Here is a 72,089-nt window from a genome sequence, read left to right on the forward strand (position 1 = left end):
AACCCAAAGATTCTATGATTCTATGATTCATACCCTCAGGAATTTGCTCACAAGTTCCATAGTGAAGGTCTCAAATTTCTGAGGGAAAACAGCAAGTTTCTCTCTGATCATAAAAGTCATCAAAACCCACAAGTTTTGTAAGACTATCTTTTCATGAAGGATATTTTAAAGTAAATTACTACCCTATTTTGGGTCAAGCAGCTAGATGTGGGAGATCACTAAAGTTTAGTTAGGGTAATTAAACATTAGTAAATAATTTCTTGATGTACCTGGAGAGATCATTTTGCACCAGCATGCGGAACAATGTTGGAGCACCAACCAGCGTGTCAATGGGGAATCTGCAGAGAGTCTAGTAAGTTAAACAACAAGATGGACGTATGAAGCTCAGACAAAAAACTGCCTTGTGGATGTACAGTAAACAGGCGATACAGGGGGCAAAAGCAGCTCTTCTCCTAATGTAAAAACACCAGATCCTCTCTGTTGGGTAAGAAACCCTCCTACAGTTGGTGTAATATGCAGAGAATCACAGTATATTTGAACAGACAAAATCCCATGCTAACATGGCTAGATGACACCCAGACCACACAGCTTGGAGCATGGGCAGAATAAGCCCATCTCTGTATTATAGGGAAGTTTTCTCTTTCATCTTGGCCAGTGTGGGCAGAAAAACATTTCAGTTTCAGTCTGCATTCACTGGAATAAAAGGCAAGCAATTAATGCTGCTTTTGGGTGATTTTCATTCACATGCTCAGCTATGAGCAAAATGAACCACAGGATTGGCCCTTCATGTGTATGTTAAAAATGCAAATAGAGGCTTTTACACAACGGATACAGCATCTCAAACACAACTATAGACACAATCCTCATGAAATCTAGGGATGGTGTTAAGAATTTTTTTTTGCACCCTTTCTGCAGATTAACACATCTCTATTAATTTTTCCTTACATTTAGGATGGTTGCTGATTCAATTTGTGGGAGCTTATGTATAAAGACGCATGATCCAAAAACCCAGGGATCAAAAACAGATGCCAGCGAAGTTAGTATCCACCCTGTGTCTGCTGTGCTCCATATCATGTCCGAGGCAGTCAAATCCAACCAGTACCTGATAGAGCAGAAAAAAATGAAAAAATAATGAAAAATTTTTGCTTAAAAAAGCCAGCCCAAGCCACAAACAAAGAAAATTAAAAACCCCAACAAGCCCAAGACTTCTAACAAGATACATAGGCACTAGGCACTCTGAATAAGCTTATTTGATGAGCTAGCTCTAGGATAAAAGAGCATCTAACTATATGCTTGCATACTTTTATATATATATATACACACACATATGTGTATCATACACATATGATGTCAGTCATAACATAGGACAGAGTAAGCAAAAGAGAGGAGTCCAAATTTCACTAGGGAGGAAGATAGGCCTGGAACAGCAGCATTCATGGATGCTGTGTTAGACACCAGGTATTTCAGTTCTATGGCTGCTGAGAGACCAGGATGCAATGAACATAAACTCTGCCTCTGCTCAACTATACATCCCACAAAGCTTTCTGCAGCCCAGACAGCCTGGTATCTCTTGGTTCTGTGCACTAAAGTATTCCCAGCTGACAGCTGTCCTTTGAACCACTATAAAGAAAGGGTAAGAGATATTCACTGAAAAATGGAAACACTGGGCATGATCCTACTTCCCTAGAAATCTGCTGGAGTTTCTAGTCTGATTTCAGAGGGAGGACTGGGGCCATACACTCTTATTCAGTAATTTTTCGTCAGTTCTACTATGCAGCTTCAATTATCCCATGTTCAACCAGGCTCAAACCTTTCATACCTTTCACTTAAAAGGGGTCTGAAACCAAGACTACCCTGGGAATGTTCAGTCATCTTTGGAGAACCTGTGGTTCCACTGGTAAAGAAGATAGACACTGAGTCTTGAAGCTTTGTTTTGACGCAGGAATGGTCAGTAGGTTGGTTTCTTTAAAACAGAGAATGCGATCGTGACTTCAATGGTTACTTTACACAGGCTTTGGAATGTAATGAAGTATTACCCTGCTAACCCAAATAAATTTCACAGAAGCTTTTCACCAAATTAGACTAAAATAATGTGGAGTTACACTCTCCTCAAAGACAGACTTCCCCTTAAGAACAGGACAGAAACTTCCCAGAACAGGGCCACTGTCAGTAACCAAGCAGTCATGATTAACATCTTAACGATCATATTTGATGAGTATTTGTAGTTGATGACTACTTCTAAGTGAACGCTTGTGGAGAACAGATCTGCTTTCTGCATCGTGACTACAGTGTCAGTAACTCATACTCACTTGTACAGGTCAGTGAAGTTCAGCCATCCCTCCCTAGCGCCTTTGGACACGATTAGCTTGGTTTTCAGAAACTGACACTCAGACGCTACTGAATCCACGGCAGGAGCCAGTTTGTCATCAGTAATGACACACATGGCCTTTGAAGCCTGGAGTCGATATAATATGTCTTTGGCTGATAATTGGGATATTCCTGGAATTAAGACAATTCCTGGAAAAGCAATAAAGTTAGTTTGGGATGGCATCATTTACATCTGATTCTTTTCTAAGAACCTAAACTATTAACCACTCCCAAACTGACCTCTCAGATGAATTTGCATTCCCAAGCCAAACAGTTACAGTACAGTAATGCAGCTGCTTGTGCTCTCCTGTAAGGAATGAAATGCGGACCCATCTGATGTCTTCCGTGGCTCTTCCCTGCCTTCTGTCATCTCCACACCTGCTGCACAGGCCACCTGTCCTATGGCACCTAGTGCAAATCCTTCAGGACTGCCTGAGTAGTTGGTAGCTAGGTCACTCACTAGATTATTACATTACTTTTTCTTTATAAACAATATAAATTACTGATCCTCTCAACTGATTTGCATTAACCAGTCTCAGATATGCTCACTGACCTGCACGCATGCAAGCCACATGCACCAGCCACCATTCTGGGACTCGCGGAAGGATCACAAAAATTCGGTCGCCCTTTTGCAGTCCACATACTTTAGTCAGCACATTGGCCACTTTCCGAGACAGGAACCCCAACTCCTCAAAGCTCCACTTCACTTCTTCTCCTTTTCCGTTTATCCACCAAAGGGCAGGGTTTGATGGTCTCTTTCCAGCCTACAAAACATAGGGATTCAAAACAAAAAAATTTGCTTCTGAAAGACAATGAAATTACAATGCACAAATATCTGCAAATATGGAAGATCTGAGTATTTCACAACTTGCATACAAGCTATTATTTGTCCCTTGTCCTTAATGAATCAAGATTTGCTATGGATCAAACTCAGGTATTCCCAATAAATTCCCCTTTTCTGAACATGAAATGTTTACCAGCTCAGTTGCCTCCAGACTCAAATCCTATTTCAGTTTAAGCCTTAGGCTGAGCATTAATGTTCCCACAAAATGGCAGATAACATGAAATACTCCACATAATACTCCTGATATTCTGGATGGAGTTTTGGAATACTATTAAACAGAAGCAGCATGAGCAGAGAACAAAATAAAACAGGACAACACAGTATTCCAGGACTCTTTCTAGTCTGGTTGCTCAGGAAGAGGGGAGTTAAGTGGTATCTCAAGACAGGGCATCTGGACAAATGCAGAATCCACTTTAGAGCAAGGCAATTAAACATTTGTGGGATCATCCCTAGCATGCAATGTTATTGTTATGTTACCTGAATTTTTATTATGTGAATATCTAATATTATAGTATGCAGAAGGAATAAGCACAGCCATTCCATGGTTAAATCAAAGTCAAAAAGGGACCTACCATTGATTTTTCTACCTACATAGAGAGCACCAAGACACTTAAAATAAAGCAAGAATGAGATTTTGTATCATTTCTTAATGAAAATTGGTTTCGGCAACTGATTTTTTTGATGAAGAAACCAACTACCTCATTTCAAAAGAACTAAAAGTATCTCATCTGCACAACAAAAGATCAGCTACCTTTTCAATCTCAGACCATTTGTCCAGTACGTCACTTGCAAAGTTAAAGTACTTTGGTATTTCCTGTTCACCTCGCCTGACAGACTCGTACTGTGAATATACATCAGAGGCAAGCAGCCTGGCATGTCCATGGAAAGTCCTATTAGGAGGCTTCAGAGTCCACAAGAATTTTAGAGTCCGTAATTTAAACAACAGCTTCATGGCAGAAGATGATGTATGTAGACACTGTAGATTACAAAAGAAAAATTAACAGAATCGTTGCTATGAATCCTGCAACAACAAAACCAAAATGACCTTGAGAGTATCCAAAGGCAACTCAGTTATGAATTGATGAATTGTTAATTGAAGTCAATTAGGCTAGTCACAGACAAACTGATGTTTTTAACAGTTCAATTAAATGTGAAGTTCCTCCTCCTGCTTTCTTATATTTTTTACCACCAGCTTTTTAAGGACTTAATGTACTGTACTGCTCTGGCATCTTGTCTGTAGCTCAGCTGATCCTTATAAATTCTTGACATGTTCTTTGGGGCTGCTAATTGCCCACAACAATCCTTAGTCAAACACAACATCAGATGTTATTGTTTGCATTATAAGAAGGTTACTGGTGTCTACACCGAAGCATTCAGTAGCTGACTCTCTACTCCTTTTCCTTCACGTGGAGCTGGAGGATGTTTCCAGACTACTTCCATCAAGATTCTCATTGCTTTAGCTTGAACAATTGCTGACTGATCTATACATTCACCACACATATCCCAAGAACCTCCACTTCTGTAATCCCTTATGTAGGTCCCCAAATTTGATTTAGACACTTTAGATTTGTTCACGCCCTTCCATCAGTACTTACCATAATGATCCTAAAAAACTTTCTTCCTTTCCATTGCTACTTTTTTTTTTCTTTCTCTCTTTTTATATTTTTTTTTCCCCAGCAGTCTAGAAGATTGCTTCAGAACTGTGCTCAACTCTAAAAATTTTAATGTTATTTAGAAGCTTCTCGTAAGTGCACATTAAGATTATAAAACATGGGATAAAACCTGACTCATGTCTGCAAGAGCCTGCAGTCAGAGCAGGAGCCACTGGAGTCCTGGAGGCCTATGATGATTCTAAAAGCTGGGTCCATCTATTGATCTTCCTTTTTCAAGCACTAAATACAAGCTACTAAACTAAATACAAGGTTAGGTGAGTGACTACTGAAACACAGATACTTTTCTGTTCTTACAAAGGACGAAGCTATCCACAGATTTACAGGAACAAAATTATAGGTAAACTCTTGATTAAATTATTTTCCATGTGGAATTTCTGTGGCCTGAGCGAAGCTCCGAAGTTTTGCCCTTTGCCCCAGGTTTTAAAGTTTGTTTTTTATTCATTTACTTCTTGTTCTGTGTCTTCAACCGTAACAATTTATCCTTACATCTCTGATGCATGGATCTCAGTTTTGGCCAAATTTTATTCCCCAAGAAAAAAGTAACTTACTTAACAGTGGAATTATTTCCTTAGTCCTTAGCAGGAGCTGTTACAATAATATTTAATCTGCCTATCAGGAGAACGAACTCAAGTACCTAGAATTTGCACAACTTAATCTTTTCAGTGATATCTGACAGCATGAAAAAGTCTGGATGCAGATTTTCCCCCTACAGCAGATACTTTGTCAAAATCAACAGTAATTCACAGTGTTCTCCATGCTACATGGAGATTATGGTAGAGAAATACTGACCAGCTGTAAATAATGCTATAGGATATCATTTGCTCATGAGAAAGAATCATAGGACATGGATATAAAATTAAGTGTTATTATGTTCTTAAGTACCATCCACTTCAGATTAGGATTATAGAGCAGAATCTTATTTAGATGGTACTTACATTTTAAATCAAAACTCAATTAACAGGACCTGGTGGAAAAAATTAATCTAAATATTCCCTAAATATGTCCATAGAAAATGGATATTAATTAAGGGGGTTTATGTTCTGGGATATACATTCATTTCATATTTTCTTCTTACTTAAGGAAACAACTGTAAGTAAAAATATCAAGTTTTTCATTAAACGTAACCTTTCTTTGAGGTTGTGACCTCCACCGTTAACATTAAAAGAACAATGGCTCCACTTTCATTCCTTTAGCAGAAAAGCCTAATCATTTTGATTATTCTTTTTAATAACATAGGAAGAATTTTCTCATTTCTTAGTCTGCTCTATGATTTAGCTATCTACATATTTCAGAGCATTGCAATGACAAAATCTACACAATAGCCTCTAAAGAAAAGAGGAGAGAAAGAACATTCAGCAACAGTATTCGAGACTGCAAATGGCATTCAAGACTGGCGAGATGAAAAACATTCTAAATCCAGGATTCCCTAATGGTCTACAAAAATGTCTGCAAAATTTTGCTGTGAGAGCCTTTGACAGTTTTTTAGCACCTTTTCTACCTGAAAACTTAGAGGTGAAAATGAAGTAAGAAAATTGAGGAAAAGACCCAATAATGGCAAAGTCCTCTGAACTGCTGCAAGAATCAGAAATTATTTTTCCTAATTTAGTACCATCTGTTGCTTCTCAATGATCAACAACACTAGGAATTCAAACAACATTTTCCTGACCTGTTTGTTGTGGACAGTATATATTGAGAGCTGGCTGGGGTAGATCCTCTTCATTCGGTTCATTCAGCTTTCAGGACATGTTTTCCAAATGAGAACTGTAAAGATTAGCCTTTATCTGGAGACGTGAAACCTGAACGTTCTGTCAAAAAGGATTTGGTGTGAAATCCTTTCTACTTTATCATTTGCTTCTTTTCAAGTAATGAGAACAGAACATTGCACAAACAGACCAGGCAGCACAATTCTTTCTGTGGAATAACCTTTTCCTTGTAATCATTTACACCACTGTTAATTGTGCATAATTTGCACTTTAACCTAAAGCACTTTGTATCTTCTCTTTTCATCCACTTTAACCATTTAAGTAGATCACAAATTTATCCAGATGAAGAGAATTAAATAATATGTCTTTCTCCTTCCACTCAGAAAGAATTTGGGAATGTTACAGTGATAGTTTTTGAAGAAAGAGTATCAGTTTTTGAAGAAAGAATATCACTTCACTGCTGATACCCACTAAAGGATAAAGATTATTTTTATTAATTTCTCATTTATTTGTAATTACCAAAGTGTTGTAGTTACACTTTTTTTTTCCCCAGGAAGCTGTTTACACTAGTTCCCATAAAAAAATTAAACCTTGTAAGCTCCCAGATCTCTCCCTTCTCTCTCCCATTCCACATACTTGCACCTTCTCCCTTCTGAAAACTTGTAGGTCTATGGCAAAAGTGGTTCTAACACTACACATCCTCAAGATATATGAGTGCTGTCTCCTTTTTTTTTTCCCACTGCTTGTTTTTCCATATGCTCTGCTAGTGCTCTGGGTCATGACCACATCCCAAGTGTGATATGCTATGGCTGGTATGGATGATGGGAATTTTCTCTCAGTTTCCTGATCATGTTATTCCCCACTCTTTGTTCCTTAGAACCTTTCTCTGGATTTCCCAGTAACTGTCTTTGGCAGATCCTGAACAAACTCCACTTGAAAGGCAAAAATGCTCACTTTTAGCCAAATACATTATGATTAATCTCCTAGGTGCAAGGAAAGCTACACTTTTATTGCTGGCTTAAAAAATGGGAAGCTGCACAGCTTAGGGCTGGGACGGTGAAATTCCTTACCACACACCTTAAAACCGACTTGCAGGGACAAGTACCACAATCCTGAAGAGATGAGTGCTTCCACTGTCAAGACAGGGAGGAACTGGTGTCTTTCCAGGTTGTAAGGGATGGATTCCAATCCCTCTGAGGCCAGCATGAATTTCTCCTTTGCTTTGGCTGAGAGTCTGAACAGAGCTCAAGTGAAGAATTGATAAAAGCTGAGCACTTTGTCCATTTGAGTCACTGTGAAAACCATAGCATTTCATGAAAGAAAGACTGGACCCTGATAAAGGTAAGTTACATTACCATTTCCCCCCTTTGGGTGCTTTCTAGCACATCCAGTGAACCCAAGGCTACAGCTGCAACAGACCCTGTAATTTAGTCTTATTTTAGTTAACTATGGTCAGAGTGGTTGTCAGAATGCAGTTGAAAAAAAGCTGAAGCAGGACAAAAACTGTTTAATTTTTGATACAATTAGAAGAACTGTCTTTTTGTGGTGTACTTACCTTCCTCGGATGCTTGTAAGGTGCGGTCACCCTCTTTACATGTTGCTGAATTGTGTGATACAAAAGCAGGAACTAAAACAATGAAGGTTTTGACCACCTGTGCCACAAAAGTTAAGGGACTCCATTAACTTCCCAGACATGGGAATAAAGGGATACATTTTGTTGCCAAAACTCAGTATCAAAATTCAGAAATGCAAAAATTTGATATTTTTCATTTCCGTTTTCATTGGCTGTTTATTACAGAATGCAATGTTATGAAGCACATATTCTGCAGCATAGGATTTTTTGCCATTTTTCCACTTTCTTTCCTTCTTAACTTTATACACTACTAAACTTTCAAAAAGTAGTAGCACAGAAAAAAAAAGACAGCTGCAAATCTCATACCAAGGCTCAAAGAAATGTGGCGAAGTTGAAAAATATAAAAAGAAAAATTAAACACTGTGGATATCATTGCCACCACATGCTTACTGACAAAAAGAGAAATAATCCAAATTCCATTTCTTAGACAGAAAGATGCCACAATAAATCTGAAAAGCCAAACTTTTTTCCCACATCAAACCCTGCAAACAGGGAAATAATTCTGAGATTCCAAGGTCAAGGTAAGTGTTTAAAATTTTTTCAACCCATTTTAATTTTAAAAATCTGCAATATATTTAATTCCAGGGAAGCCTAGTACATATAAGGAACTTGATGCTTAGAATAAAGTGCATTTTTTTTTTCTATATTTTTCCTTTCTTTCTTTTTACTTGCCCTCACACTGGATCAGGACTGCTGACAACAGCTGATTCTGAGACTGCAGGGTGTTGTATTAATGCACTTTGGACTTCAAATGTGCCAATACAATACCTAGGAGAAAATGCAGATATGACAGCCGTAGCAAGCTAGCCATTCAATTGGTCTTTCCAGATTGAATTTTGTGATAAAGCAGAGCATCATTAACAGGTAACTGAGCAAATCTAAAAGCAACTGACTTACCCAGAAGAATCAATTATATCATCAGCTCTTCCAACAAACCAGTCATATCCTTCTTCATCCATAAACCCTCTGTTCCCAGTGACAAAGATTTCCACACACAGAGGCAGCCGTTTTCTCTGGTTTATCATGACAAAAATCAAACATTTCAAAATATTTATCCAATTGTTAGTGAAATGTAGTAATGCATTTACCTTGCAGTGGTGCTAATAATGATCAAGACAATTTTTAAGTTGTTCTCAAAATGAGTATGTTCAATACTCTTTTATGTCTTCAATTAAAAAAAAAAAAACAGAGCCACATTAATTAGCAGTTTTGCGGCGGAAATATGTGAGAGGGGGAAAAGAGCATTTGTGTACATATGGATTCATGCTCTAGGGGAAAAAGAGTGTGCTCTATCAAAATGCCCATCCATTCAGCAAATTGCTAAAATGTAGAACCCACTCTCTTTAGAGAAATTACCTATCATTGTAGGGGGTTACCACAATAACCTCCTGTCAACGGAAACTTTTCCCCTAACTTTCAAGACCAAAACCCAACTGGGGTGAACTACAGGAAAAACTTCATTATCTACATTGATCTATCAGGTCTAGATTATACAGGAAAAAACCTTGACAACAGAAGACATGATGAAAAATTGAATAGTACTGAACCAAAAGAAGTTTTTTATCACAGAATCAGCAATCATTTTGTGCAAGTTGTTGTTTGAGGATGCTAAAATATCCAAAGATTATGGTGGTTCAGAAGGGGATTGAACACATAGATAGGTTCCCTAAAGCTTATTCAACATGATAGTTCAAATGCAATGGAGAATATCTTTTTATTTTCCTGATTCTAGTGTTTTCTTAAGTATGTGCTACAACTCGACACCACAACAGACTGATTACTAGCTTAGATGGACCTTTGACCTGAACCAAAATGGCCATTCTTCTGACATGTTTTTTTAAGCCAGTTCTGCTTTCAGTGGGTAGAGCATTCCCATTCAAATCGTAACGTTAGATTAGCGTTGCCACTTCCACAAAGCCATATGATCATCTATACTTGAGGGTGCTGAGCTCAGATGAGACATATCAACATACCTGTACATCACATGGGGGAAAGCTTTTCCCGGAAGAGCCAGGTTTAATTTCCATTCTTTGCATATTAGCACATATTGTCACCCGCATAATAGATTTTTTTTTTTATTTGCGCAACATCTTGTATACTTAATCATTGTTTGCATTAGGCACGACACCTCTTCATAACTTTGTCGTGACAAGGGCTGAATCAGGACTAAAGCACTGTGGTTCTCCAGCACATCAGAGAGGTGCTGAGAGGCATTTCAGGTCAGACAAGTGGAATGAGGTTTCTTGTGCTCAGTCTGAGCCAGTGGGTTCTTCTGCACACACTTGAATTTGCAAGACAGCAGATGTGAAATTACAGATCTTATTTCAGTAACAGGACAATTAATTTGGGACCTATCAAGTGTAAGAGGAGAGAATGCCTGAAATCTGACTCTTAATAGCTTCGTTAACGTTCACTTAGAGAGGAGTCTGGGATGTGAACGGATTTAATATTTTTCATTAAAACCTTGGACAGTCCAAATTGATACCCAGAACAAATTATAGTTTTAGTTTTGCCTTTTAAGTAAAGATGATGAAGGGATCTACTACAAGTTATTTGATCCGAGCTAATCTCTGGCATAGTTTTTGCAGGGAGCTGAACTCTGTAGTCATAGTATTTCCTATAAACTTTAAAATATGCAGCTAGTTGATCTTGGAACTATATAATCATAATTATACATAGCCTCTTTTTAAAAAGTTCATTTAAATGATTCTCACCTTTTCCATTGATTTATCAAGCACATTGTGCCTCTGGTATTGTTACCTTTGAAAGGATACACTGCAAGAATAAATGCAAACATACTGTTTCAGTCTGGCCGTAACATTCATAGATATCCAACCCTGTTTGGATTTTCCACTTCGCCATCACTTCAGGATTGAGTGGTTCCCCTACAGATACACAGTGTTTCAAACTTGTGAACTTGTAGCTTGAGATGAATAGCAAATGAAATAATTTTCTTAACTTCTGAAAAGAGCAGTGAATGGTCTTAACTGAGCAGCCTCCCTCAACTTTCAAAGTAAGTATGGCTAAAACTTCATAAGCTACTTTGGAAATTACAATATAATCATCCTGTTAAACAGTCCTGGATTGGACTCCTAGCTTGCTTGGGTTACCACTGAGGATAATGTCGTTTATCTCTGTGTCACTGGAAGTAGTTTTTTTTGCTGGAAGAAGAGTGAGCAAAGGCATTTTCTTGGAAGAGATGACAAAAAAGGAGAAATCTGAACAAGCACATCAGATGTTCATGGAAAGCTCAGTTATGTGCCCACATCCAAGCTCAAATAAGACACTGAGAATTTTCTAGAGCAAACGGAAAGCTAAATAGGAGCACAGAACCTGAACTCTCTGATAAACCAGGGTTGGCTTTCATCAGGATGAAAGACCTGATAGGCATTCTGGCAACTCATTGAAAACTCAGGGTAACAGGGCCCTGATTAAGGTCCATGCCACACTCTGATTACTGGCCCATGCTCACCCTGAGCCCAAAGTAGCTGGAAATCCATACCTGAAGTGAACTTTAAGCTAAGTATGGGTCAAGACAGCAGTGATCCTGAGTTCTTTTTACCCTGCATCTTTCACCACATCTTCTCTACACTGTAGCCATGTCATATGGCCTAACCAGGAAGGAAAACCTTTGCTTCTTTAGCTTAACTGGGCATCAAAGGAAGGGATGACTGCTTGAGATGTAGGAAGTATTATCCCTGCTGCTACAGAGCAGTGGATACCTATGCACTGGAGCCCAGCTTGTTTGCTTCATTTATGCAAAAGGGAAATAAAACTCACAGTATAAAATGTTACGCTTACCTCTGCAATAACAGCTGGTTTAAACTGTGGCATGTTGTGCACAAAGACACATGATCCACAGATCCATGGTGCAAAAACACTGCTCCAAGCTGACTTTACCCAGCTAGTATCAGAGCTATTCCACATTATATCTGAAGAAGTCAAGTTCCTCTAATACCTGATGATAAAAGAGAGATGAAAAAAAAAAAATGCTTCATATAGTATGAGAGACTCGGGCACAAGCCATAGCATAATTAAAGGAAAGGGGAGGAGGCTTCCATTAGAAGATGTGGTGCCAGCAAGTAGGGCTCTTTAGAAAGTCTGTAAGAGTTGAAGAGAGTCTTAAACATTCTCTTATTTCCCTTCATTCCCTCCTGTTTAACATCTCCAGCGTTTGCTTTTCTGAATAGTGCAAAACATCTTTGGTTTGAGTTGCAGAATCTGGATCTAGATCAAAAAAACAGATCATTTCAAGTAGGCTTTCCCCACCTTGTGGATTAGAGACATCAGCTAAATCACAGCTTATTTCTCTACTTCTACAGACTCTGTACCATCAGGTTCCAACTCAGAATGCCTTGGGAAATGTATTCTTTGATTTTCATTCAAATTTCTCACTCCTTGGGAAACATAAATAAAAGAAAGGTGTTAAATGAAAGTAAATCAGTGCCAAGCCACAGATTCAAACTGTGCTGTAGCTTCTAAGGTATAATGCTATGGTCCAAGGTTGCTTTGGTTCTCAAGGAAGGTTTACATAATAAAGCACTTTACTTTTCTGGTTTTGCTATAAGCACGCTATTCTTACTGCTACTCCGCAGTCAGCCCTCTGAGCAACAGGACACTGTGCTTGATGATCTCAACTGGGTCTCCAAGAAGCTTTTAATGAGGGTTTCACCATGAAACTGGAAAGGTGAGGAAGCAGCAAGATCCTACACTCATGAAATGCCTACATTTACTGGAGTTTTCATGCTCATATTTTCAATTTAATTGTGACCATGTCACTTAATTGAGACACTAGAAGAAACTGCAAGGTATACATACCACTGGTTGCAAATCTGATGCCATAACTGCGGTGAGGACTGTGCCACCATTTTTGGAGAGCCTGTACTTCCCCTGGTAAAATAGATCATCATTGGGTCTTGACTCCTTGTCTTGACACATTTATGGTCGTCAGATGTCACCCTTCAGAAGAAATAGTACATACGACAGCTACTACACGTAGTTTTTCACAAAGGAAGCAGTACTTTTTTAAGGTTTATGAGACAAACAGGAAAATGGCCCAAAACTATGTGATCTCACTAAATAAACCTTGCATTACATACCACACAAGAGTTATCAAGCACATTTTGCTCACAAGTGCACTCTGTATGCCATAACTTTCAAGATGTGAGCAACTACAGCATATTCCAGTGACTTTGCCTACAACTATTTTGCAAGGGCACTCAAGGTGCTTGTTATGGAACAGCAGGTAGATGCAAAAGCAACTTCTGCCTCAACACATACTGTCTCCCAGTCTGAAGCCAGTGGGGGACATATTCAGCCTATTATGCCAGGTAAGGCAGTCTTAGACATGTATTATACCATTTATGTTCCAGAGACTGATGAACAATTCAGACTGCCTGGGCTACCAAGATAGTCAAGGGAAGAAATAACTGATGTCATGTTAGCTGAGCACCGAGAGCTGGCAATGGGTATCTTCTCATTGAATTCAAGAGGCATTAGGCTGGGCTTTAGAAGAAAAGCACAAAACAACTGCAGGATTAGTACTGGGTGTGCTTGTCTTGTGATAACAGTAGAATCAGAAAGCTTTTAAAAGCTGGCAGGCTGCTGAGTAAGGAGAAGCTGAAAAACCCGAATACAGCTCCCAAAAATTGTGTTGGCAGCATTTGTACTTAGTGCAGCGATTACAGTGAGTTGGCAGACGGATGCGAAAATCTAACTCCTTTGTATTTTAGAAATTAATCCCCAAACTCAGCAAAGTCACCTGACTGATACAGCTTCCTTCACCTCACAGGGATGATGGTAAAACAGCTGGATACTCACACAACAAGTTCTTTGAGGTTCAGCCACTCATCTCTGCTCCCTTTGGCTACTATCAGTTTGCTTTTCAGAAACTAGTGGTCAGGCATGATTCCACTGCGGGTGCCAGTGTATCATTGGTAACGATGCATTTGGCCTTCGAAGCCTGAAGTCTGTATAAGATGTCTTTGGCAGTTAATTGGGATGTTCCTGGAATAAAGACAATTCCTGGAAAATGGCAATAAGCAATTCAGAAAATTGACCATTTCTCTTTATTATGTTCACAGGACATGACCCCAGCCATAGAAAAGCTACTTGCCAAAAACTTATTCTCTGAGAAACTGGAGTCAAGTATAACTCATGTTTGAAGGCTGAGTTTGGGTGAATTTGTGGCCTAGGAAAGACCAGCGACCATTTGCCGTCGAAAGACTTCCAAATCCTGCAACATTGATGTTGAGTTTTGTGTCATCCATATTAAAGGTATCTAGATCATGAGTAAGATCTAGATTTAGAGTGTTTTTGAGCACTTCCTTCATGATTTGTAACTCAGGAAGGAAGTGTTGAGATTATCATCCCCTTAATTAAATATATTTTAAGGCCAGCATTTGGATTACATTTACATCTGGAATAATGCCATTATTCATTTCAATAGGGAATTAATACCTCTGATATGGGATAAATAGACTGGGGTCAGGCAGTTTATATACATTGCTCAGTCAACGTATCCTTCAAGCTTGGATTCATTTTGTAATGTGAAGAAACGTAACTTTGGATACTGAGTACAATGTGACTGAAATCACATTTTCAGGAGGCAGGGGGTGAGGGAGAGAATCAATTTAGTGCAGTTCTATACCTCCTTCTCCAATGATTTCAATATACTTGAGTTACAGACTGATTTCAGTCTTCTTGCACCTTCAGAGGTGTCTACCAAATTTTACAGTTGGGAAACTGAGGCAGTGAGATACTGAATGATATTTCCACATCATAGTCCAGAAAATCCTGGGTACAATACAATTGGATTCCCTAGAGACTTAGCCCCATTTACAAACTGCAAGAATCACAGAGCTTAAAAGTGGCACAAAAGTACTTGATCACATCCCTGTTGATGCTGAATTGTTCCATCAAGGATGTTTAGCTGCCTAAAAATGCAATGCATCAAATTCCTCCTAAGAGTTTGCAAAACTGTAAGAGCAGAGCAAAAAAAAAAATTATACTGAATTACTAACCAGTCTAGTCATATAACTTGCTGCATTAAAACTGTCCACACTGACAATGCATCTGGTCAAATCTGGCCTTAGATTGTAACCATTCAATCCTCACTAGCGTCAACTGAGGATGCTGTTTAACTAGACTATGTCTGTTTAGGACCTAGTACAATGTCACTTTGGTTCCTGCCAATTCTCCTTCTATGCAAAAGCTGAATTGTACAGGGGACAGCAGCATACTCCTGCTTACATTTTTTTCAAATTAATTTAGCATATTTTTTTATATCCTCTATTTATTTTCTTTCCACATCCAAGAGATCAGAAAGTTTACTCACCTATTCACATACAGGCTACATTCAATAGCCTTCATTCAGGAACATGAGGCAGAACTGCTACAACTATCTCCTCTTGCAAACCACATGCCTCAGGAAAGTATATTAGCTGCTTTCTTAGACAGAAATCGCGACTCTTCAAAGCTCCACTTCACCTCCTCTCCCTCATCATTTACCCACCAAAAAGCTGGATTTACTGGTTGTCTTTCATCCTAAAAGGCAAACAGAAGATATTAAAAATCAGATGACAAACCTTAAAAGGTTTCATTTTAATCCAAAATAACTCCAGACCAAGCAAATATAATCCCTGGCAACTAGAAAATAAAATAGTGCATTCCACACTGCAGTTAATATTACCCAGTATCCATCAGGAAAATTGATTTGTATCATCTCAGAGTTGTTCCAATGCCTATGAAGTAAAAGAAAAATACTACCTTTTCCAGTTGTGACCACTCATTTAAGACATCACTTGCAAAGTTGAAATATTCTGGCAGTTCCTTTTTGCACTGGTTTTAAGAGTCATAATATGAAATAATCTCAGATGTAAGAAACCTGTTGCATCCACAGAATAATCTGCAAGGTGACCTGAGAATCTGCAAACACCGAAGACTCCATGATTTAATAAATGTTCTCATGATAAATGATCTTTTATCAGGCAGTGGGGAAAAAAATCAGATGCACACCTACAGGAATCAGTCATCTAAAGTGAAAGAAAACACCTTTAAAAACAGACAGGTATTGGACACTCTCTGTGATGTCGGATAAAGGAATGCAAAGCAGCTTCAATAAATAGGTTGTTTGCATGTCCTCGTTTTTCCCCATTATTTTATGTGATTCTTAAAATAAGTGTTCCTTCTTTTCTGGCAAAGAGATTGTGCACTGTCTTTTCATTATAATCTTTGTCCTCTACTTTGTCAGCTGATGAATGAATGTCATCTCTCACTTCTAAACTTTTACTTGCCAGTCCTTTTCTAAATATCTATCTCTTGATACCTGTAAATTTTATATTTTACTTTGCATGCTTACATAAATAAAACGCCACTACTTAGAAGGTGTTTTGAGAACACTTTATCACCTTGATTTAAAAAGGTCCCTGCATTATGCTATGTCTTAAATACACACTAGATGGCGATTCACACTGAACTTAGGCACCAATAAAACTGATCAATCTCTGATTTATTTCCTTGTGAGTTCTATTTTCATTAGGGGCACGGAATACACACAAAATAAACACTAGGCAAGCAAAGGTGAAACACCAAAGACTTCCGTTTGCTTTGCAGTTCAGCTGAAGCACAGACCTTTGAAAAAGATATGCATAAAACAAACTTGCAAAGAAAATTCCAGGACTTCTAGTCTTTCCTACACAACATATAGGTAGATGTGGAAGAGACAGAATGGATGATACTGCAGTTATTTAAAGCCCAGCCTTGGAAGTCAAGAAAACCAGATCTTTACTCATAGATGCAGAATCTTCTGATAAACTCGTTCTGAGTGTAATCAAGTCCTTAAGAATCTACCCACCACATTAAATCTAAGGGAATCTTCCCTCAATTCAAGGGAGCCAAGCTTTGCCTTTAAATCTTTCTGTGTCACAACCTTCTCCTTATTTAATAGCCAACAGTACATACTTATCTCACAGGGATGCTATGCAGTTATTTATACCTTTGCATTATGTATTGCAAGTGTAGATGCAGTGACAGCTTAAAGTGTTCAATGCCAATAAGTAACAGTAACTGACATCACTCTAAAATCACTATATTTGTGAGGTAAAACGGAGAAATACAAACAGAAGGTGCTCACATGTGAGGCAGGTGTCAATGGTTCTTGACCACACAACAATTTCCAGGGTGAGTCATAACAAAGCAAAAGGCCCAAGAATTGTACTTATCCCACATCCAACATTCCCTGCTGACTGGCCTGTGACTTCTGCAGAAGGCAGGTTTTCCATAGCTCTCAAACTGTAAAGCACAAAATGAAAGAGCCAGAACTAGTTAGCACCGATAAAGAAATGGGCAGAAATGTGATCTAATCTGCGGTATGCCTAGGAGAAAACACTGTACTCCAGCTTCAATTTTCTTTCAGTTCTGCTAAATCCCATTCCTTTCCTCACTGCAAATCTGTCCTGGCAGGACTGACTGCTGTATGATCCTCCTCTTACTCCAGTTTCCTTCCAGGACATAGAGGTTAGAAGCCCATTTCAAAATGGTGCCTATTCCCTGGTAGGAGGTTTCCAGGAGGAATTGACTCCAGCAGGAGTTGACTGCTATTTGTTTCAGTGGCAGACAGGGGAAAACCAGCTCTCTAAGCAAATGGTTTTGTCATCCTACCTGTGCTCTGGAAGCCTTAGGCCCTGTTCTGAGCTTACAACACAGACTGCTCAGATCAAACAGGCCTTGTTAGAGTTTCTGTTCTTCTGAAAGATGCTTTTTACTCTCCCAAGATGTTACTTGAAAGACAGCTTTGGAAAAGAACCTGTTATGAAGAGAAAAAGACCACAAAGTCAAACAGGAGACTCTTATCTTTCTGTTTTTTTCTTTTTTTCATTAGTACCCGATTGCTGCATCTGTATTCACGTGTGATCTTATCTTGCAAGCAGCCTAAATACACAGCTCCCTCTGATTTCATTAGGCACCCTGTACGAGTGCTAACAGGACACAACTCAAGGTGCATTACAACACAAAGCCTTTGAGAAAGATAGGAAAGAGTTCACTTGAGACCCAGCCCCACTCACACCAGGCATGAAAACAACCTACATTGAAGTAATTTGCCACCCAAGATCCTTCACCTCCAAGAAAATGGAGGCTACCACTTCAACCACCATTACAAACACTGCTTTCTTTTAGCAGTACCCTCCTAATACCAGATTTTTCATCCTTTAGTGTAAGGGCATGACAGATCGAAGCAGCACTTACTGCTCCTTAAAAGGAAGAGTCATTATTGGAGGCAATTTCTTTAACTGTCAGTTTGGCTCAACTAATTCGGACCCACCTGTCCTCAAGTCAGCTCTGTCCTTGCCTGTGCCAATGAAACAACCATCAAAAGACCTGATCACCTCTAGACCGACTACGGCTTTGGGTGTGCAGTTCACAGATTTCAGCACAGTTTAAGGGTCAAAGATGTTTCTGCTACAATTACAGACTGGCAGATATTTACAGAAAGAAAACCCCATATCTTAGTAAATGGCACCTTCTTAATATTTTTGTATGATATATCTTAACATGTTCTGAAAAGACTAGCTAGGGATGCCTCATAGGATAGCTATCACCTGTGTCTGTGAACTAAGGATGAAATAGTGCATTTAGTACCTTCAGTTTACTATACAGCTATTAGCTACATGAAATTGTGCTACCACTGAAAACCAGTGGCAAAATCTTCTGGTTTAACCCACAAAGTAGTATCTTTCTTAAGCTACAACTTGGTTCTTAAGCAGAGATGGGAGCCTCACAGGCAAGGCACTGAAGAAACACAGACATTAAAATTACATATGCAAGGCAATGTTTTTCCCTGACTTCAGCATACTCTGAATCAGATCCATAATAAGTATGTCTGTAAGTGCTACAGACAACCAAAAATTAAGCAGAGGAGCAGGCCTCAAATACTTTCCCAGGTACCTCTCTTACTGTTTGTCTGCAGCTCTGCACTGGGTAAGGGTGACAAGAGCAGGCTGTCTAGAGACGTGCACTATGAATCGACTGGTGTTTCTGTGGGCAAGTGTTTCCTTCTGTGCTCTCTCACCCTCTCCCCAAGGTTCAGTGTTATTTACAGAAACAGTAAACCCACCTTCCCCACAAATACCTTTTTCCCAAACACTGCTAAAGATGGGGAAGGAATCAACTACATTAATCTTCCCATGGAAAGGTGCAGTTGGCTCCACTGGTGGTAGACTCCATTATCAACCTTATCAGCCTCTTAGTTTGGCTGATAACAACAGCAGCAAACCCTGTTGCTTAGTGCTCCTTTGCTTCTTTCTTTCTCAGGAACTGGATAAAGGCAGAGCAAAATGAAGACACACCATTTTTTCTTTCTACCACTACTGTTTCTCACAGGCTTCCCAGCAGCAGACAGCATAAGCCCAAATGAAACAAAGCCAAAGAAAGCCAAACTACCCAAAATAAAAAAGGAGAACAATGTACTCTTGCTGAAAAAGAGCAACTTTGACAGAGCATTGAAGGAAACAAAGTACCTGCTGGTGGAGTTCTGTGAGTATCATTTGCTGCTTTCTTACCCTGATGGCTCTGCAGAGTATGACTGATGCTGGGGCACTCAGGGATGCTTGTTTTACTGTTGTTGCTATGTCCTCCAGTAGTCCTTCTTTGTTTTTCTCCCTGTATCTATTTCTGACCACAACTACAGTAATTTATTCCTTTTTGGGGTGGCTAAATACCTGTCTGCTACGTAAGACAGATAGTGGGAGTAAGGTGGGTGCCAACTTGATTCACTGTGCAATAGACACTGAGCTCAGTGCACACATCCACTTAGCCTTAAATTATACAAACACTTTGCAAACTAGCACTACTTTGGACACAGGCATTAGAGACAGGCACAAGCAGAAAACTCCGATCTATTTCATATTTGGAAGAGATATCTGAAATTAAGGCAATAACCTAACTTTGCAGAAGTGCATGTAATTTGTTCTTTTGTCTCACTACCAAACCCAGATGATGATAATTAGTAGTGGTGTAGGTCAATCTGAAATGAACACACTTGTATTCTTCCAACAACAAAAACTAAAATGCACTAACAGATTAATGAAACTAAAAATATGTTTGGATCATACCAAACATTTCATTAGTCCTGAAACAATGTTATGAAACTTTAAATATTTTTAAAGCTCTCAGAACAATCACACGAGAAATTTCTTTAAAACTTAACAATCAAGACTTTTAAACACTTTTGGAAGTGTTGAAATTTAACAAGAATTTATTTTTTAATTGTGGAGGGTCTAAAGCTATTTGCCAAATTCAGTCTGCAGCTATGAACTGTTTCGATCTCTCTGAAGATGCATTATTTTGGTGAAAAAATAATTTATCAGAAAAAACCTTAGTCAAGCTCTATTCTCAGCTTTTGATTCAAAGCATAGAACCTAAATGTCCAGGTCAGAGAAAAGTTTGCAGCCAAACCTCCTTAGTACTGGCAACGCTGATCAACAAGGAGATACTGCAACATGCTTCAGGATTTTAACCTAATACCAAATGGAAACAAGACATGTGAAAAGTTTCATAAAGAAATGAAAGATGAAGAAAGAATTGTTCAGAATACAGTAGCCCAGAGACTTGGGCACTCAAAAGATGTGGGAGATCTAAATTAGGATTTCTTCCCCATACTTAGAGCAGTTTTGGACCTTTCTGATATCCCATCACCCTCACAACTAGTGTTCCTCAAAAGGGAAGGACAAACACACTCTTCCATTCCATACTACATCTTCAAAAATGTCAGAGATGAAACACTGCTCCCCAGCCAAACCTTGCTCCAGTGATCCTCACTGCCTTCTGGTTTGGATTCAAGGTCACCATTGTCTATCTGAAAGGCTTACTGAAAACTCACGGATTGCCATTCCCCCCACAAACCATAAAGGCATCTACAGTCCCTGCAGAGAATTATGAAGTCACATATAATCACAAATACATTATCTGGAAATCACTGGCCTCAATCTCAATAGCTCCCTTTGGAGACATGCCACTAAACAGCCTCTGGGGCAATGACAAAACATCCTGCAGTGAGGCACTGCCCCGGGGTGTAGGAAACCTGAGTCCACAGTGCTGAACCCACTGGTTCATTTGCTGTAATCATTTGCGTTGCCACAGCACAAAGAGACTAAAGATGGAACATGCACATATGCCTGTACAGAGAAGCCATAAAGCCATAATATTTTATGTACGGAGACACACTCAGAGAACAGGAATGAATCCCACGCTTCCCAGAAAGTGCAATTTATTCCGTTGCTGTACAGACACGGGGAAAATTTGAGCTCTAAACTCTGATTCAATACTCTAGGATCTGCCTTAGACCTATCTATTGTGAGAAACCCCCAATGCTTTCCCTGTTGCATACCATTATCTACTTACTAGTCCCGCAATATTTATGAGGAGAGACCTGCTTTGATGTCTTCTGCCCAGCAACTCCCAAGTCCTCCTAATGCTCTTCAGTTCCACCCTCACCATGTCCCAGGTCTGCCTTCTTTCAGGCAAGGTTTACTATAAAAACGTACACTGACTTTTTGCCAAGCAGTGTCAGGCTACCTTCACAAGCTGAGCGAAGTACACAGGGCAAGTACCCAGCATGGCAACAGCCTAATGACCCAGAAATCCAGCGCTCTTCTGCCCTTGTCCCAGCTGCGTTGTGCAACAAGGTAACCGAAGGGACAGCATGAAGAGGGTGGGGAAGGACACAGGAACTGAGGTCCCAGCTTCTCTTTGGTTTTTGGGAAGGCACAGAGAACAATGTCTGAAAACAATGCAAGCCGCACACAGCAATACGCCTACTCTCCTGTGGACGCAAGCCCTGCTGCCTGTCCAGCTGAGTTATGTGTCCTGCATGTGCTAGGAGCACCTCATCTCAAGCTTTAACTTGCCTTAGGCAAGACCAACCACCTCTCCAAGTCCCTTACAGCTCTAGTTCTGTAAGACTTTAATTTGGCTAATGGCATATTTTGGGAAACAGAAAATGGGTGCAGAGGACACACGCCACTTTCTCCCACCTAGCAGAAGAATTCAGAAAAAGGCCCAGACCTCAGTGAATGTTTGACTCCCCAGATCTCTGAGAATGCCTGCTCTTGTCCTTTCCAAGGAAAGGTTTTCAGTTCTTAAACATGTGGATAACCTAAGGACAAGCACACAAGCGGTGCAGGCCTTGTGGCGCTGCTGCTTTGTGTGCCAAGTGCACTCTCATTTATGAAAAAGTGATGCTTACCTTTTCTAGCAGAACATTTGTATATCCAGTGAGCCACTGGGTCAGCTGTAGGATTCCTGCAGCCTGTGACTGACAATCTATGCTGAGATAATGACATTTAATAGGCAAAATGGGAGTTACTCAAAGACAAACATGTCCTTTCCAAGGCACAAAAGCTGAAGGTGATGTTATTGAAAAAAAAACCAATGCTGCCTAAGTATATAAAGAGTTCATAAAAAGGGGGATTTCTAGAAACCAGGAGGGGCATGACTGATTTTAAATCAGTTATATGGATCAGATGGTCAGCTCACTTATAAAGCCAACATCCAAAGCCTGCTCACTCCTGTGCTAAGAAGTGATTTCAGCATACAGCTGTCTCCTCACCACAGGAGGTGAATACAAACAGTTCAAAACCACCCAGAACAGGTGTTTCTTACAACTAAGGTTCCTACAGGAACCTAGTGCAGGGTAGTGGAATGTGGCTGCCTCACTCCTTGTTAGGCTTCATCAGAAACCTGTGTTAGTCTTTTAGGAGTAAACCTTTTGAAGAGTCACTTAAATCGTTTGCAAAATAGGCATATAAAAATGAGCAGGACAGTGGAAACATGTCCAGACAGCTGCAAGAGTCACTAGATTATGTTCTAGCTGCCTGTTCCAGAGACTTACTGATTACCATGGGTCCTTTATATAGGTGTCTCTTACACACACTTATTTTACTGAATGCTTTGAATATCCAAACTGTAGAACAATCCTCAATGTTTGCATAGCAGATCTCAAGTGAACTGCAAACTTCAAACATCAGACTAGCTCAGTTTAAAAATACAGAGGTCAGCACAGGAGATTACGGGCTGTATCTCACTGTAAAAGAGAATGGGAGAATTCAAGGTCACACAAGAAAGTTTGCAACTGCAGCAAGATTAACATCCTTCCACTCTAATACGTTAAACACAAATCCATCCTTCATCTCAAGAGTCTTCTACAGAGAAAATAACATATCTGTAGTGAAACTCTAAAAGCAGCCTACGCAGGAGATGAAAAGTGGGACTGCTAAAATGACTTTCTGACCATGCCAGGAACTAACAGCTAGGAAAACAGTGTTTAGCATGACAACAGGCATATTCACAATCACTGCAGCAATCACTAGACCATCAATACAGACTGCTGAATTAAACTGGAGGCCACCAGCAATTAGCTAATGAAATTGGAAGTCATCATCCTTTCATGTATACTCACTTCAAGAATGCTTTAGGGTCACTAAACACATTTATGTATGAGTAAAATTTTTCTCTGTCCACATTTCAATACATTTTAGTTCAGCAAGCTGCACTATGGAAAAAAAAGCAGCGGCTTACTCAGGTGATTGATGTGCTCAAGAGAAACAGTCTCTCAAAGTACAGGATTGCTGGTTCTCTTCCCACTTTTTTCATATCCATTTGGTGTGGCAAAACATATTCCGACTCTCTAAGATAGAGATAATGATATGTGATTATACCCAACTTATTTCTTGATCCTTACACAGTCATGCTCTAAGTTCTCCAGAGAAGCAGGACTGGTTTCTCACAAAACATTTTACATGGCCTAGAACAAGACTGCTTTAGTGTCTGGAGCTGTAAAAATCAGCGTTTTTGATGGTCTGATTAAAAATCTGTATTCCTTTTCAGTTTGTCAGGCTTCAGTTTCAATGTACATGTGATTTCACATTAACCTAGTTCACTAGTTGTCCATGGAAAACAAAAACTACAAAATTTGAGTTGCTGACATTCAAGACAGGTAAAATATAAAAATGCATTTAAATCCTCAAATACGTAGACTTTTTTATAGCTCGTGAAATGGAAAATGTGGCAAATCCCCCATATCCAACACCCTTTGGGGAATGAAGGTATGTGTAAGATTTGCTCTACATGACCTGCAGAGGGAGGCATTCTTACAGCAGTTCATACAACAAGGGAAATTTAGTCCTCAGGGAGCATGCTGAAAAATGTGATGCTGTTCTTCAGTGTGGGGCCTTCTCTTCACAAAGACAACATGCCAATACTGTCTGAGCAAAGTGGCTGCAGAAATGGTGCTACAGTCTCCCCCCTGCAAGTGACTTAAAAAGGTAACTGGTTGCAGCGCATTGTTATCAAAAAGAAAAGAAAGTAGAAACTCAAGAGGACACTGCACAGATGCTTTTAACTCTCATAGTTCTGTGGCCCTTTTAAATTCTTCCCATATCTGAGCCAAAGAGCTTGAGCTGTTTTCTGATGCCAGATAATTTATTTTCAGGATCTTCTGTACACATGATCAAACTGTGGCAATCTGTTAAGATGTTCCTTTGGAGGTTCACATCTGTTTTGACAAGGACACTTCACAAAACAGCAATGACACAGTGCAAGAGGGAATTCAGTGATGCTTCCAAAAGACAGGTTAAAAACACTATGCAGGAAAAAAATTTTGAAATCTTCACAAACCCTTAAATATCCTTTTTATTTACAACACAACTAAAATTACTGATAATGAAGACATTTTCCCGTTGTTAATACAATGTTGTTCCTGAGCTGACAGCTTTTAAAGGGCCTCTCGCTTCTGGCACCCATGGTTTACATGGGTGTCCCACCACCCAGGCATGTCTTCCCTGGTGACATAGCCACCAACTCTCTTACCTCTCATCTGTGTCTGCCCTTGTACTCTGCTGGTGCTCAGCTCTCCTCAAGCCTGGAACCTGTGATGCTGTGTTAACCTCAGCAGCTGCTTCCTCACCCCAACGCCTGAAGCAATTGGTGTCAATAAAAACCTAAAACTGAGGAAGTGAAACAAAACTCAAGCAAAGGTTCCAAATAAAAGGATTGATGACTTCCTGCAAGACTCAAGTGACTTGAAAAATAAAGCACCTGGGAGTCAAACAGAGAATGAGTGGAATGAAAAGGAATTGATGGAAAGCTGAAGAGGAGTCTAATCACTCAGGAAAGCAGGGGAAAGGTGTGTGATGGATGTTTCCACATGCTTTCTGGGTAGTCAAGGAAACAATTTTTATCTGTCTGATGAATAAGGCTGTTCACTCACTGAACTTCTGTCTCGCGGTTATCAGGTTAATGGTACTTGGATTTCTCCTGGTCCCTGAATGCAGTGATTACTTTGTACAGGATGGAGTCATGAACTTTTCCCAGCTCCAGCCAGGAGCCACTAACTCTGCCAACTCATTATTGAAGCATGTTAGTTACATTACTAGTTACCTGCAACTCTGCCTCTTCAGGTCATTCAGTGATGAGAAATCAGTCTTAAAATATCTGTCTGGAATGGAAGTATTTCAGAGAAAAATAGATCCTAAACCCCCACAGACCATATACGTACATGTCTAATGTCTATAAAGCTTATTATTCCCTGTATATTTGGGAAGCCTCTAAGTGGCTTCAGCTTGTGTCTGGACTTCACCAACAATTTCTTCTTCCCCTTTCCAAAAGAGTCCTGTTTCACTGTGCAATTAACATTTGATCTTCCAAATTCCCAGCTGTGGTGAAACAGCTGTGCAACTCTTAGGTTATTAGGAAAAAGTCATTATATTCAAATTGCCTCTGGTGTAAAACATTGCCTTGGAATTAGCCAGAAGGTGCTGGATCCCTAATTGCTGTGTGGCTTCCTGCTCCTTATTCCAACAGCAGTCTGTCCAGAGCAATGCGCCCTTCCGCTTGGAAAGCCCAATAACTCGGTCTAACTGTTCTGGGCTAACCCTGCCACATGCAGTCATTGTGTATCAGCACTCTTAAATTGCATAGCAGGTACCCCATGTTTTATTTAACAGTCTACATATCTTTGCAACCATTTTAAGCAAAGACTCTTCATAAAGACTCAACACACAGCATCCCTAGAAGTAGCAGTATTTTTACAGGGTAGACATGCTGTTTCTTATGTTGACAGGTCAGAACTTCTAGTAGGTATCATGATTTTCTGCAGTGACCTCTAAAGCATATCAAGATACAATTAGAGATACTAATCCCTTTTTTTTTTGTTCTAGGAGATAACACATTACAAACTTGTTGAGGGAAAGTTTTGTAAGACCATTTCTGTAATTTGGAAAAAGGGAACTGAAGCTAAGATAAAGTCTCTTTGAAAAATCTCTCTGTAAAATAAAAATAAATTTATTTGATGAAACAGTAATTTTACAGACAATTAGAACACAGTTTCCTTTCAACTGATGACTTAAGGCTCATTTACTTTATTTAGAGAAGTACCTTCTATTCATCACCATGGTATCCGAGTGCCCCCTGAATAGACACTAAGTTTTGTTCCACTAACAAGAATCCCCTTTGGCATGTTAGCAGCTGGTGCTGCTGTTCCCATGCCAGGGTTTCTGTAACCCTAAGCCAAGACGGTTTTATATGTGGAAGAATTTGGAGGGGCCGATTTTGAGAAAATAACATTATTTAATGCTACTCTTCACACTCCTCACTGTAGCAGTTAGATGGGAGAAAATGACTGATGGCTGGGATTCAGAGCAAGGATAATGATGAATAATGCAAGAAGCATAACTCGGCACTGAGTTAGATTAGTGGTTTTATCTTTCATTTATTAGAACTCATAGAAATGTTCATTCACTTTTTGGTTATAATTATGTTGGGCAATGTCTTTACCAGGCAGGCTATAGAGAAATGCATTTGTAATTTTGTGTTAGATTTACACTTTGGCACATATGTGTGTGCGCGCTTCTGTAAGTATGTATCTGAAGGTGTATATATACACACAAGAACACACATGAACATATGAAACAGATTAATGGGATGTTTTTCATCTGTTCCTATTTGAAAAGTATATTGATGAAACTAAAAATTTTCTGTGCAGAATCTAAAGAAAAAAGTTTTGCTCTTTATAATAAAACAAATGTAACAAGATAGGGTATTTCAATTTCATGAAAAGGAGGTAAAATTAATTTTCTTTTCAACCCGAGCTGCAAAGCTCCAGGCCTTTACCTCTTATTTTAATTTGAATACAGAGCAGCCAATGTATGACTAGTTTCTTTATCTTGTCCTTTTTTCATGTTAATATAGTTTACAGCTCCAGGGCCCAGACTAGGGCCAGCTTCCTCCAAACAGGCAACTGCCATTTGAGCTAGAGAAGGGCTGGCACACAGCACGGCATGCAGAAATACATTGCCAGTCTCTAAAAGACCATGCTCTGTTACGCTCTACTTTCCTCCTCTGTATCTTATCCAGAAAAGTAGTTTCTGCACTACAAAGGTTTGCCTCAGTGAAGTCCTTACAAAAATGGTATCTTATCAAAGAGTCCTAATGTGAGTAATAACTAACTCTACCCTTGACCTCCCTTTAACTCATACCCAGCATAGTCAGTCAAATTACTTTTTAATTCCACATCATTTCTTCCCAACAGAAGACTATTGCAATCCTACTAGTTGTTCAACTGTGACTGCTCCAAGAACATGTAGAATGGTGAATAATCAGCATAAACACAAGTAAAAAGTAAAGATAATTTCTCATTTATTTCTGAATCATAAAAGACCTTATTCAACCCCTCCAGCTACTATTTGACACAACAACCTCCAGTAGAAAGCTTCACACTGTGGCCTATGTAACCCATTCTCTTTTGCTTGACCCTTTCCAGATGTTTCTTCATCTCAATCATCTCAGAATTTGTCTGAAGAATTTGCTGAGGCTGCAAAACAGCTTAAAAAAGAAGCTCCAAGAATCCAATTTGGCAAAATTGATGTCACACACCAAAATGATTTGAGAAAAGAATTTAATATTCGAGAGTTTCCTGCTGTGAAATTTTTTGTGGATGGCAGCAGGGAAGATCCCATAGACTGCAAAGGTAAACTGTCTTATGCAGTGATAAAATAATAAGTAATGACAGGATGTACTGACCTATCATACTGCTGAGAAGAAAAATATAGATGCTCAGATGAAGAGTATGCAAGGCAGCAAGCTGACTTTGCCCATGGTTTTAAATACACAATTACCCCTGTACCAATACAAGAACTTGGATTTGAATTCATCTTCCACGTGTGTAACTGAACATGCTTCTCTATCTTTAGTTCACACAGCCAAATTCGTTGCTGGCGTAATTCCACTAAGTACAGAGAATCACTCTAACAAGACGACTTATTCCCATTTACTACAATAAACGTAAATAAGTTAGTTACGCCAAACAAGAATTTGGTCCCGAACCTGCTCTATTTGCACTTTTAGTTCACTGCAATTCCCATGGGTAGTGTGCCTACAGAAGTAGGCCGGAGCATCTAATAAAGAATTGTGAATTCACTAAAGTTCCTTAATATAGAAGTACGTAATTCCTAACCCAAGGAAAATAATTTTGCAACTTAGCCATGAGAGGGAGCTCATATGTGGCCCAGAAAAAACACAGAATTTGAAATTTTTAATGGTAAGTCATTAAGCAAAGACAACAATATTGGAGATAAGGCTGACTTCAGCAATCCTGGGAAATCCAGGCCTTAGAGTTTTGCTTTCACAGAAAATACATACAAGAAATATTTCTTTTTTCCTAAAATGATGAACTTTTACAGAGTTGACAAAAATTGTATGACTTGTCCAAGTGTCTGTTAGTGTACTCAGAGCAGATACAGTTGAGTTACAAGTTTAATACAATCCACAAAAAAAGGCACCTAAAGTTTGCCTCCTGAGCCTGTACACAACCAAGTGCTCTGATTTCTTTAACTGCTGAGCCTCCTGTGGCGGCTGCTGCTGCTGAAAGCTGATCTTCAGTATTTTTAGTAACTTGCTCCTCCTCGCTATTGAATTTCCTACCAAGTTCCTATCATCTAGACTTGTGCAAACAGCAGCTTCTGCACAAATGCCACTGAAAGCATGATTTGCCATACTGAACTTTTATTAGAGGTGCTGATAGATGAGAGGGAAAGCACCTACCTTCAGTCTCTGATCAAATCTATAGCATTGATGAGAAAACCTCTTTTCAAGTGGTAAACCTACTGACAGGTATGCTTGTTGGAACCAGTGAATACAGACTATCACAACACTACACGCACACAGTCACCCTTCAGCAGAGAGCTGCTACTTAAGACATACTCACTAGCAAGACACAAGAAGTTAGGAAAATGGCTTCTGCTCTGTGATTTGCACAAGATAGCATCAACCATTCAGAGCACGTTTACCACCATAATGACTTAAATTACATTTTGTTGACAGGTAAATGCTTATATACAACAACTAGTAAAATCTCACCTATCACGTATGACTTTAAACCATCGAGAATTGGCAACTTAAAATGTGCAACAACCACCCAATGACTTCTCATACAGAACTTGGTATACCTCATACCACAAAAGAAACTGCAGATCCTGCCTAAATCAAGAAACTAAATATTTTATGGAAGAGGGAATTTTTGAATGGTTGTCCTGGCAATAGGGATAGCACAAAAGCCAAATCCGAGGCTTTGTAAAAATCATGATTTACAACTCCACGGCCAGAATTCAGCCAGGAGAAACTAGCTACACAGGTTGTTTAAAGCAATCCAACAGAAAGATTAACCACATGAAAAGTATGCTGAGGGGTTGTACTGCTGACATAAGCTGCAAGAGCTCAATTCTGCATTTAGACAGCAGAAGTCAGGTACTATGTGGCCACTAGATACTGCTCTGTGCTTTGGCCTGCAGCATATACACTCCAGAGCAGATGGCTGCCTGCTTCACCTTAAAAAAATAGTATTTTGAACTGGATGCAGTGCAGCCTGCTGCAAAATGACTTGATGGCAGTAAAACAGTCTGACTCAATTTTGATCTTGTCATACTGCTAAAATGCACAGTACCAGGACTTGCATCTTCAGTAATCCACTTGTACTGTACATCTTGACTCCAGCATTTCACAGCATACAGACTTTTTGTCCTTCATATATAATTTTCATTAACCCTTTGCTGGACTCTTGCTCTGGTCCAACTAGGATGTCATACCCACAGAGATGAAAGGGCTACTTTCCAGCTGAGATTCTCATCTCCTGAGCCTTAATTTATGGCTCTAATTCCTCTGAAAATATGATAGCTAGAAAATGTAATTTTAAAGAGACTCAACATTCCTAAAACTCCTGAAAGCTTGAAGAGAATTTATCAAATAAACAGACTGACTATAATCTCAGTAAAACTCATGGCCACAATTTAGAACCCAAAAAATGGAACAATCCAGAATTAAAGCCCAACTTTGACACTTATGCTTTATTTCTTATGTCTATACTGAAAAGCGAAGCTGCAGCCCCACAGAGGAATTTTAACATGTTTCTGTGCCTATCAGATCTCTTCTGCAGCATTAAAAGAACAATTTTGACACCTAATTTAATTGAACAGACAATTCAATAAAATCTGCAATTGGTTTGAAGCAATTTTGGATTAAACCTCAGGTCGATAGCTTTTTATAGCTTACAGTGATTTTGGGACACAGGAAATCTTGCAGAACAGATCTTCTACTTGTCTGAATTTCCTCATCTCTATTATCCATCTGTGATTAAGCAGTTAATTGGACATACAGCCATTTGCAGAGGTCCCAGAAAACACAGTACCGATCCATCATCAGTCTTCTAGAGTCAAAAACCATTTAAATGGTGACTAGAACCTGAGGCTGAATTTGGATGTCCCAAGCCCACTTTAAATCAGCTTAGTCCTAAGGAGCCCAAGTCCATTTGTATTCAGCATCCTTCTAAACCTCCACTGCCTCTATTTTGATTGCACAGCAATTTCTGTCATTCATTTTGATGGTCATTTTAACCCTCTCTTCCTTTCACAGGAGTCAGACAGGCCTCAGCCTTTGTTACATGGGTGAAAAGAAGAACAGGACCAAGCACTGTTTTAATCAACTCTACTGATCAGGCCGAAGCCATCATACATGCTGATGACTTGGCAGTGATTGGCTTTTTTAAGGTAATTCACCGGAAAACTCAAGAGGTTGGTTCTGTTCTGACTTTGGGATTTATCACTTGCCATCACCACAAAATCCCATACATCCAAAAGACCTAGAACCTGCCTGAAAAAACAGGCCCTCAGTTTTCCCTGCATTTTCTAAAAATTTGTTTCTATCTACATTTTCACACTTCTAGATAAGCAGCCCAGGTCGGTAAGAACATCTCACACCACAGCACTTTTCCTGAACAGGTACCCGGGCACAGAGACCTACCACTCCGAGAGCAGCTTCTGAGAGCATGATGCTACAGCAGTGTTTGCACAGCCCTGTTCACAGCAGACTTTCCTGTATCCTCAGAGAAAGGACTTCTGCCAAACAATCCCAAATTTGGTGGCTGGTGGAAAGAAAGCAGAACTACTGACCTACCTATCCTTACTTAACTCCATCCTTTTCTTTGGAGAGACTTAACCCATTGCTGATGTGGGCTATACTGCTACTGGAGTCTCCAAATGGAAAGAGTTGTTAGCCTTGCCCAGAGTTGTAACTGATCTAAAAATCTAGGGTTACCTGATCACTGCATTTCTATTCAAACACGGTATAAAATCATAGACATGAATAGTTGCAGGCTGTTCTGGTGAAGGAATGTTCCTTTCCTGTTTAAGTCCATAAAAAAAGCAGTAAATATTGTCTGATATACTGCAGTGCATTTTCATCATGTTTCCTTTTGATGATTTAAACAACTTCAGTGAAACTCGGGGGGGGCAGAGCACAGCTCCATGAATATCACTGACTGGTTTTTAGCTCCTGCAAGCTAAGAAATCTGCATGGATAGGAAGTCATAAAATATTACACAGTATATGATCCAACTCATGTAGTCCTTTCTCAAGCAAATTCCTACTAGTTTCCAGAGCAGAATAAGGTCCTTAAGATTTGGGGCTGAATGATAAAGAACAATAGTCAAACAGTGCAAAATACATTTTAGCTGTCATGCAGTCAGAAGTCAGTAAAATAGGAATATTTTTTCCCTGCTTTTTCAATGTGTCCTTGAAATCTTTAATATCTGAAACAGTCAATCAAGGATTTTCTCTCACTAGAGACTTTTATTCTGATGTCTCTCTGCCTAGTGCCTGTACTCATAGCTGAACTGATAAGGTCCCAAATGTGCTGGCTACCGTGGATAGTCCAAGTTTTATGGATGTGGAAAACAGGATTCATTACCAAAATGCCCCATAGTAACAGAGCTGGTGAACACATACAGCATAATAGGACAAACTGTGAAAATGCTCAGAGTGCCCAGAATCTTGCTTTGCAGTAATCTGTTTGCAGCCGTTTACGAAGGAAGGCAGTTTTCCAGCGCTGAGCCATATTGAGAAGCCCTTGCTATCGCAGTGATGCTGGAGACTTCCCTGAGTCAGGCTGATAGCAGATATTACCTGCAGATGTATTTGACTGGACTCTGATTTCACTCAGGGTCTGAAATGACAGTAGCTGAGCATGAGCTAGGGCATATCAGAAATTTAATGGGTGGAAGCCAACAAAACAGTGTCCAAGTAAACAAAGAGCTGTATTTGGCCTTCTATTAGTCACAGACTGCTTACAAACATGAGTGCCAGGATGTGTTGGGAGGTCTCAGCATATAAATTACTATTCATCTATCATGAAATAACTGTCTAATTAAATCAAATCTGGAAGCGCTGTTGCCTTTCATCATGCTTATTTACTATTAGTTTGAGGGTGGACAGCATAGTGACTATTTGACAGATGTAGAAGTCAAGGTCCCTGCCTTGAAGAGCACTCAGTCAAAGCACCAAACACAACAGTCAGGTCCTCTTGCAAGAAGAGAGCCCTCCTCTCCAATCCATCACATCCTGCTGGCTGTGCAGACGAGCTGCAGCAGGGGAGCAGCTGTTGGCATGATTCTTTCCCATCTGCAGAAGTCTTAGCAGAGTGTGGAAATGCCAGGGGAATGCAGAGCAGATGAGGTTAGCGCAGGAAGCACATAGGGGACCACGCACCATCCATATTGGCCCAGCCCAGCTGACACTAGCTGAAAACATGAACGCGCTAGTGTCACAGCACTCCTAGGATCTCCGCTAATGTAAAGATCTCCCCTTAGAGATAATCACAGCAAGCTATACCTGCTTTACAATTACAGTCTCTTCTCTACCTCACGAACCTTTAGGGGCCTGCCTCACCTGTAGTTCTCATCCTACACATCCTAGCACGATGCAGGACACAGTCTTAATAAATACTCTTTCTGGGACTAGGAACTTCACAATTACAGAGTGGATGTTTTCTGTGAAACGGCAAGAGATGTGCCAGAGATGCCTTTTGGGATGACAGCCCGCGAGGACGTCTGTGCTAACTACGGCATCCAAAAGAACACTCTTGTTGTGTTTAAGAAGGTACGTGTGCAAGCCTAGCAGGCAAGCTGCAGTGAGCTGCCATGGCAGCTGTGCGCTACAGAAAGGTAGTTTGGGAATTTTTCAGGTTAAATAATTTCCTAGCTGAAATTCAGCTTAACACAAAAAATATTGCATTTACAGACAAGAGAGACAAGCAGGAGGCAAACAGCAACCTTTGGACAACTAATGTTTTCAGTCTGGCTGCCTACATTCAGGCTCCCAAATTATATTTAAGGAACTGAATAAAATGGCTTTATTTTCCAACCCATGTTCTAATCAACATGCGCTGCCAGGTTCAGTGAGTTTTGCAGATGTTTACCTCTTTGCCTTTGTGTTGCTTTTGGCCAGGAATCACCTTTTCTTCCAATCCACAACAGAAGTGGGCAACAAAAAGAACAAAACTACACAGAAGTAGCACCAACATTTAGGCTATGAAGTAGTCAGATCAAGGACATCCTGAGTGAGCGTATGTCACAGATAGTGGGTATAGACATAGACAATATCTTTCAGTATGTTAAAATTACTGAGCAAATTAAAACTGTCAGCTGTACCTTGAATTTTAGCTACAATCTTGTTCTGTAATCTAGTTATGACATTTATTTTACAAGTAATGGAATTTCAGTTATTGAGGATCATAAAACAGCAAAGCTGAGAACAACATTTTAGAGTAAAGACAGTCTCTTTGCTCCTATAGTTGATAAGGTCAACAACCTCAAACACTTCACCATTTCTCCAAGGGAAAACCTGTGCATAATGAAGTGCTTGAAAATGGCAGACAGAACAAACTGGATCTAACGAGGCTAATCAAAACCTTCACCTTGGATTTGGTCACAGAATATAATCTTGAGGTATGCGTATTTTGCTGTATTAACAAAAGCCATAGGAGAAAGACAGGAAAGAGTAACCCATGCAGAAAAAGACATAGGGAGCTATTCTGCTCCTTAGCATTTGATAATTGTTTGCTTGTTTGACTAGGCCAGTCCTAAACACATTTAGAAACATCAGCAGAACCGAACAGGCAGCTCTTGATCTAATCCAGGCCAGAGGATACTTCCCTCTGTCAAGGTGTTTTTTCTTAGAGGAGGTGGGGAACCACTGACCAAACAGTGAACTTGCCTGAACGTGCGACGCCTCCCTCTTGTGGAGCCAACACAAAGGCCTGGGCTGCTTCTGCAACAACCAGGTGGGGTGGGAGGTTGGAAGGTCAGTCCCTATCCTGGCTCCAACTCTTCCACTCCCACGAAGCAACTGGGTCCTCTGGGCCAAGATGAGGAAGAAAGAAACCAGCAGTAACTGTTGGTAGTGCAGGAAGGAAGGGAAAGACATGGAAACACCTGCTTGCCTGGGGGACACCCCATTGCCTCTGATCATGGGGTGGCATGAATAAAAGGGCAGCTCTGTAAGCTGCTGATGCCAGCCAGGAGTGAAGGAAGTACCCCAACCAGGTCTAGCTCCTGCAGCTGCTGCAGTTGGGCCTTCCTGGGCAACACCACCTTTTACTTTCAGCACATCTTTAGCATTAATTCTTCAGTGTGTGTTATACAGGAGGTCAGACTAGAATATCGTAACAGTCCCTTCTGAATGTAAAAAAAAAAAACACCTATGAATAATGACGAGGTTTTTCCTGAACCAGAGAAAACACTCAGCAGCTGCCGATTCTTCCCACTATCTTCTTTAAAACTATGGAAAAAACAAAACAAAACTATTATGGAAATGATTGGGAACTAAGTCTTAATAGTAAAATTTGCAATAGCAGAACTGAATGTTACTGATACTGAGCCTCTGATTCACTGTTCTGCCTACAAAGAGTGGAACAGGTGTTGAGTCTTTTGTTTCCCAGACATCTGTGAAGATTTTTGATGTCCCTGTTGAAAATCACATCCTGCTGTTCACCCCAACGAACTCTGAGACATTCAATGCGATTTATGAGAACTACAAGTCTGCTGCTGCAGAATTTAGAGGAAAGGTTTGTCATGCTGAATCCTGCTTTGCAAATATGAATGCCAAAAGATCAACGGAAAAACTCTCACCATCATTACTGGTAAAAGTACACTAGTGTCAGTCCATCTTCCAAGTCTACCAAACCATTTAAAAACAGTTTCAGTAACTAGTCTTTGAATTTATTACTGATGCAAGATGAAAAATAAACTTCACTTGAAAATTATTCTTTAAAACAAACCAATACTACTAATTCCAGCTGCTCCCAATAAACCTGTTTCTAATTTTATAAATATGACTTTCTAGTAGCAACTTCCAACCAAAGATAATTTTAGCAAGGTTCTGACAATTTCTGCCACCACCAGAAAATGCCATGAGGATTTCACGGTGTTGTCTGAACCAAGAGCTGGAGCCAGCCACAAGACCTGAGAAATATTGCAAGGCACCTGCATAACCTTGCTTGCAGCACACATGTTTGCATGTATATAACCAGGGATAGGCTGTCATACACAGAAATATTTCAGTTTTCCATTGTCAGTCACTGTGGTGCTACTGCCACTCCAAGTACATGAGATTGAAGAATGATAACTCATCTTGTAATAAAATATCACACATTAATATTGGTAAAGACATGCGGATTACAGGTGTTTCAGGTCTTTTGTCCTGTTAAGCTTTATTAGGAAAAGCAGTAAGAGCTTTGGGGGTAATTCAGAAGTGTTAATAAAATAGGTAACAGCAAACCACTGTGAAAGGACAGAGGAAAAAGCTCCATTCCATTTGTCTGCTTTAGCATTTATTATTAACTAGTATCAAGGTATGATAAAGTTCACAGAGCTGCTGGTTGTTGGACTGAGACCAAAAGATGGTTCTACATTTAAGGTTAGGTCCTAACCCACTGCCAAGCTCTGTAGTCCATTTCTCTAAAACAGTTAAACCAAAGCTGGAAGGCTCAACCAGATGCATGACTCTCTTACCAGATAATGTTTGTCTTGGTGGATACTAATGAAACAAGGAATGGACGAGTTTTTGAGTATTTTCGCATCAGGGAAGTTGACGTTCCTGCTGTGAGAATCCTAAATCTGACAAGCAATGCAAAGTACAAAATGCCGGCAGACGAGGTGACCGTGGAGAACTTAAAAGAATTTTGCCAGAGCTACCTAAATGGAAAAGCGAAGGTATGTTCATTACTAGTGAGACACCCCTCTACTACACCAGCTAGAACACAAATTAATTTGCAAAACATCCCTTTTTTTAAGCAGAACAGTGCACTGTTCTGATCGCCAGTTTTATTAATTTACTCTCACTCTAATGCATTCATCTACAGTTGTTGACAGACCATTCCTCTCTATTTAACAGCTGAGGTGGACTACAGAGTTCTCTTAGGTAAAAACTGGATAAATCATTAACGGCCCAATATTTTACTTGATTTCAACAGATGTATTTTAGTGGTTTAAAAACTCCCTAGGTCTCAATCTTTCCAACACTATAATGGAGATATTTCATTCCCTTAGTTGTGAAAGATGGAAACAATTACTGCAATGGATTTTGAGGTTAGAGAAGTCTGGTAAATAGGAAATTGACAGTTTCAGAGTGGAGTAAGATTTGGTATTTGTTGTCAGCAAGTTTGGCAGAGTGAATTTTCACAGGGGGTATCATTCCCAATGGTAAATACAGTATTTGTTGTCATAATGAGGCATCATCCTCCACACTCATGTGACAAATATGTTAAAATGTTTTCCTTATTCAATGCTCTTCAGAGTGATTTACTTTTGTTTCCATCACAAGGAGAAAAGATGAAGTAGTCAGTCTGACAGCAGGCAGAATTTAAGAGAGTTGAGTACTAGATGCTGATTTCTGGGGCAGGGCGGGGGGGCTGGAGCAGAAGGACAGAAGAGGTGGAGACGAGGAGACATCTCCACCAAGATCTGCTTGAGTGGCACACTTCCACCAGGGAATAGCTTCCATGGGGAATGAGTGCCTTTCTACTACTGTGCTGTGGTGAAAATGAAGAGAAATTGCCAATATACTGTAAACTGTAGGAGTCATGTGGGGACTGTGATTGGTGGTGAAGGCAGAGATTTAAGCAGCAATGCACACTTTCTTCTGTGTTTTACATCACTTTTGAGATGCCACCAATAGGTAAGCTTTTCAGTAGTCTAGCTTCTGAACATTGGGCAACGAGAATTCAGGACAGTAAATGCAAACATGTTCCAAAGAGTAATTTTCAGACAATCTACTATGGAGTCTGTATGGAAGAAGAGGGACAAGTAATTCCTACTACCAACTATGCAGGGGTGCAAGACCCCAGCTCCCTGCTGAAGGGAAAGAAGGAGATAGCACATAAAGGCTGGCTAGGATGTAGAAGTTAAAAAAAAAACAACATACAGTAACAGTGCAAATTAGGTAGAGAAACATCTCAGTCTCACATTAACTTGTGCTGGAGTACAGTTTCTCAGTGCTCCCTGCACTTTCACAGCAGTGTTTCTGTTTCTGCTTAGCTACATCTCTCTAGTGAAGAAATTCCAGAGGACTGGGACAAGATGCCTGTCAAAGTGCTTGTTGGGAAGAATTTCAACAGGATTGTCTTCAATAAGACCATGACTGTGTTTGTTATGTTTTGTAAGTGTTATTGTTGTATTCAGATTTTAAGTTGCTTTAACGTGATCAATTGGAAATGAAAACAAAAGCTCACGCTTACATACCAAGCTAATCTTTGCACTTTGCAGAAGCTGAGCTTAATGAATTTTTATTGTCTGATGAAAACACTGACAAAATATTTGTGTCTTATCTATGGAAACATTGTGATACCTTTGCTGACTTAGGGTTGCACTGAATAACACTGGATCCCTTAAGTAAATATTTGTCAAGGCCATATCAAATCCCAGTGCTGAAATACAAAAAAGGCACTAGAATGTCATGTTGTACAATGGAACATTACAGCATGCTGTACAGCACAAGTCAGGCTGTCTTCCAGGGACAGAGGGAGAGTTAAGTGAGGTTGTCTGGTTATAATGCTCTAGGATTAAATCCCAGAGAGGAGTTGTGGTTTAGCAAATTGTAACTCCTTTTTTCCTCCTCTGTCTGCAAGGGAAGCGGCTTTCCTGTTTGACCCTTTCCAGCAAGAAACCACTGCCCTATCCCTGTACCAGCCAGCAGGGATTAGTTTGTGCCTTAGTTACTTCAGTAGAGCAAACATGCAGCATTAACATATAGACAACCAGTTGTACTGCCCTAAATTCCAGAAATTCTTAAAGGTAGTATGTTCCTGCAATCCTCCTTGTTGTCTGCAGCCATTTCATTCACACAAGTGATTTTTACATTTCAGTATCATGAACAAACTGATCTAAGCAGGAACTGAGCCAAATCCTCCGGAAATTAAAGGCTGGCAAATGGGATGTAGTGTATTCAGGAAAGTGCCCAGAAATTTTAATTCTATCTAAACTGAGTATGAGCATTGTTAACATGACTGAAGGATTGTGATTGTGTTGTATGCTATTTAAGGGGGTACTAGATTCTCAGCAGTTTGCCTTTTTGCTAACCTGCACGAGCGCAGTGCTCAGAGTCAAAACACCACTATACCTCAAACTCCTCCTTTTAGTGCAGCTATAGCATAGCTTATGAACACAGTTAATTTTAGTATGCAGAAAGCATTTTGTGCTTCTGGCAAGTATTTCACCATGGGAATGATGCAACACTCACTTGGGTTGCATTGGTTATCTGGCACACCTTTCCAAAGTCATATGGCAAGTGTTATGTTTGTTATACTCATAAATGGCTGAACAGAGCTAAAGGAGCACTGCTATCAGAAATGCATTAGTGAATAGCTAGTTATCACTACAAGAAAATTCGTTAAATTCATGAAGGGTGAACGGTTTCAAGTAGAGAGTTACTACAACTGAAATCCAAAACCCTACTAACTTTAAGGGCTAAATGGGTCTCGGTGATTGCACCAGCACATGCTATTCTGCCAGACTGTATCCTTCTACTTTTATTTTTTAATTTGCAGATGCCCCTTGGTCCTATAACTGCCAAAAACTCCTGCCGCTCTGGGACAAGCTAGGAGAGCAATATGAAAGTCGCAAAGACATAATCATTGCGAAGATAGATGTCACAGCAAATGACATCCTGTCTGTTGGATTAGATCGCTATCCATTCTTCAGACTCTTTCCTGCTGGACCAGATTACCAGGTGAGAAGCTGTCAGGGGGCAATGTGGAGACACAGCTGTATACTGAGGGGAGAATATGTGTGTGTGTGTGCACATGCATGCATGTCGGTGAGAAAGGAGTCCTTTAAGCAAGAAAGCTTTGGTCCTTACCTACTCAACATTGGATTCATTGCTCTAAGAACCTGAATTAGGAGGTGATAGAAGGGTTTCTCCTCTATGTGTGAGGCTGTGGCAAGGGCCCATGTATCATTTGGTCCACCACTCGGACCTACATGTGATTACAGCCTTATGTTCTGCTGTTTGACAACCTCCAATCTGCCTTTTGGGTTCTAGCAACAGTCTCAACTCAGAGTGAACTTACAGGTATCACCTAACCACTGCAGTGCCTTTTCATTTCAAACCATGACAAGATATGTGCAGTCACCCAACTACCCTGTGCCAGTTGTTTCTGGAGCAGATATGACTATAGCATCTAAAATGCTGGTATTACTTTTGTTATATTCTCCACATTTTCACAAAACCCAAAGCCCAAAACGTTCTTCTATACACTTATGCCAGTAATTTTACTTCATTCCAGTATCCCAGCCTCAACTGGGAATAAGTATTTGTTGTCAAGACCAATGATCTTTAGAATGTGCTACCTAATGCATCAACTATGTTACACAATAATCAGAAAATGCTGCTGAAAGATGAGGCAAAGAAAAATATTAAATAGTTACATTCCTCCATCTATGTAGATAATCTAATTAAAAAGAAAATTCCTCTGAAGCAAAAAAATAATTAAATTCTAAGATACCGCTATAATTGAGACATTACTAAGCTTTTCATTTTTCTTCTTAATCCCAAACTTAAATTAAATTCTAAGACATTTGCCCATGCCCTCATTTAATCTTTTAGGGAGAGATTTTCCTCTCAGATGTGCATGCACAGCTTCTGATGAATTGAACTGCAGTCCTTCACACTCACACCATGTTTAGTCTTTATGCAGAAAAAGCAGAAACCCATTAAATGCTCATAATAAATGTCAGTTTGTTAAAATACAACAACTTTCATTAACTATTAAGGGATTATTTCATACTTACAAATACCCTGAAATTAAAGAGTATTTGAAATCTCAAGTTCTTTCTTGTGCATCATGTTTTTTATACTAGTTTCCTCAACTTCAGAGATTTTAACTTGTACTTGACTAGCAGTGCAGATGTCCTGCAGGTGTCTGCAGTCTTGCAGACCCAAGTGTTCTGGCCTTCTTTCTCATGGCACTACATGAACAGCTGGCTGCAGACATCTTTACTCGCTACAGACCACCATAAATGATCCAATACACACTCAAGCCATTAATACACAGTCACTGAAAGAGCTCTCAGTCATTTCATACCCAACCAGCAGTTACATTGGGAATTATCCCACATATACGTGTCCTTTGCTAGAAGTTAACCAAAGTCAGAGCACAGGACAAAAATGTAGTATCACAACGTGCCAAGGCTCAGAGTGTCTACTATGTTTTTCACTGTATAGGCACTGCCCCAAAATTATGATCCCTACTCCCTTATTCTGGCCATGAAAAGTGTGATAAGGGTCTTGAAGCCAAAGAGAAACTAGTATGTTCACAACAAAGAAAGAGAGGAACAGGAAATATATACAGTCCAACAACACCTGATGCAACCTTGATTTCACAGTGACATCTTTTCTAGCCTTCAGTATTTTGCTAGTGTTTGAGTCTAACACATGAGCTTTCCAGTTACCTTTACTGATCCTTCGCATTGTTTAAGGACTAAGGATGAATTGAATGCTAGCACAGAAGCAGTAGGAACTCTAAAGATGAAATAACTATCACAAGACTCTAGAAAGCATATAAAAATGCATATAAAGGACACTCTAGAAAGCACATCAAAATGCATGTAAAGAAGTCTCAACCTGCTCCTGGATAAACCAAGGGAAATGTGGTTAACATAACATGACCCAAAGCTGTTTTCTGGAAGTGGGTTATGTTCTCTGGCCACCAGAGACACCCTTAACACTTCCTTAAAGGCAAAGCCATGGGCAGAATGCATTACTATGCGGTCCCTTCCAAGCACTCTCACCTGATGAGATCACATTAGATACTACCCTCCTCTGAACAGAAGTATCTGCTAGGTCTCCGGGCTACGAACTGTCTTCTTCCCAGTGGACCGTCACTCTTTAGTCTGTTTAAGAACAGGTTCAGCTTTTCCTGAAGTTAATGGCAAGTCATCCTCTTACTTTCAGTGGATGCAAAACTAGATACATGACAACATTTTTAAATCAAGAGCCACTTCAGGTTAACTGGAGTTAAGTGGAATGGGATGAGCTAAGAGACCTAGATCTATAGTTGGACATTTAAGCACGTGCCCAGTTTTCCAGAGCACCAAATGTTTCTGTGTTGGGGAACAGTTATAGCCAGAGCTGAAGGAACAAGAGTGAATCAGATGAATTATGTGGAAGAGGGAATGACCAGGCATCATCTGAGCTCCATCTGTGAAGCTGATGAACAACTCATCCACTGCGTCATCCACTCAAAATTTAAGAGAAAAACTTGCAGTCTTTCAGAATGGTTTCACATGATTCTATTTGTTTTTATGGATTAAGTGTGAAAAATAACATTTACACACTCTTATGCACCGATTACTGTAGTTATAAGCATTGACACATGTCCTCAGTAACCAGTGCAGGGATCAGCCGCTGCTCTGGCTTTACAGTTCTTCAGGCTCTGAAGAGTCTGAAGCCATCAGAATCTATAAAAATCAAGACTAATCTGAGAATATTAATTGCCTCTGGAGGTATCAAATAATGTCTCAAGAAACTTAAGCTTGCAAACATAAAAAAAATAACTTCAAGGCTCCTACAATTTTATTACAAAAGAATACCGTACTGAATGGAAATATCAAACTTGTGTATACTTCTAGTGAATTCAGCAGAGAATGGAGGTGTTTTGTTTACAGTCCTTTGAACTCAAATCAGGCATAAGAGGAACTAGTGTAAAGTAACACAGCATTATTGGTCTCAGTGGGAGTAACAGGTAACACCAGACAATTCCCAATGTCATACATACAAGCTTCTACAACTTTTTGTTAAAAGACTTGTGCAAAATCCTTTTATACTTCCAGAGAGCAAAGGTATTTGTGGGGGGTAGGTGATCTTTAAAATACAGTATGGTGCCTAGACCTACTCAGAGAATTTTAAAGCTCTAAACTGAAAGTGCTTCTTCCATTAAACTTCCTCAGAAGAAAATCCTCAGTAAATCCCCACCTTAAGGCGAACTAGAAGAAAATTAATGTCACTGCTCATTTTCCTCCTGTTCTTTTAAGCTGTGCAACAGCTGGTACTTCTGGACTGTGTATTTAAAAACTTTTTCAGAATTTGGATTTCCATCAAAATCTTTGGACAGCTTTGAATATGGACACTTGGAAGACTATACTCTTCAAAATATCTTGCAAACGTTTATTGTCAAACACAAAAAGACACTGATGATGTCAGTAGTTGGCAGGATCCCAGACTGGTATTATACAATAACAGTTATGGGTTGCTGGTTTTTTTTTAATACAAATACTTTTCTTCTTAGGGCTATACATCTATGTATTCTTTACATTTGCATTTCAGATGACATTTGAACATGCTGTGTCTCTGCCCTTGCTTTCTAAACTGAGCACAAAAGTCTATATTGATCAGCCTAAAGAACTGAAATCCTCCAGCTGATTACGCTGTTATTTCCAGCATTTTGTGTACAGATTTCAACAACTTAAAACTCTTTTCAGGAGGTGGCCTATGCCGGGGAGCATACCTTGGAGGCATTTTCTGAATTCTTAGACGAGCAAAGCAAGACAAAAGCAGAACCAGGAAAGAAGGTAGGCATTTGATCCAAACACTGACTGATCTGCTGTGCAATCCAAGGCATGTTCACACCTTATATAGGCATATCTGAACTTGTCTATAGCATAGCCACATATATGGGCTTCAGCCAGTGCTCATGTCAATGCTTGGGCGGTTCTGACCAGCTCTCAGCTGTTTTCCAGCTGACTAGCTTGGCACCACCACACTAGCTGCAAATACTACTGCCTGGCAGACACACCCACTCACATCCTTGTTTTCATCACACAAGGACCTCTTCTCCCACTGCTCATGTTATCACTGAGTCACTACATTAACACTGGTAATAAGTACTACATGGCAGAAAGGAACGTGCACCTTGACAGGTGTAAGCAAAACTTTGTTGGGATTTTAGCTGGAAAAAAGAAGCCCAAACAAAGTTAGTTTCAGCTATAGCTGGAGTGGTTCAAATGGCCATTGCTCACCTCATCCTGTTACATTCAGTCCAGCTTCTCTTCCTAAAGCAAGGGCACAACTGAGAGCAGGTGCTGTCCACTCTCTTGGCAATCTGGTTATTCTCCGATTCCTCAACCCTTTCTCCTCCACTGTAAAGCAGGAGATAAGCATTAGCTGTCCCAGATCAGACTGTTATTTAATCCCAGACACTTCACTGCAAAAAGACATACTGTAAGTGAACAACGTGATCAAGTTCCACACAGACAGCTCCAAGCAAAAGAAAAAACCTGACATATAGTCCACCCAGTGTCTCTAAGTATCACAGGCCCATTCTGCCTGTAAGTGAAGTAGATCCACAGGGCTGCAATAGTTATCATTAAGGCTCCTTTCAACTAGGAGGGAAACTGTCTATGAGTAAAAAAAACAGTTTTCAGACTTATTTCCACCAGCAGCTTTGATTTGCTCCTGAACTCACTGCTCAAATAGGTGGTTACAGATGGAGAGAGATGACTGAACTAATATTGGGACAGAGAAGTGTGCAATGAAAGATCAAACCTGCAGCTCTGGACAGTCATTGAACAATTCTGATTTCCAACACCCAAAGCCTCTGTTTTGTCTCTGCCTGTTTGTTGCATCTTGCTCAGAGATGTATTCGAAGCAGATCTGTGGAGTCCTACCCACAGTCTTTTACATACAATGTTAAAGCTATTTATATTCTGTCATCTCTTCTTTATGCTTTATTTCACATTAAACAATAAGTAAAAAAGTCAGTTTAGGAAACACCATTCAAAAAACACACTCTGTGTAGCAAAAGGGGTAATTGACATTTGCTCATCTGTTCACATTCTCCATCCCTACCTGACACCCACCACATTTTCCCAGAAGACCACAGTATTATATCATTTCCAGTACAGTGCTTGATGTGAAGTCTGCTATTGGAGTAACTCTTCATCTTCACCTCAGGGCATTCACAAACACACAAACAAGATAAAAAAGAAGGTAAGATTCTTTTGAGATTGCCTAGGAAAGACTGTCTTATGCCCTTCAGCTTACTAAACACAGTTTTCCAAGTTCTTATTAAACCTTCACACAAAGCCTCATCTAAGCTTTGCCATAAATCAGTGTACAGGTTTGAAAACAAAACACATTTTAGCAACAGCTGCACTACTTCTGACCTCATTAACAAGCTCTCAAGTTCCTTGGCTGAAAAGATGAAAATCTGCATTTCATATAATCTTAAAAAATTTTTTTGGAAGAATTACTAGAGCAATTCTCTTTGTGAACATCTTTAATAAGCAGCTTTGCTCTTGCATTTCCTTTCTTAAAAGGATCCTTTGGGAGGAATCAAAGAGGATCTCAGCCAAAAAGAGATTGTAATAACAGAGAAAGAAGAACTTTAACAGTACAGAGAAAGAGCAAAATTCTGAGGTTTCTGGGGAATCCTTTCTGGAAGGAACTCACCGGAAGAATGAATTGTCTCAAGTGACCAGAGAGCTGGATCAAAAAATAAAACTAAAGAATCCAGTATCAGTGGCTCATTATGTGTGACCTCTCTTCTGAATCCAATTTAACTTCTAGTTTTACTGGGATCAGTTGTCATGGGTTCCTAAAATATTGACAATTTTGCTTAAATAATGCCTTTATTATCAATAAAACTGCTCTCATTTAGAAAGGTATATGTGCCATGGCAAATGGATCAATATAAAACCATTCTTTCTGAACACAATCTGCAAGAGGTTTGCAACCAGTTGCTCTCCAACTTACCCTAAGACAGTCCTCTTGTTTTCAAGCGACATTAACTGCCCCCAGAAGGATGGGACTAACATTGCAAAGAACATTTCTATAGTGATCTTCAAAAGAAGGAACTGAAGCTAGGGGCTAATGCCCAAAGGGGCAGTTCATGATGTTTTTATTATCAAGCAGGAGAAAATGCAGAAATAAAGATATTTTTCTTACTGGAATGAAATTATATCATACCTAATACACAAAGCCACAGGTATTATTCACATTTTAGTTACACCGGGTTCCCCAACCACCTCACCCATGTTATAAAAGTGCAGCTGGTGAAGTTCCTGGACAATAGTAATTTCTTCCTGCAAGGGCCAGATAAAGCAGAAATAATTCTGAAAATTTGAAACCTTTTCTTACACAATTAGAAAAAGAAGGTAATTTATTAGTACTTCATTTCAAAAGCAGATTTCTGAAGTCTTTGCTTCCACCTTGTTAATGCTAATAAATTACTTTCCTATGTAAGTAGAGGAAAAAGTGAAAACTTATAAAATGTAGGAACACACATTTGAATGGAAGAAGGATTAATTACTGCAGTGAAGAATACAGCACTGAAAGAACAGTGGAGATCTAACTCTCACTTGTCACACAAGTCAACAAGATATGGACAATTTTAAAGTATTGGACCTCCTACATTTTACAATTATTTGCTAAAAAGTGCAGTTCATGACAGATGGCTTGTTTGCTATCCAGGATGCAATGTGCAGTTAAATACCTGCACTTAGAAATTTAAAATGAAATATTAACTTCTCTACTTCACAGTTCCTGCAAATAGATAGCACTCAACGTGTAACACACATGTAACTCCATGAGGCCATCAGTTGGCCTTCACTGATGGGGAGTTAACAAGACGACACAGAAAATAAAACTTTTTATTGTCGATACTTCATGGGCACAGTTTGATATCTGCTGGGGCTAGCGTTCATTGGGACTGCAATTAAATCCTCTTTACGGAAGAAGATTCTTGTGGAAGCATGTTCAGTGCTAGATTACCATTCCTAATACAGTCTGCCTGGCTTTTGGAGGTCTTGGACCTAGTTTCTTGAACAGTTTACTTAGACTATCTGAAATTGGTGAAGACCACTGATCAGATGGGCTCACATATTCAGGTTTCTGCCAGCTGCAGCTCCCTCCTCTCTTCCAGTAACATCACTCACAAGGGGAGAAGGAGCTTAAAACTACATAGGGAAACTGTAGCTTAAAAGTCAGGATGGTAGATCTGAGAGATGCAGCCCCTTCCTTCATTTGTAGTTCTGAACCACAGCTGAGCATTATTATTAAAGCAAAATTCTTTTTTGAAGATGACAAGTTTAATTCTCATGTTTTTGGGACAGAGCAAATTTTTGATAGAACTGCAATACAGTGCAAATCAAATCAAAGTCTCACTTAACAGCAAGAAGAAAACATGGGATCCCAGATACCAGGGTGCTGGTTTTAAAGAGACCAACCTAAGTTTGCTGTGGGTGGAAACTCCCACTCCAGCTGGACAGCATGGGATGCTGTTAACAGTAAGCATCTCTCAGCACCCTTAAGAGGACTTTGTTTACAAACAAATAATAATCAATAAATAAATAATCAATGACCTGTCAATTCAACCACTGAAGTATGCCAAAACTGTTCCTCTTATAGAGAACTGAAGAAGTCAATTCTCCTTTGGACTTCAAACATGAGTTCTCTGGGACACTGCCAGAAGGGCCTTGCATAACGTGAAACCCAATATCCAGCAGTGGCCCATGTTAAATAAAACTGATCATTCATTAGCAAACAGAAGCACTCATTTGATATCCTGGGAGATCAGATTAGAAGCAAATGAAATTAACTGAATCCCAAAGAGAGGGAAGTGTCAGCATGATTTCCCTTTGCTGCTTGCAACATGATGAAATTTGAATGGCAAGCAGTGCCACCAATATATTTTGAACTACTATTAAACACAGAAGCTATAATCTTTTAATTAGTTTCCTCACAGAAAAATGGAGCAAGCAGTGTTCAGCACCACTCTGTATCTGGCAGATGGGTTTACCATTCCAGATAATGAAAAAAAATTAAATTTTTACTGCGCCTACCCACTGTATATGAGGTTCAATCCTGAAACTGCTATCTATCCTATTATAAGATGCAAGATTACATATTAATGAAAACATGTGCCATCTTGGCAAATTACGTTCTCATTTCTATTCCAGCACTCTCAGATGTTGTGTCAAGACAAAGGGCCAAATGCAGACTCACACACCATGCCCTGATGCATGACAAGAGTTGCAAATCTACTTTATAAAGCATCTGGTAAGAGCTTGCCTGGAAGGCAAGACTTCCTGTGGTGGAAAGTCCGCCTTGTTACTGGCTGGGTTGGGCTGTGTTCCTCCAACCCTCGAACCATGGCAGGGCATGTCTTCCGTGCCAGGCACATGGCCTTGCACATTGTCTCATTTTCCCTCTGACCCTGAAAATATTCTGACCCAGATATTTTCTGGGAACAAAAATTTAAAAGTGCTTTAACTTTCAGATAACTTACTACCAACTCACTTCCCCTATCGTGCCAACTTCTGTCAGTTCAATAAACAAAATTGGTAACACACTCTGTAGTGGCTCCTCAACTGTCACAAGCAGAATTGAGCCCTAAATGTCTGAAATGGAATCACTTCATCAAGCTTTGGCAAGTCCAACACTACTACTTTTATTTTAGTCTAAACATGAAGTGAATTTGTTTAAGAGAGTATTTCATTATATATTCATATAATGTGCTCAGACATTCTAAAAGTTATTTAAATTTATTAAAATTTTATTAGTCAAATTTGTTCCTGTAAATGAATACCAATATTTTGAATGCACCAATATCACTGAGTTTTAGTCATACAAAAAATATCTTCATGCACATAAATAAGTTCTATCAATTAATACCGACAGGACTAAGTAAGGAGATATCAATGTACACCAACTGTGGAGCTAGTTTAATCTGCAGTGTCAAGATGGTTTGCTTATCAGTATGGAGCAGCACAAGCAACACTCCCAGCTAGGAATCTTATTTATAAAAGAACTCATGAACAAAATGTGAAGCATAATGAAGTTTAATACAAAAAAGGGGATAAACCTGAACCATCCTCAAGAAATGATGACTTTTTTTTTTTACTAAGTGACAGCCTATTCTGCCTTAAGATACAAGCTTTGAGCACCTTGCAGATAATTCATCTCATTAAGTTCTTTTCTTAAATGTTGGGGAAGAAAAATGTGGTTCAGAACTGACAATCATTCATAAATGCTCATATGCACAGGAAAACTAATCAATCCTAAAGAGAAATGCAATAGTTCTTCTTGTCTTTCCAACAGCTTCATCCTAGCTTAACTCCTCTGGAATTACTCTCAGCTAGCATCAGCATAACAACAGAAACATAATCACTTTTAATGTATTGTGGTTAATATAAATGTGCAACAAATGCATTGACTGTTCAAAAAAACCTGATGTGTGTAAGTGGCACAATTGGTATAAATCAAAAGGTCTCACTTGCAGGTAAGAAGTTTGGTTTCAGTAGAGAGATAGAGATATAGATATATGCTATATTCTTGAAGAACAATGGGAAGGGAGGTGTCTAAATCCAGATGTAAATTACTCAGCTCAGATGTTTGAAAACCATGCTTGGTACACTCAACTGTGACAAGGGAAGGAGACTGTGTTAATGTAAAACTTTCATTTGGAAAATGCTTTAAAGCCATCTGTCCTCTGGGCTTGTCACCATGTTATTGCATCTGTGCATCGAGGGCCCCACACAAGCTGACTGTCATTCACTGAAGTACGTGTCCAGTTCAGAGGGCTTCCAGGTGGATTTCACTGCTCATGTTTCATACTCAATTCACTACATTTGGGAATTACTGTGACTGAAAGGCCAAGCCTAATTCAGCTTTTTCATTAGTCTCAGAGGAGGCCACTGTTTCTCATGGCGCAGTACTCGACTAGGAGGAACACGCATTGCCCAGCCTGCTCTCAGTTTCCAGTTTCTGAGAATCACCTTTGGAAATACTTGTTTTACGTAAAACATTGACAGAACTAAAGCCATGCCGGTCCTGCTGCCCACCCCTCTCGCTGCTGAAAGAAAACACGCAGTGGCTGCCTTTTCACCACAGCCTGCCAGCTACGCTGCCCTGGGTCCCGGGTGAGGAATTTACCGAACAGGGACCCTCACCATTCACACACTGGATCTGTACCAGCACTTACACACCATACAGTGAACACAAACAACTAAAGAATCATTTTCTCCCCCTTCCCAGCAAGTAACACCTTGCTGCATTTCATTCAAGCTCTCCTGGGCAAATGCATGTTACCAACAATTGCAACCAGTGAATAATAAATATTAATAAAGCATTTAATTGGAATCTTTTTGAAAAGCACTTTCACCAGCACAGCTGGCAAGAGCCTCCTTGAACAAATGCTGCCTGCTTGCCAAGTACAACATAGGTAGAATCATAATTAGCCAGCAGAGGCTAAGGACCATACATGCGTAAAACATCACTGCTGAATCCTGAGTTTTTCAAAGCATGTATTTAATAGACTGAAATAATTTGGGAATTCTGCCTAAATTTCCCTTCTCTGGCCTTGTCACTTTTGAGCAGTTGCTGGTTATTTCTTAGCATGACAGTACCTACTAACAGACTCAGACACTGCTTCTGAGCTAAACCAGCACCCTGGGAAAGCATTCCCTCCAGCCTCTACATCCCAGGTCACGTCATCTATGGTTGTCAGAAAAATAGTTCTTTAAGACCAGCAATGGATGAAAGGGTTCATAAATATTGGTTAAGTATAATTTCCCTTTATTTAGTTTGACACTGATGGGTCTCTGCCTGCCTCAAAGAACTGCTATTTGTTCAGTCAGGAAAAAAATCCACCCTCTTCCACCATGCCCTGATGCTTTTCTTAAATAGCAGTTTGCCAAAGTCTAGTAAATTCAATGGACCAAGGCATTTGCCCAGAAATCACACTTGCTTGGAAGACTGAGCACATTGCAAAAATATCTCTGTTTTACACTGGCTGCACAGCATCAGGTGCCTCTAGGAATACTTAGTTTATGGGTGGCAATTACACCCTTTGTAAGAGCTAAGTGTGGGATTTAACAACTTTCCTACTGGTGTTAAATACATACCTGTAGTCTAAACTATTTTTGTTCTAGTCCTTAATAATTTCCCATGTAATCCTTTATTAAAGCTCATTGAAAGAAGAGACTGGATGCTTTTTAGTGTGCAATCAATTGACAATCTTTGCAGTAGGTTCATCTGTGTATTTTCCCACTTGAAACCCTTGCACTAAATTCTGGTTGGCATATGAATTCTTTGCACAATTTCCTCAGAGAGCACACTGATGTGGAAACGTGAAGGAGGTACTCCCTCAGCAACCAGAGGACTTCATACAGTACAAGGAAGATGGCCTTCTATTGAATGAAGAGTCATTGGTGAAAGTGACCCATAATTTGTGATACATGAAAAGAATATCCATTTGGATAAACGAATACCTTCATTTTAAAATTAGTATCATATTGCAACCCAAAGTCTTCTCTTCCAACTGACAGCCACTGCGCTTTTGAAGTGAACAAATTCTAATTTATATTGGGAGCACGCAAAATACTTTTCCAACTATGTTTATTCTTCTACAGTCTTGTTCCTAGTAATTTATCCAAGCCTAGTACAACAGCATATTTCAATCATATGGTCAGAGATGGGAAATAAGGCCGTATGACTTAGGAAAGTCATACTGAGTGGTAAACAACAGAAACTTAGAGGCAATCATTCTGCACAAGATTTGAAAGTGTCAGAAAAGCTACCAAGGCACAGACTAAGGGGATGAGCTGGCAAGTAAAAAGGTAATAAGAATAAGCCAAGTTTTCCAGGAAGCCAGTACAGCCAATTCCTTCATTAGCAATGCCCACAGCACGTCTCTGTCTGCTCCGTTAATGCCACCTGCTGGTCAATCGAAAGATCTTATTCTGTGTTGGCTCCTTGGGGGACTTGCTGACCTCGGGGACAGAACACAGAGCACCAACAGAGCCAAAGAATATCATCTTTGTGAGAGAAAGACTTCATGGTCAATGCCTATGGGGACCTTAAGGATCACAGATGCATCCACGTATCCTCATGAAAGAGGACGGTTGAAGGAAGATCTACTAAATCCATCATACCTGTATGTACTGTATGTAACGTACTCACCAAGCTCTAGGGCTGCTAGAAAGATCAGCTAAGTGCCAGTGCATTTTTGAATAAATGGAATCAACCAAGGACTTACAGTTAATTAACGCTGAAATAAAGCTATTCAGGAGTAACTTTGGCCTGTTGGAATTGGCCTAACAGACATTTTTGCAAAACAAAAAAGACAAAATTTCTAAAACTAAGAAAAACTCTCAACCTAGAAAGTTAAAATGAAAATACCTCTACCTCTGTCCAAAGCCTTACTGTGTTAAAGTTATCACTGTAGGTCAATGCATAAAATCACAGCAATGTCTTTTTCAAGAGTATCAAAATACTTTGCTCAAGTCTACAAATTTGAAACAACTGGCTGAAACTGAACACATCCAAATGTGTTACGTAGGACATCCCAACTGATTCTAACATTGGTCAAATTAAACTCCTCACGTGAAAACACATCACTGCAACAGAGCTACCATCATAAGACTAGACTGCAATTTAAAGAACATATCACTGGAAATACAATGCAGTGGGTTAGTGATGTTTACAGAAAAGTTCAGCCATCTATACTGAACCATGGTCCTAACAAAATAAATTCACAGCAAGGGTACTAAACCAGCCATTATGCATGGTCTTGATTTTCAGTCTTTTTAATATCCCACTGGCTTATTCCTCCAAGATGCTCCTATTTTGGACAACTTCCAAGATCTACCCAGTTCTTCTTTACCATATATTCATTACCATGGATTTTCTCTAATACTTCTTTAGCATCCTGGCTCTAGTTTCCTCAATTCTATTTATACAGATCACTCAAGATGTTATCCTCTCCTTTCTGAGGCTAAAACTGTTCTCTCTGAAGGACTAGTGCTTACAGAAAGGTGATCTTCAGAGACAGTGATGTACTGACACAAGTGTAAAGTATGTTGCAGGCAATCAAAGATCATTGCTGTACAAAATGAACTCTTCGTAAGTGGAAAAAAATCAAGTCCAAGCAGCAAAGTAACAGTTGATTTTGATATCTCTACACTTTTCAAAGCTAAGTCAAAAATGTAAGAATTTCTAACTAATCAATTAACTGATAGACTGACAGGGTTGAAACACCATCTATATTCAATGTCAGATTGGGGACTTCCCATCACCACCACTGTCATTTTAATATCACACTCAAATGCATTTATACATTTGTCAAGGAGGCTGACACACAGCTGTTCTACCATCAGCATAACTCAACAAGTATTTGAGTTAACACTTGCTTGAACTGATTAAAAATAAAACATTTACAAGTTTACGTAAACACTATTAAGTATGTTGTATGTTCACTGTTTGCATTTTCCTTAGCTTGCACTGTAACAGTTTCTCATGCACTTTACTTTCTGGCCACCACAGCTGTAGCATTGCAGGGAATTCCCCTCCTAAACCAATGCGAAGAGAATTTTAAAGCCTGGAGAAGTGTCTTCACAGTCGTATATTTTGTGAGATCTGCATTTTGTAACTAAAAGGAATGGAGACAGTTTTTTAAGCAGTAATTTCAAAATCCCCTAAAAATACAGTCAAATGAAAAGTGACATCACATAGTAAAACATGAACTATGATGAATAATGACTGGAAGTATAAGGGAAATGCCATGCATTCAAAATTATATCTATTCCTTCTAATGTCTGTATTTGCAATGAAATACCATTTCAGTGACCCTCCAAGCAGAGGCAGTACCTTTCTGTCAAGCTCAAACAAGTAATGCTTCTTACTTGGAGGGTATGCATCAGCACTCTGCAAGCTGGCAATATTAGCTTTGTTATTTATAAGCAACTTTTTGCATGTAGCTAACATTTCTAGGGCAACTCCAAGAATGAGAGTTTCTGCCTGGCTTCTCATGGCTGCATTTAACATTTCTGTCCTTGAGCACAACACCAATCCTCAGCACATACCTGCAACACCTACATCTGATGAAAGGCAACAGAGGGCTATTTCCTACCACAGGTCAATAAACCTGACATGGAATCCCCTCACACTGGAAGACATTTTTATATGTACATGGTAGCTTTATGTACCTTCATCCACTGACTTGTGAGCTGTCTATACATTACTGGATTATTTACTCATCTCAGAGCTACCTCTGTTATACAAATATGGATGTGCTACTGCATAAGAATCTCATACTGCTGCTAACTGGGAAAATATTACACATACTACAGAGGAGCAGGATACTTATCATCTCAGACCAGTATATGCAACTCCATGCCAACCGCTCCCTGCTTTAATAGAGTCAGAATAGTCATCTAGCACCACTGAGCACCAGGAGGTGCTGGGACTGGGTTAGCTTACCAAGATAAATAGACAGATGGAAAAAGTTGATGTTCAGTTTCTGTGAGAGTTACAGTTTACTCTGTGTATGGGAAACATCTCTGGACTTTTTGGAGCTTTCAAGAGCAGCAGGGGTTCCTGTTGCCAGTTCTTTTTCATCTTACTGATTTGTTGATTTTAACATTCCCATTGTAGAAGAGCTTTGATGACAACAGCAACAGGGTCAGACACATGCTCTTCAACTAATGGTGCTAAGAAAGATACACTTTGAGGATCAAATCATTATTTGAAGTTAATTTGACTGATATTGTCCTGATTTTGATTTTCATTTGCTCATGAACATGACCAGCTACTAAATATACTCAAGTTGCTGTGTTGGATCAACTCTTCCAATTTCTCGGAGTACATTTTTGACTAGAGGCTGGTTTTCTTCTCCTTTGCCCTCTCTCTGTGGAGAGAAGAGAGGAAAAAGGGTATGTTAGTTTTATACTCGCTCTGTCATGGAAATTAGGGAGGCAGAGTTTGCGTTTTCCCTGCACAGATCAGCTTTTGCTGTACACAAACACCACTAATTACCCTCTCTTCATGTCTGAATATCAGAAAAATTATCTATATTTAGTAGACTCAATATAAGATTAAGAGAAGGATAAGGCTTCAGAGCAAGACACAATGAATATCTTGTTCAAGAGAATCCAGTATTTCTCAAAGCTTAATGCTACCAATCCATTTCCTTACAGAGAGAAGAGAATGAATTTGATTAAAATTTCTGCCATCCTTTCTATCTTATGGGTTCTTAGCAGGAATCTTTTAGAGGACAACATGAAAGGCTTGTTCTCTGCATGTTATTCCTTCTGTGGGTACTACTTTTCTACATATACTACACCATACTCAAGCAGATAACAAGTGACACAATCTCTTACCTTCATCATGTTGTACCCCTCCTTCCCTCTCCTGCTCTTCTAGTGTCACAAAAGATACAGAGGGAAGGGCAGAGTGCAAGAAAGGTGAGGGAGATTTGTGAAGTGAACAGATACCATGGGACTAGGAGAGCAAGCCACTGACTAAATATGAGACTCCCAAAGGAAGGAAAACCTAAAAACCATAAGTAGGACAGGCCAAGAAGAGATCATGAGAGGAGTTACATATAGGCATGAAGAACCGAAAAGAAAGAACTAGTTGTATAAAGAGGGGAGAAGCTCTGCTGCCGACTATTGCACCCAGCCCTAAACACACAGCCGTATCATACCTATGACACCTCACACACAGAACAAGTATCACTGCAAGTCTCACCACCCCATTTCCGAGAAGAGCCTTTGGATTCCACAATGGAATTATTTGTGTTTGATTTACAAAGCCTCTACTTTAGGGAAACAGTTTTTAGTGCGGTTTTATTGAACCCCAGAAGAGTGCCAAACAGCGGACAACATTCCAGCTAAACCTAAAGTGCAAACTGTCCCTATCATATAAAACCAGTTCCCTGAAATCTTTCTGATCATGAGGCTTCCATTAAAATTGTGCAGTATGCATTGTGGATATGTTATTAATAACACTTGGGTTATTTTTCCTAGTACATCAGTCACCATGATGTCAAGAAAAAGATCAAATACAGCTAAGAGATTAGGACATACCATGACAGCACTCACTTCATCTCAAGCCATGACAACTAAAATGCACATTTCAGGAGTGGGAGAACAGCCCTCATTCACATTCTAGAAGACACCGATGAGTGAGCTCTAGTTAGAAGTGCTGTAATTATCCACTTTGCACTGGATAATTATCAGTGTTTCTAATTAAAGATGGGTAACCGTACAGGACTTTGTAATTACATGAGATAACATTTGCATCACAATAAGACATGGCCCACACTTCCTCATTTGTGTTGCTTAGCCACGTAGGTTCAGGGCATACCAAAAACATTTCATCTCCAGCTCACTATACCAAAAGCAGAGGTACAGACCCATATGAAGAGGGCCATACCCCTTGTAACATTTACTTCACTCAGGGAACTAGCGCACATGTATTAATTTGGGTACCATAAGTAGTATCTACAAGGAGAGTTTGCCAGGCTGGTTGCCATCAAGCATTTTCTAGTAGAAGAATCTAGAGACTCTACAAAGATCACCAGCTACACAACTGAAGCTTCAACCACATGGGTCAGTCCTATTTCAACAAATTTATTGGGCATCACTTCAATGATTAGAGCCTCTGGGAACTGGCAGTGCAGGCATTTCATCTTTACCCCCTTCACAATACTTTCTACAGTCTTGAACCAGCCTGCTTTCCGTGACAAACCCTTCACCAGATGACCTTTAGCTTGGCCAGGCAGCCAACCATAACCCAGGCAGAGAAATTCCAGGCAATCGCTTTCTTAAACAATCCCAAATTTCAGGGGCATGAGTGTAAGCAGCAATGCCAGGGAACTATTTGTGCAAACATCACCATAAAAGTTATGCAGTGAATTATTTGATGAGAACCAGAGCTGCACTTTCCAATCAACAATTTGTTCTTCATTCTCTGACTAGTCTGTCCTCAGGGCTAATCACTTTGGTGGATTTATACCCAGAATGAACCTGCCCTTGTGTGCATATGGCCACTCCTTCAGTTTCTAGGTAATTTCTCTCCTTGCTTCAGTGCAGCGATAGGAAAAGACAATGATTGCTTCAAGACAGCAGATGAGCAAGGTAATAGTGAGCAGTGATGAAGGAATGTGGATGGGAAGTGTTACCATGGCAACAGGGGGACAGAGAGCTTTCCAGGTTTGGGAAAGCAAGCAAATTTTTCATTACACTCAAAACATCCAGCTTTGGTCCTACCCTGGGCTCTGAGCAGCCCTTGTGACTTTGGGGTGGGGTGTGAGAGTTAAAACAGCATTTGGCCCCAGGGTGCAATTACATTATGGCAAAGGATAAAGAGCAGCTGGGCAAATAACAAAGAAATTCAAACTGGCATTCAGGTCAATGTCTTCAGCATAAATTTATGCTACTGGATTTTGCAGTGGATCCATAAATCCATTATGTTTCAAGAAAACTTAGAAAAAATCTTACTCCTGTTCTTTTCTGAAACAAAATGTCTAATACCACATTCCCAAGCACTGGCTACATTTGCCATATATGTCATGTAGGCACTGTATGGTAAGCGTTTTCTTGCCAAAACTGATGCCAAGTAAGAGCAATACATGACTATAAACATGGAAGAATCGCATTAAAAGCAAGGAATACACCAGGTCTGTGGCTAATAAGACCATCTGTTGATGGTCCTTCAACAGTAATAGCTTTGCCCCTTTTGGCTGGTATAGGTTTTTCAGAAGAACAATATAGGGTGTGGCATGTGCAGACAAGCTACACACATGCTATTATGGCACAGTATAGTTTGAGTACAACTTATTCTCTATCTTTAACAGACACAACAATGATTATGTTACCCACAACAGCTATCATTTACATTAACTGTAGTTCCTAAAGAACCCAGCATAAGCACAGAGAAGGACAAAATTAGAACTCCATTTTCCCCACCAAAGGTACCAAAAGATCAAACATAGTGGCTGACCAGCTAATGTGGCTATACTATAAAAGGGAGCACCAATTTTCATTTACATATATAACGAAATGGCAAGAAGTCTGCAATGTTTTTCTGAGTTAAGATGAAAAACTCACTGCAAGAGTGAGTGTATGCATGTGCTTAAATATAAAGAAGCTGTTAGCCTACAGGATGAACCACATGAACTCTGCAAGTTGGCAGAAGATTTACAGAGAGGCAAAGCTGACAATTTACAGAAATCACCTCCTGGGGCATGCAGTCTACAGCAGTTATAATTTCTGAAAAAGTCTGTGGGAGTGCTATTAGAGGGAAGTGTCATTTGGAGTAAAGGAACAAAATGCAAGATTATATTTGAATATGTAGGTCTGCTGATGGTCGATGTCTCTGCTGGTCAATACAAATACATTTTGGAGGAAATAATGGTAGTTCTAATGTCAAAGTAAAGGCTGATAATAACAGCAAGAAGATGCAAATCTTTCACCTTCCGAGGGGCATGATACAGCTGACAGTGATAAATGATATAATCCCTCCCTCTGCTTCTTAGGGAAGCTGAGCATGACAGATAATCTCACACTGTTTTTTGGAGGAGGCAATAAATTCACCAGGTGAGCCGTGAAGACCCACGTTGAGGTCACAGCAGTTTTTGCTGAACATCAAGTCACAGCTGCAGTCATTTGCACTTTCCAGTTTGTTTCTGACTCCTTCCACAATCAGACCTCAGAAGCCCACAGAATACAGTCCAGAACACTTTTAAAATCTAAAACATCAGGCTAGGAGCAGGACGCTCATAGTATTAACTCACTATCAGTAGTGCCCAGTGAGGTATACCAGCTGCTGGTCGCATCAGACAGAAGCCTACAGATACAGCTATGCTATTCCAATCCAAACACAACCTGCCTCTGGCCCACAACTCACCTAGGGCAGGAAAAACCAAATCCCTTCAAACCTATAGCCATGTAGTACTTTGCACTTATGGGATGAGGAGCACTAAGGGACTGAATTGATCCCTTTACCCATTGACAGTGATCACAGCTGCAATCGCCAGGTTTTCTAGGAGCAAAGGATGCTCCCTCCAGGCTGTCCTTTAAACAAGTACAGCAAATGCCCTCCTGCCTGTCCCCTGTCCCACCTGCCCCAGCTGCTCTCAACTCTGCAAAGCCTGTCATGGAGTCTCTGCAGGTTTTTGGAGGAAATTCTATAGGTGCAAGTGCCCTATTAACATCGGGTACTCAGAGAAGCTCTGCTATCAGAGGCACACGGTACTTTCCCAGGCACCTTACACATCAGACTACTACAGGCTCTGGAAGAAGAGATTTACATTTAACCCCTCATTTCTCATATCTGGCCTTTAGCATATTCCACTTTCTGGTAAATGTATAATACAGCCAGGGGAATGGCCACTGTCAGCTTCAGTCAAATATGCTGGGGGGGGCGGGCAGGAAGGGTCTGATGTTTCTTGAGAGCACACAACATCATTCACTGATCTAAGGTGGAGGAAAATCTGGAATGACAGATTTGTCTCAGTCAGAGGATATGGAGACACTTCTTTTATGTGAGCCTAGATGTGCCTCTGGGAAAATGAGAGGGCACAAGTGGAGCAGCTGTAGGCAAACAGATATGATCACTAGCTTTGTATCTCACACTTAAACCCCAGAGAGCTATTTATTGGCTCTGTATTAACTCCCAGGAAGACTGAAATTACATGGATTTAACTGTTAGAAGGAAGCTTATCAGAAATAATTCCCATCATACCCGAAATGATGACTTTTAGACAAGCAGGGGACTCCTCTCCCCTTTCTGTACCACCTCAAATGGTATTCCTACAATTTAACAGTTGATAGCACTTCCAGAAGCAGCTGTTTTCACTTATAAAATGGTCCTTGACAGTTCCTGCACTCTCATCAAGAGCATGTTTATATTCACAGCAGGGTGGGTACCTCCTAAACTGGCATGTTAATATGCTATCAGACCTTTCTAAATCACGATTTCACTTTTCCTTATTGAAATCTCAGTCCCAAAGGGGATTTTCTGTTACCAGCATGTTAACAGTGGTCTGGATCAAACTAATGTGGTGACTGCAAGCCAGATGCTCTGGCAGGAGGATTTCAGTCAGCATACCCAGCAGTTTCTGCGGAGTGAGGACCTCACTTACACATTGCAGTCACAGGAGGAATGCTACTGTGCTGTCGAAATGTATGCATTTTGGGTAGGATGCATTGGCCAGCAGCAGTATTAGTATCGGTTTACCTCCAGCTCTGTTACACTTAGGGCACATCCACAGCCCAAACCAAGTACACTGCAGAGATGTCTGAAGAGGTAGCCACCACCCAAGGATCAAAACCAGAAGCCAAATAACAGCATTAGCATGGTGCTGGGCCCAAAATCATTCAGCCCTGCTGATTATAGCCGATTTTAACTAAACCAGTGCAAGCGGACATGGCACCACAATCCACTCTGACTCCCCCATGTTTCAAGCCACTGTGAGTTAGTCTGGTTTGCAAAGTGGGGCGCACTGATGGGTCAGTTCCTCACTTCTCCAAGCTAGACTGCTTGGCAGCACCGCAGTGGTCACCAGGCTTCCCAGGATGTGAGAATTGTTCCTGCCAAAGGCTTCCTTGCAGCACAACCATGCTGAGGACTAAAACTTGCTAGACTTTATCCCTACAGCTTAGAGTTGATGTCTCCAGGACACAGCACTGAGTATTACTGCTGGTATGGCTTTCTTCCCATTTAGAATCACTGGACCAAAGATGTTATTGTAATGTCTGTGCTACAGAAGCCCTGCAACAACTGTCCTCAGCACAGCAAAAAAGGGAAGCAGTACCTTTACAGTTTGGAAAATGTCCAAGCAGCAAACCTCCTAGGGAGCCCTTGGGGACTACCAGGTGGTACAGTGGCCAAATGCAAGCAGAATGCAGAAGTTTTAGATGAGGAATTATGGTAAGGGCAGGGGAGCAGCAAAGAGGTCCAGAAAGCACTTTCTGGAGACTGGTTTGCAGGACAAAGAGGAGGGACAGATGGATGGAGGTGGGGAAAAGTTCACCAGCTCTTTGAACCTGAACTTCATTCCTAACTTTTATCCACATGGCAATTATGAACACTGACCACAAGGCACTAGGAGAATCTATCCTCCAGGCAGCAACCTGATCAAGCCATAACCTAAGGTGAGTTGGAGGTCTGAACACCTCAGACCTGAACAAACATAGTTCCCAGGTGCTTCAATACCTCTTCAGCTGGGATAAAAAGAAAGGAGAGCTGTTTCTCACTTTTCCAGGCTACCACTGAGTCACATTTCCAAGCAAAATTAGTGATGTTGAATAAATTTCTGAAATGCCTCATTAGCTGTTCCAAATGATACCATGACAGCAAAGTAAAATATAAACTACAGTTGCTGAGCTCTTTCATGTAACTATCACCCCCTGTCTTGCTACAGGAAAAGAAACAAACACCAGCATTGTTGTATTTTTTTCCCCCCAAACAGAAAAGTGAAAGGAACCAAACAGAACCAAACTCTGCCATACACTCTTCAAGACTTCCGGGGCTTAACATGGAACAAATACCTTACTGAAAGCAGAACCACAAATTGTGAATTTCTGCAATTTTCTTTCAGTTTGTCTTAAAATACTATCAATCACACCTTGGCAGACAAACACACCGCTAGCAGCTTCACCTCACCATAGGCATCATCTCCATCTTAAGCCAGAAGTGAGCAAATGTTTTGCTTTTGCAGTGCTTTGGAAAATCCTGTAGATTGCCTGGGAAAGGAAAATTCCCAGCTCAAGGGTCTCTCAAGCCATAAGCAAGCAGAAAAGCCTCAGCAGAAGGGGCTCGCTCTGAGCTGTTCGCACCAAGTGCTGCAGCAACACTTTCAGGGCTGCAGAACAGAAGCTTGGGCTGAGCAACTGAAATGCCCTTATGGTCCAGATTCCAGCTTGTGCAGTTAACACAAAGGTCAGGCCAGCAGACAGATGTGCCATCTCATGGCTTTCAACCCACTCTAATATTATGGAAACTCTAGGCCTCAGGAAAAACTCAGAAATTATTCAATTTAAGACGGTGATGTTCAACCTTTGCTGGCCCATGGGCAGTAGTACTAAGCCAGTAACTGATGAACTGTTGCTGCCCATAACAACATGCTATGTCTCCCTTTTAACTGGCGTCATCAGCAGCTTCCTATGGCCACAGGCAGTGGCTGATAACAGGAGACTGGGAAAATACTCAGGTGGGAGCGGAAAGGAAGACTGGGGCTATGTTTGGTGCAAGCCTATTAACATGTCTACTCCTAAGGGGCTGATCCAACAACAAAAGCATACACATTAATTGTTTTGGTTCATATTTGGGAATCAAGGGCAGGAAGGCTAAAGTTAATATTTGCTCTGGACCACAGCTGCACCCTATTACTGATGGAGAATACATTTACAGGGTAATCTTGAGGAGGCGGAAAGTAGTTCTTTTTTACACCATTAAGTTAAGGAGGAGGACCATCTGTAAAGCAGTCAGACAGGGACAGAGTATTTTTCATGAAGCAGTTATGAAAAATATACTACAACTTGGGAGGTAAAAAACCCTTCCAGAAGCATGAAACTATGTTCCAGTTACTACCACCTTTCCTGTTCATTCCCAAGGCACACACCAGGCAGGCTGGCAGTCCTTCCCCCTTCCACCATTAAATAAGCCTCCAGGTAAGAAGACAACAGTGCAACAGAGCAGTACGCCGTCAGTATTGATTCCTCCCAGCCTGCAAGCTGACTTCTTGACTTTGCTTTATTCAGTTAGTCCCTATGACTATTACAGCACAGTTACTATGTGTATTCTCTTTTAATCTAAACTTCGCTACATAATGGCAAATTTAGGCTACTTGATGGGGGAATAAAAAGGAACAACAGCAAATAATTTTATTCTTACAGAAGAATCTATCTGCAGGAGAAGAGAGCTGGTAAATTGCTGCCATTTTATTGTTTTGTTTGAATAATTTTCTGTAGGAGAATTTAAACACCTTGTATCAGGAAGGGGCAGCTGCTTCTTTTTTCCAGATGGGTATTATGGTACAAGGCACTGATACAATTTGGAAGATGGACTATTGACTGTTGTGAAATGATGCTGAAAATGATGCAATCAATTTAATTCTCTAATGGCCTAAGGAAAGGAGGGGAAACTTTCTGGGCATTGTTTGACCTGCCTTATGAGAGGCTGAAAATCCTGTTCTGAGTAATCAGAAGATAGATCTCATTTTATACAACTTTTTTTTTGATTCAGTAGCTGAAGGACAAAGAACTGAATCTCAATTTATAATTCTACTTCCTTCCACTATTACTCAAAATGAATGAAGATGACAGCTTTCTTTCCAAAACCCAAAGTACTTCAAGCCTTTATATGACCTTCAAGAGAACTGCAAGATAGTCTGATTATAGTCATCAAAACTTTTCCGGTTCAATTGGATCTTGTAGAAATGTGCTGTTTTATCAAATATTTCGTGGTGATGAATTAATTTGAACTTTTTAAAAAAATAAATAGCATGAGATGCCTATAGGATGAAGGGAGACATCGGTTCAACTCCCTGTTCTGACCAACTCAGGGGTATCTGGGATGAAAAATGAGCTAAGCCCATGAACTTCTATGTGCTAGTTAGAGTGTGAGCAAGAGAGCACACAGAACTGAACTTTCATCCTGAAAAACAGTTATGGCAATTCCACATTTACATAAAAAGGGTTCATATTGCTCCACAGCAGAATTAACATGTATTTCAAAACCTGAAAAGCTGCTGAAATTGGAATTGCTGCCCTTTCATCAATGAAATGACATCAAAAGAGGGGAATAGTCACATCCTCTTGATTAGTACAGGTTCCTTCAGAAACACGTGTACTACAGAAACAATCATTTTTGTTGCATCATTCTGTACAGTAGAAGCCAAAGATCATGTTCCTTTTTTCAAAAAAAAAAAGAATAATTTTTTTAAACAAACAGAAAAACTACAGAAGATAGTTTTATCTCACACCTGGTACACTGAGGTTCCATAGACACATTCAAAATAGATATCATTTAAGCAAGCCAGACCTAAGTTCAGAGCACTGTCTGATGCTCTACATCTGAAAAGCTCCTGTGCAGCTGCAAGGTCTCTCCTGAACCATACCCTGGGCAATACTATTGGGATGGCTGTGGTTATTTCTCTCTGTTTATTGTATCCTGAATTACCACTTTGTAACAGTCTTCTGACCCTAGACACATTAACCTGAGCTGCTCTCAATCATAGCAAGGTTCAGGGAGCAATTCTAATCCAGACTTTGTTTGCCTGCATTAGTTTGGTGCTGTCTAGAAAGAACAGTTTGGTTACAAAGGTAGGGAACTAGGATTCATGAGATCTGTTTTCAACTCTCAGTTCCACTACAAGTTTCCTGAGCAGGTCATTTAATTTCATTAGAGCTTCCACCTACTCTAAGCATACACTAATTGCTTAAACTGTAAATTACCCAAGAGCAGGACCACCTAACACTGTGTACCTGTAACAGCTGGACTCTAGTGCAATACTGCATTACAAACATTAAGATACCAAGCAAGCTCCTCCCAGCCAGTGCACCCTGACTGGGCATTTCACCCACTGTTTCACCGGCAGACACAGGTTGCCCATGCAGTGAGATGCTCTTAACATGAAGCCAGGCTCACAGCTGTAGGAACCTGCTTTTTGCATGAGGATGTGCAAGGAAAGTGTCCCGGACCTGATGCAACTTGCTGGTTCAGCCTACCTCCCCTGTATCCACCACATACTCCCTTTATAATGAGCCTTCAGGATAAACAATACCTCAACATTTATATTAAATGCTTTTCAAGCTCTTAAAGTCCCTAGCAAGAGAGCTCGTTTGGTCTGTGATATTCCATTATACAACAAGAATGACTGATTGAAACAAACCTTTTCCCCTTTCACTCCACAGCTATTTCCACAAGTATTTTGATTCTGGCAAGAAGTATGACATTATTGATTTGCTCGGCACTGCTTGGTCTGGAGCCTCATCTGCAAAAGCATTATTCTTTATTGCTTCAATAATTTCACTGAGTGCAGAGAACTCTGTTATATTTTTTTACTTAGCGTTTAGTGATTCTTTAAATTTTTTATGTGCTCTGAAGCTGAATATCAGCCATTTGCAGAAATGCACTGGAAGGTAACCAGAAATGTAGATGTCTCCATGGACGTGGGACTACTACTCTTGCTAATCCAAAATTCCTCACACAGGTTTTGCTTGGTCTGGACACTGACAGCACACTGCACTTCTGTGAGATTTAAAGTGGCGAGGAGGACTGAGCAGGGAAGGGAAACTGATTCTGAACTCAAGACAGGACCAATTTCTGTGGTCAAAAGGCTTCTGGTCAGTAGAAGCAAAAGTAGTGTTTGACGCCTGAGCCAGCCCCACAGCAGATCCTAGCAATGGGTCTCTGAAAGCACTTTCCTTTGAGCCCTTTTCCTCCTACAGTCTTCTGTTTATGGTGCTGGATACACAGCAAATGCCAGACCACTGAAAGATCCAAGGGTGCCTTCAGTGTGCATTTCTGGCAGATTTCCAACTGCGGATCTGCCCATGCAGCCTATGAACATGTGGGGATTCTCTGAATAGAGAATTTGTACTTCGACACAATATGGAGTTCGGTTGTCTGCTGTCCCCTTTGGTCTCCACATCAAGATAAAAGTCTCATGAGAAGACAAGATTGCAGCTGATCCACTGATAGTGAAGGGTGCCACTAGTTTGCTCAGAATAGAGTGGTTTAGGATAATGCCTTAAAAACTCTGCACAATTTGACCATCTTCTGCTCTTTGAAAGGTGAACTGTAAATCCAATGGGATTGGAAAATAGCTGCTGAGAGAAAGAGCATCTACAAAGTCAGGCTAAGAGACATTCATCCTAGGAGCCAGTTCCACCTGGAAGAGAAAACAGACTGACATGGGGCTCAGAAACATGCTGGAGGCTCCAAGGAAAGGCAGTGCTGTAGCCCACTCAAAGTAAGGGAAGCCCAAGAAAACACAAATACAGCACGGTGAGACTTGAAGGAGCTTTGGTCCAGTGGTTTTGTAACGGGCCAAGATCTATTAGGAGAACCACTGATCACTGCTTTTTTTCACAGGCTGTTTCCTTTGTTTCAGCTACATGCTGTAACCCAGCTTGCAGGCTGAGGACCAAAACTATTACAATAAGACAGAAAACCTCCTACTTTCACTAGAGATGTGAATGAGCTGTGATCTTCACATTAAGTAGAATTTTTAAGTTTCCAGGATACTGCAACATACAGAGTTATTTAGCAGACTGAAAAGGTCACATCTACTCTGCCTCCCACAATTGTTTACAGAGCACAGCAGGCATCAAAAACAATAGGTCATGTATTTTCATGCTATAGATTTCAGAGGAACAGGAATTAGAAAAAAGAATGTGTTTGCAAAATAACAAAACTGTGAATGGGGCAAGCAGACAGCCAACACACCCTCTGTCATGTGAAACTTCCCTTTCACTGGTCTTATGAGGAACACTGAAGAATTTCCACATCTGTAGAATCAGACTCAAGCCTTGATTATTCAACCAACAACGATTCAGAAAATTAAGATTTCATAGAATCATGAAGGTTGGAAAAGACCTTTAAGATCATCAAGTCCAACTGTCAATGCGACACCACCATGCCCACTAAACCATGTCCCGAAGTGCCACGTCTACATGTTTTTTGAACACCTCTGGTGATGGTGACTCCACCACTTCCCTGGGCAGCATGTTCCAGCGTTTGACCACTATTTCAGTAAAGAAATTTTTCCTAATATCCAATCTAAAGCTCCCCTGACACAGCTAATGTTTCATTATATATAACATCTGTCTAGAAGCCCTTTTGCACCTCAGTCCTTCCTTTATGACCAAAGAAATTAACATCTTCATATGAGGTGTCAAGCAGAGTTCGTAAAGCCAAAATCCCAAAGCTTCTCTTTGTCAAGCTGCTAACTTGTCTATTTTGGAAAGCAAAGGGTGTTAAAAAACCCACAAAAAAACACATTATACGCCAAGCAATTGCACTATGACACTTTAAAGATGTGTAGTCTTATAACAGATTGTGTAGTAATTTTCCCATCCTCTAAAGATATTTCTCTTCTACATATAGTGTTCTGCTACCTTCAAACATAAAACACACAATGCTGCAAGCATGCATATACTGAAACTCAATACATAAAAACCTTTTCACATGTTTTCTCTCTCTCCAAGCAACTGGATGATCTGATGCAACACGGCTGACTCGTTCTCATCACCACTACCTTGAACTGTATTTCCACACAGGGTAGAGGCAGAACATCATCCTAATAATCAACCTTACTCACTTCTAGAAAAGTGCTTCACTAACCACCTCCTTCCCTACTTCAAAAATAAGAGACCTCTATTCAGAGCAATGAAAGTTCCACCCCAAATCCTCAAATAAGCAACTCTCCCATGAAAGTACACAGACCTGATCCTGCTTGAATGCACAGAGCCTGGACTGTGAGCGTAACTACGGTTCCCCAGCACGGTTCCATTGCATCACTCATTGTAAACACGCACACAGACGAGCTACTGGAAGGTTCAGAGCAAAGCTACATTAAAACACTAAGTTCTGGTTTTGTATGAGTGAAAACTGGGACAGCTCCATTGAAATCAGTAGAATGCTGCCTCTCTACGCCAGTGAAGAATTAGGCTCAAAACTAATTTTGTCATGTTTTTAAAGATTGTCCCAGTGGTTTTAAACCCATTTCTCTGGTTGTACATTTATTGACCTTATTTAAGAGCCTTTTCAGTAGTTCTAATCTGCACATCTGTTCAATGCAACAACAGGGCAATTACAAACGCCACTTCAAAAGATACCTCTAGTATTTAGGACTGACAGATTCCTGCAGGTGACAGCTGTTTTGCCACACTGCCAAGTCCACAACAAGCTTTGTATCACACCCAGAACGGCTCCAGGAAACAACACACAAGCCACCAGTCACTATAGTGAAGTCGAGACTCTGTCAACAGATAAAAGATCACACAGTCCTGCCAGGGCACAGGGGAGGCTCACCTCACCTCACCTCCAGCACTGCAAGCTCCGTGGCACCATCTTCCTCACGTGCCAGCACCTCCATGCTTTCTGGGTGCAGAAAGCACACCCTTTCTTCCAGACACCACTGGGAGAAATTGAAACGGGGAAGAAGGGGGAGGGCATTATTTTTGTCTTGTTTGTACCTTTATGGAGTTCACCTAGGCCTTGAGTTTAAGGCTACACTTCTGCTGATTTCAGGGAAATTTGGCCCAGTTTAATATTGCTTGTTTTTCTAAATTGAAACCTACATTTCTTTCTCAGCATTTAATGCAAACCTTGCTGAAAACAGCTGGATACTAACTGCCATCCTGCAGGTCATCAGCCAACATCAAATTAAGTGGGAAAGAAAGACATTGCGTGCACTACTGCAGTATCTGGTACTGATCAGACCACACCAATAAATTGGGATGTGCTCTGGATCACAGCTGGTCTTCAATGATCCACTAATGTCTGCACTGCTTTAAAGCCTCTCTTCTCATCCTTAGTGCAGTAAATGTCATTATGGTAAGTGGCTTCCCTGTCCCCAACCCAGCTTATACTGTATTGAATTATGAACTTTAAGAATATCTCTCCAACTGACTGATCAAATCTTTCTTTGCTGGGTGAGCTCAGGCTTTTAATTTTGTATCAGAAACAGCTTAAGTCCTTAGCCTGTTGTGAATAAACTAAGTTTACTGAAATGTTGTAAGCAGCTCTCCTCTAGGAAGTCAGAATAAATCACTTTCTCTGTAAGTAAACAGGTAGACTTCCTATGAAATACTAAACATTTCCTGCTTTCATTACTTCAGTATAAAAACTGTGATGCAAGTAAGCTTTCTAAGCTAACAGGTCAGTTTGAAGATCTACATGAAGCTCAGATGTTGTAATTCTCCCATATCCAATTTAGTATTTACCACTACTGCAAATGCTGTTCACAGGTTATTTTTTTGCTTTGAATTTGTGAGTCTGTCCTGGTTTATAGCCAGGATAGAGTTGGTTTTCTTCACAGAAACTAGTGTGAGACTGTTTTGGATTTGGGATGAGAAACTGTTGATAAGGTGGTGATGTTTTGGGTTGTTGCTGAGCAGTCAAGGACAGTCCAGCTTCTTGTGCTGGCCTGCCAGCGAGCAGGCTGGGGGTGCATGGGGAGCTGGGAGGGGACACAGCCGGGACAGCTGACCCAGGCTGGCCAAAGAGATATTCCCTACCATACGACGTCATGCTCAGTTCATAAACTGGAGTTGGCCGGGGGGCGGAAATCACTGCTCGGGAACGGGCTGTCGATCGCTGAGTGGTGAGCAATCGCTGTATTGGGCATCACTTGTTCTTGTACATCCTTTTGTTGGTATTATCATTGTTGTTTCTTTCTCTCTTTCTGTCCTATTAAACTGTGTTTATCTCAACCCATGAGGTTTTTTTTCTAATTCTCTCCCCCATCCCACTGCAGGAGGGGGGGTGAGTGAGAAGTGTGTGGGGCTTAGTTGCCAGCTGGGGCTAAACCACAACAGAGTCAAAGGAACTTACCTGCTCATTGTTGCAAAGTCAAACCCCTCCACAGGTATAGGGGCTGATACCTAATATATTTAGCAAAGATTGGAATACAGAGTGAAGTTAGGTGGGAACTTTGCTCCCTCTTTGTTGCCATTTTCCTCATAGCATTTCCCCTTCCACTTTCCTAAACAGTAACAGCTGTAGGTAGCTACCTGTCAGACTCATTTCTAGAGACCTCACTACTGCCAGTCACAGAAAGCTGGCTTCATTTGTTGACTGATAAGTCCTGTAAAAAAGAAGAGCTCCAGAGCTAACAGTAGCATCTCTTCAAAATATGACTGCCAATACTGTGGCTTTAAAAGCTCTTGCCTGACTTCTTTTATATGGTCCAGAATACACACTTTCCTTGCTATTTCAATCAGCTTTTAAAAGGAAGAAAGAAGACAAACTAATTACTAGTGGGGATTATATAGGGGACCTGTTTTAGAGGAACACATTAAAATCACTGCACAACACTGGAGAATAATACAGCCACTCTCCTCTCTCACACCAGCATGTCAGTTGACTGAATCCACCATTTATTATTCCATTTGCATCATCTGAAATGAAGCAGCGTATTAATGTGCTTTGTCAAATAAGAAATGGTGGAGATCTGTTTAGCACTTCAATAAAAAGATGAGGCATGTGTTGACTTCTGAATTCAGTATGCAGGCAGCATTCAGTATTTCGCCCTGCTCTGCAGCAGGAGGGTAGGCTGGGGACTCTTCACTCTATTCCCTGACAAAAATCTTCTCTGGCAGTTGCTCATTTCTCATAGAAGCTTATTACCTTTAATAAGACAGAAACAACGTTATTAGATCACAGTGAGCAGATTCATTACTCTCTTTGCCAGCCTATTTTCCCCACAGCCTGTCCTTATTTGTATTCTGCCCCCCCAGTAAAGGACAGCAAATCAAGTCCATCAGAAAAACAGCAGCCCTTGGATTTTTTTTGGACAGTTAGATGACTTTTTAAGAGGGTCTACTTTCACAAGTTCAGCTCATTTCCACTACACTTTTGCTTTTATTCACATGTATAGCACAAGCCCCTTACACCTCTGCCTTTTATCTGACTTCATGTGTCATTTAGTTAGGAAGAAGTGCCAAGTGTTACATTTTCCCATGGCTAAATATTTTATAAAGTCTGTATTTCACCTAGCCAGGCCACACTTATCAATCCAAAATAGAGCCTCACTCTTTTGAATCATCATTGTTAACAAAACAGAAACAGAAGACCTCAAAAGTACACTAATGTAGCACCAAGCACTCTGCAGAGTGCTTTGTGGGCTTCAAGAGCCTTTTTGTTCTGTTTGGACTTCAAATTAAGTAAGGGCATCTGGGCCCTTGAACAACGCTCTTTACAGTCATTTATACTAAGCTGACCTCAGAGGAGTAACAGCTAGGACACAGCTATGCTGGATGATAGAATTTGGCCCCAAGAATACAGTGAGATATTCTAGGAAGTTTCCTGCATTTGTTTTCTCCAATAAGTTTGCCTGATAGTTTGAAGCAATTGAGCCTTTTTTTTAACCTGAGGTCAAAACAGAAGATGAATCTGGTTTCTGCCATCAGTTTATGTGTGTTTACTGCATATCTAACCCCTTACTAGATTTAGGTAGTGTTATACCCAGTCTACCAATGTCTGACTTTGTCTGGATTTGTGAAGGAACATAAATCTGGTGAATGATCATAGATCCATTTTTCTTGAAAAACCTAGTTTTATTTTCAGAGATTAGTGCTGATTCACATAGTAACTGAATTTTAAAAAGCACATTTTTCAGATGTTTCAATCTTACAAGTGTTTTTAAATTCAAGACCTTCATCCACACTGGAAAAACTTTCAGAGAATACATACATACAAAAAAGGGAATATGAATTAATTAGGGTTCAGTTCCTGACAGAAGCTGAGCATCTGCTGAGCACACTGATACAGTCTCCACTGTGAAATAAATAAAAATCAAACCCTAAATTAAATCAATTTGTATTACAGGCTCTCAGAACCATTCAGGACTGAGCATTTGTGATGCAACTTCAACAAAACATAATATTAAAGCTGTTTAGAGTTAACCACTGTAAGCAGCTTTTTCACATGAGTCTGATCAGTAGAACACTAGCACTAAGCAGTTTGGCACTACTTCAGAGAAGGCAGGAGCTGCCTGTTAGCAGCAACCTGTATCATGACAATTTTGATAGAGGACTGAGGATATTTTACAATATCCCATACCATAAATAGATAAAAGGATGATAATTACTATGAAATACAGCTGCTTTTAATAACAGAATTTACTTCATTGTCAAGGCAGAAATTAAGTTATTGTGATAAATTTTTAGTACAATTCTCAGTGATTTAGCTCCGTGACCCATTAGAAGTCACTTTCCTTAAAGCCTCCTATGCTGACTGTAAAATTTTCACTGTTGCTTGAGTCTTCCCCGTCACCTCTCCTCTCCACAGTTTGTATCTACAAATCCCTTGCAAAATCACCTTTGTGCTTTCGTGCCGTTTATTACGGACACCCTCCCACCTGGGCCACCCAAGTCATTAAAGGAACTCTGACACTGCATATATTCTCTTCCCCTCTCATCTCCACAGGAGAAGCATCCTGACATGCCTTATAAAAGATGGCAGCACAAATCCATACATGAATAG

At 40.2% G+C, this 72,089-nt stretch overlaps 2 protein-coding genes and 1 pseudogene across 2 annotated transcripts; 1 reads left to right on the forward strand and 2 right to left on the reverse strand.

Moving 5' to 3' along the window:
• Positions 1-238: 238 nt before the first annotated feature.
• Positions 239-4,163, reverse strand: LOC104626894 (acyl-coenzyme A synthetase ACSM4, mitochondrial-like). The gene is made up of 6 exons (XM_010294925.1): positions 3,963-4,163; positions 2,921-3,131; positions 2,310-2,517; positions 1,820-1,963; positions 946-1,102; positions 239-349 (listed from the first exon to the last, which is right to left on the reverse strand). Exons 1-6 carry the CDS (start codon positions 4,161-4,163, stop codon positions 239-241), a joined length of 1,032 nt encoding a protein of 343 aa, XP_010293227.1.
• Positions 4,164-7,434: 3,271 nt separating this feature from the next.
• Positions 7,435-16,188, reverse strand: LOC104626895 (annotated as a pseudogene).
• Positions 16,189-19,553: 3,365 nt separating this feature from the next.
• On the forward strand, positions 19,554-45,478 carry PDILT (protein disulfide isomerase-like, testis expressed). The gene is made up of 11 exons (XM_010294923.1): positions 19,554-19,752; positions 28,034-28,240; positions 31,177-31,310; positions 33,558-33,695; positions 34,433-34,543; positions 35,536-35,661; positions 36,611-36,808; positions 38,132-38,252; positions 39,640-39,821; positions 43,571-43,660; positions 45,407-45,478. The coding sequence occupies exons 1-11, from the start codon at positions 19,554-19,556 to the stop codon at positions 45,476-45,478; spliced, it is 1,578 nt and encodes a 525-aa protein (XP_010293225.1).
• The last annotated feature ends 26,611 nt before the right edge of the window (positions 45,479-72,089 follow it).

Source organism: Phaethon lepturus, unplaced genomic scaffold (genome assembly GCF_000687285.1).
Source record: "Phaethon lepturus isolate BGI_N335 unplaced genomic scaffold, ASM68728v1 scaffold30949, whole genome shotgun sequence".
Lineage (NCBI taxonomy): Eukaryota > Metazoa > Chordata > Aves > Phaethontiformes > Phaethontidae > Phaethon > Phaethon lepturus.

Excerpts from the sequence above, each read along its gene's own strand:
- LOC104626894 (XM_010294925.1), bottom strand. The coding sequence starts at position 4,163 with ATGAAGCTGTTGTTTAAATTACGGACTCTAAAATTCTTGTGGACTCTG. Across the intron at positions 2,518-2,920 it reads TGTGGCTTGCATGCGTGCAG|GAATTGTCTTAATTCCAGGA; the intron begins GTCAGTGAGCAT and ends TTGCTTTTCCAG. Across the intron at positions 1,103-1,819 it reads AGACCCCTTTTAAGTGAAAG|GTACTGGTTGGATTTGACTG; the intron begins GTATGAAAGGTT and ends CTGCTCTATCAG.
- PDILT (XM_010294923.1), top strand. The coding sequence starts at position 19,554 with ATGAAGACACACCATTTTTTCTTTCTACCACTACTGTTTCTCACAGGC. Across the intron at positions 34,544-35,535 it reads TCACAGAATATAATCTTGAG|ACATCTGTGAAGATTTTTGA; the intron begins GTATGCGTATTT and ends TTTGTTTCCCAG. Across the intron at positions 39,822-43,570 it reads CTGCTGGACCAGATTACCAG|GAGGTGGCCTATGCCGGGGA; the intron begins GTGAGAAGCTGT and ends AACTCTTTTCAG.